The 72,089-nt window shown below is 40.0% G+C and overlaps 1 long non-coding RNA gene across 1 annotated transcript; it reads left to right on the plus strand.

The window, feature by feature from the left end:
* The first annotated feature begins 2,629 nt into the window (after positions 1-2,629).
* On the plus strand, positions 2,630-42,297 carry LOC113944720. Its single transcript, XR_003526764.1, has 3 exons — positions 2,630-2,728; positions 31,812-31,931; positions 42,205-42,297. It is a non-coding gene; the product is annotated as an uncharacterized LOC113944720 (long non-coding RNA).
* The last annotated feature ends 29,792 nt before the right edge of the window (positions 42,298-72,089 follow it).

Consider the following 72,089-nt stretch of genomic DNA (forward strand, 5'->3'; position numbering starts at 1 on the left):
GTGCGGAGCCAGCCCTCGGTGCGCACCTTCGGCCCCCGCGCAGCTCCACCGGGACCTGCGCGGCTTTTACATGGGCGATCGCGCCTGGCCGACTCGCATCGAGCGAGAGGCTTTCCGGGAACAGGCTACCAAGAGCAGAAGGAGGAGGGGGGGAGGGTCGGTATGAAATAAAAGGCTAAAGAAACAGTGAGATTTTGGGACGAGGACCAAATCCTAACGTGTTACATAAAAGCCACGGGCGGTTCTTATCAGCAAGCCCGGCCTGAAGAAGAACGATCCCCAGGAGCGGCTCCAAAACAACCCTGTTAAAGGAACAATTGTGAAATGCCAACTTCCCACCAGAGTATGAACAGCAGGAGCCGGGCATGTCCTGTCTATAACCGGGCTTCTGACAACCGACAGAGAGGGAGGGGACGGGGGGGGGGGGGGCCCCTCTTGACAAGATTTATCAAGAAAAATTTAACTGGGCTTTAATCATATTAGCAAGAGCCCAATTAGGGCTGAGAGCGAAGCGAGGCGGCCGGCGGGCTGGGGAGAGGAGGAGGAGCAAGCGATGGAGTCACTCGAGGATAAAGTCCTTTCATCAGGCTCCGCTCTCGGCAAGCAGAGGAGTGCGAATAATCATTGCCCTTCACTGGGGGGACGGGGGAGGGAGCGAGTGGGGAATGTGTGTAAAGGATCATTAAGGCCAGGCAGAAGGGGGTTTTTGTTGTTGTTGTTGTTGTTTTTAATTATTACGGCTATTAAGGTGGTATTTCTGGGCTCCCTCAGGCGCTGCTCCCAGGGACGGAGAAGGGAAGAAGCGAAGGGGTTCAGAGGCACCTGCTGCACCGCGAAGATCTGATCTGCGTGTGCGGATAGGGCTCTCCCTACCAGGACAAAGAGGGGCTCCGTTCCTTCCATCCTCTCCCCCCCCCTTACATCCCCGAGGGAGAATTTCCTTAAAAGCCTTTTCCCCAGGTCTCCTCTCCCTGAAGTCGAGCCCTTCTCAGGCTCATTCCGCCTCCCAGTGCGGCTCCTCGGGGTGAGAGCGGCGCCCTCTCCCCACCGCCCCCGCTCCACAGGGCGCGGAATGAGGGCGCAGCGCAGCCCCCGGCTGATGCCAGCCCGGTAGCTAGAGCTCGTCGAAAGCCCCGGGAGAAGTGCGGCACTGGGAACGCCCGGGTCAGGGGCAGAGGGCAGAAGATGTCCTCCCGGGGTTCAAACTTGCCGTACTTTCCCGTGGGCAACCTGCCCCGTCCTTAGGGACTCGCTTGCTCCAGCTATAGGGGATGGGAAGGGCGGACATCAAAGAAATAAAGAAAAAGTAAAAATGACAGGTGGAGCAAAGGAAGAGGCTATCTATGAGCCCATGAGCACCCCCCTTCCCGGGTTACGCCACCTCGGGGACACGGCGGTGGGAGCGCGGCAGAGGCCGAGACCCTGTCCACGGCTTTCGAGACATTGCCAGCAGCTGCCGGCAGCTGCCCCGATTTCCTGCCGCTCCCCGCGGCCAGGAACGGGGAGACAAGGCTCTTGGGCAGCGAGGCACCTTTCGCCCAAGAGGAGCCAGGTCTTTGCACCGCGGGGCAGAGGATGCTGTCGTTTTATTTTTTTAACAGGGCAGGGCCCGGGTGGGGTTTGCCATTCTCACCGACGAGCATCCCTGCGGTCGGGAACGATCTGCCCCCTGCCTGGCGCCCAGGGACTCTCGACCCCCACATCCCCCCTCCGCCTCCTCCCCGCGCCCCGGGCCGCCGCAACCCCATCCTCGGGAACGAGCGGCCCGTGGGGCAGCCTCGCCCCCACGCCGTGCCCTTTGAGTGACCGTGCCCCCGCCGCACCTTTGTTGTCCCACTCTTACCTTTCCGGCCCGGCCGCCGAGGGGCTGCCCCCCCCCGCTCCCGCCCCCCGCCCCGTCTCTGCCATCCCCGCCGCAGGGGTGTCGCACGCCGCCGCGCCGGCACAGCCTCGGCTCTCTCCTTGCGCGCACTCGGCTGGCGCTGGCAGCCCCGCCGGGTTCATCCGAGGACAGCAGAGGCTCCGCGCCGCGGCTCGTCTGGCTGCCAACGCCGCGGCGAGGCTGACGCTGCCGCGGCCGGGGGTGACTCACGGCGGCCCGCGGCAGCCGCCGGGTAGCGGATCCGCCAGTCGAGCGGGAACCGGGCACGTCGCGGCCGCCCCTCGCCCCCTTCCCCAGGCACCGCGGACCACCCCTCGCACACATGTCCCCCATCTCCCCTGGCCCCCCTCCGCTTCTGCCAAGTGGAATAAACGCCCCGGTTTTCCGGCAAATATTCACCCTTCAGGCACCGAGCGGGAGGCCGCCCCCCTCCCGGCCGGGCCGGCACCCCTGTCGGAGGCGGGCCGGGGTCCGTGCCCTCGGCCGGCAGCGCTCCCGGCGGCGCCAGCCCCCAACGTAAGTGACCGTCGGGCCCGGGAGGGGGTGGCCGCGCCTCGCGCCCCTGCCCCAGGGCTGCGCTCCGGGGCCGGGGCTGGTGCGGGCGGGCGGACCGGGCCGGGCTGACCCCCGGCCGTGGCCCCAAGCGCGGCCCCGGCGCTGTGCCCCGCGCTGCCCCCGGAGCTGTGCCCGGCCTGCGCCTGCGGGAAGAGCCGCCCGCCTGCACCCGGACAAAGGCAAACAACAACCCGGAGCCCGCTGAACGGCGGGGCGGGGAGGGGACGCGGGGCGCAGACGAGGACAGGGACCCGGAGTCCCATGTGCAGGGCAGCGTCGGTGTCATCACCGGTATGCTCTGCCCTGCTCGGGAAACAGGCTGCAGGGTTTTAGCTGCCTGCGGTTTCCATGGAGTTCTCCGGGCACGTCCGAGCCAGAACGTATGGCAGATGCCTTCACAGGCGAGCCTGCAACAGGTCTCCCGCTTCTGCTCGGAGCTCCCAGGTGGAGCCTTTTCAGGTCCATTACACTGCGTAGCTCAACACCAGCAGTGCTTTTGAGAACATGCTTAGTGCATGACATCCCTGTTCTGAAACAGAATTTTGATGTGAAGCTGTGGCAATACACATCTCCCAGTCCACATTGTTGGCTGGATGCACAGTTTTAAAAGCAGTGGCTCCCTAAAATGAAGATACTATTAAAAGCTCATTTATTAAGAAACTCAGGGCACGAAGATAATGATAATGAGTGCTACATTCTCTGCATACAGGCTCAAGTTTTGGATATAGGATGAAGGCTTGACTGGGCCTGTACTTAAAAGTACTCTAAATCTACTTGTCAAAAATGTGCTAGAATGATAAGCCATGGATTTAGGGAAATGGATTATGTTGTCAGTGCTTCAACCGTAAGTTCATTTTTAAGTCCAAATTTCAGTCCTTGAGAAACGAAAGGAGGAGGAGGAGGAGGAAGAGACTATTATAATTGAAATGCTGACATTGCTAACCGTGGCAGTGTGAATTCACTACTATAATAAGACCTCAGCTAGCAGCCTAATTCCAAAGAGATGATGTTATCTAGTAATAATGTAATCAGTTTGTTGGCTGTAACTGGTGATTGGTCTATTTTATTGCTATTTTTGGCCAAAATTTTTAAAAAAATAAAAATCCATAAAATGCCAGGATTGAGGCAGGAGAGCTACCTTTGCTATTTAAAATAACAAACCGAAGTTCTTAATGAACATTTTTCACTTCAGTGCAGTTTTACAAAAGCATACTTAAAAAGGGACAGCTAGTGAGAATGCAAGCTTTCAAGCTAGGGATTGAAGGACAGAAAGGCCCAAGGGTGTAACATTGTTAAAAGTTTTCAGAGAGGTCCCGAAAGCACAATGTTCATTTTATAAAATAGAAGTTTTCTCCTGGGTAATTGCTGAATGAGTTTGCATTGATTTGCAGCTGCAAATTTAAAGGAAAAAGAGGGAAAGAAAATAAATGAAAAAGACAAATGCCCTGTTAGTAATTTAAAACTATGCCACAACCATTAGGAAGATTGCATCAGATATAAGAAAAATTGGAAATGACTGCTTAAGCTTTTGAGTTTATATATTCAGGATTCTCGAGCCTACATATCTTTCTTTTGATAGTTATTTTTAAGGAGTAAACATTCTGATAATTGTCTTGGCAGCTGGTTCTCAAATTAGAAATAACAGCATAAGTGATCTAACTTGTAATGTGCATGTGCCAGTGAAACCTTACCTGTGAAATCTTCTACAGAAGGTTGGTCAGTGATAGTGAAGTCAGAATTTCAGCCACTATGAAGGAAGCCTTGTTGCAGAAAATTGCAAGGATAGAGTAATTCAGGTATATTCAGGTTTAGATTTTGCTGTTGCTCTTGATGGGGTTCTGCGTGTTTAACCTAAACCAAAATTCACTTTGGTCAGTGGGACTCTTTGGGTTGGGACCATGAATTCTTTGAAGGAGCAAGTCTTAGGTTTCTTCATGTTACTAGGAAACCCAGCAGTATCAAGACAAAGATATGGGAAAGTATGTGAAAACAATGAAAGCAAAGTAATGAGTATAGCCAAATCATAACTGCCCATTTTAACAGAGTGGCTTGTAAATAACAGAGCCTTACAAGAATACTTGGGTGTGTCTGAATCAACCCATTCTGAAAACCCTATGATATGCAGCTGCAGAAATGACACAAATTCTGGAAAAACTGCCAACAAAACCTGAGATAACCCTGATGGGTTTTTATTCAGATTTGTTGAAATTTCTTGAAAATTGTGTTTCCTAAGTATCATAAAAGCTCTGTTCTGCATATCAATATATCACATGTTGTCCAGTAACTCTTGAAAAGCAGACTGAAATTACTACAGTGATTATCTTGTTCATCTGATATTTTTAAGGTAACATTAACATTCTTTTAAGACTTGTAATTTAAAAAGCATTATCATAAGCATTACAACCATTTGTGAATGTGTGTAGTCTGGGCTGTGGAAAATCAGGGGCTGGCATTCCCCGTCAGGCTTACATCCAAAGACATATGAGTTAATTTGCACTACATGACCATCGACACTACAGAGTAATGAACTGGAAGAGGTATTCTGAGAAATGTGGATGATTCCAGAGATGCCCTTACACATTTGCTTGAAGCTAGAAAACAGATGTGATATAATGATAGTTGTTTTGGTTTTATTGTGGAAGAAAATACCAGCTTGTGACTGCTGATTGGATGTGAAACAAACTTTACGGCTGTATGGATCGGATGTGGCACATCAGCTGTCATACAGGGTGCTAGTGGAAGCATTGTGTATTAGTTCCGTAACAAGAGTCACTAATTATTGTTTCTCACAAATACAAAATGAGAGGGCAATGAAAAATTAATCAAGGAAATTTATGTATGGATATGCAGTATGGTAGTCTGGATGCCAGCAGCCACATGGGAAATCCCCAAACTACTAATTGAAGGAAATTTTAAGAACTTAACAGGTGAGTCGCCTATGTATTTTCACTTCTTTATTTTTTTCATAGTTATTCACTCTTGGCCACCACAGAGAGATTACATTAGCCCAGTGTAGACATTTTTGCTCTCTTGGTGCATTGTTCTTGAAGTCCAGTCTCCTTCTTTGTCATTACTCGCAGTTACTTAACTTTTTATTTTTTATGCAAAAGGTCACTTTTTTATTGAGAGATTGAGTATGATAGTGCAGAGGTAAGTCTTTGTGTATACAGGAGAAAAGAAGTGAGTGAAAGAGGAAAAGGGAAAGGAGAGGGTGCTTGGAGAGCACAGAAGGAAGATCGGAAATGTGGGGTTTGCAATGGAATGGCTGGTGATGGGATGGGACAGGAGGAGCCCGTGCAGACAGCATTCAGAGTTTGTCATTTGACCAGACTACCCCTTATTTACCATGCCCTGCATTTCTCAGTGGGGATGCAACTTGGAATCTATGTGCAACACTGAAAGATTGAGAAAGTAAGGAGAGAATGAAAAAGCAAGAGGCAATTTCTTAATTTGTTTCTTTTCCATTTCTAAAGCCTGCCTAGCCCACACATCGGGTAGGGTACACTTAAAATCCTGGACAAAACTAAGCTGGAACTAGAGAAAATTTGGAAAGAAATTCCAGTAATTTTAAAGATGATAAAAAATATCTGATACCTCTTGTTCCCCCCTAAAAAAAAAAATGAAGGTACTTAATGTCAATCAAAATCATCTGCCCCATGGTAAATGCCTGACAACAAGAAGACGTGTATCTACTCTGAAAGCAGAGTTCAGAGTATATATATGTAACTGCAACTCATATCTTGTCCTTCTGATAATATGTTGACCTAGAACTTTCACATTGTCATCTTTTTCTGCTTTCTTTTTCACTCAATTTTCTTCTTTGCTTTTGGGACAGAAAATCCCTCACGCAGTGTGGTCCAGGTTATACTGAACTGTGGATGTCTCATGCAGAGCAGTATCTTATTCTACTCATGACTTACTCATGTTGCAAAAGCAGGGTGAGTAATGGGTGCTGGAATTTAACTCCGTTCTGCATTTTGAATCTGAGGTTTCTGTAGTGGGTTCATGAAGTTCACAGACTACTGTTAGTAATTTTTCTTACTTTTCTACCTCCCACTTTTGCTTTTTTTTTTGTTTCTCCAGAGGTTTTCTGTGGTCCCGGAGGACTTTAAAACTTTGCAATATGACACAGAACTATATAAAAATACTCCAAGCATGGTATAAACATACAGAGTGCATTTGTACAGCAGAAAGACCAGGGTTTGACTGGGCATGATCCCATATAGGACTGTGAGTCATCATTGCACCTTTATCAGCAGCAAGGATTGCAGTGACTGCAGGTCTTAGGGATGTGGGCGTAGAGGAGAAGTGGTGCTGGACTATTCACATTGCAGGTGGGATGTTTTAAACAGCACCCTGCAACATCATCTTGAATCCACTGGGAGAAAAAGCGGTTTTGATATACCAGTGATGTTCTCAAGTACATGCCATAGGACTCCAAGTAGAGGGGCAAATTTGAATTTAATAAGAAGCTCTCTGATGCACTAAATTGCAGATGAAGGACTTGCAGTGAGAAATATCCTGGTCCAGATAGATCTTTTGGGAGTACCTGCAGGTCAGACAAAGAGGGTCTCAGAAGGAATGCAAACCAAACAAACAGAAGTGTTCAAAATCACAAACAAGTCATTATCTGATCTGGAAACAGAACTGAGGGGTTGCCTGTAGCTGCACTTTGTTCAAACTTCAGTTGGGCTTGTGATGTAACTCACCATCAGCACACACAGTTCATGTCAGACTCTGGACTGTGGGTTTTCCTACTGATGATTCTGCAGCCTCCCAGGGTTCCTGGGGCTAGTGTGCAAGGGTCTATTTGCTCAGAGATCTCTATTCAGTGCAAAGAGGCGGTGACAGAAGTTGCTGTTAATTGTTGCCGTATGGGTAAAGGTTGGGGGTTGCTATGCAAGCAAGTCTCCTCTGCTCTGTTCCAGTTCAAAGTTGAGCCATCTAGACGAAATTAGGGAGAAGTGTTAATACAGCTAGTGTTAGGTCTCAAAAGAATAGAGACAAGGAGGAAATAAATCATCCAAATGAGTACACAGCAGTGGTAAATCTCTTGGGTCAAGCCCCAAGTTCAGACCCAGAGGGTGCGTGCAGTATAGATGTTCTGAGTCCAGCCTTGTGTCTCACTAAGCAGATCAGTCATTTGTGAAAAAGCATCTGATGCTTTCCAGGATAAGCTGGCTGTTTAGTTTGTCTTTCTAACTAGTCAATAAAACTCAAACAGTGTTCTTCTAGAAATTATCTTTGTATTAAAATTGCCTTCTTCCTATATGTCTAAGCCTATATTTGGATGTGAATTGTAGGACCCAATGTCCTACAATATGTACAGCCCAGTTAAATTTTGACACAGGAGCAACTGCATTATTTTTCTATTCATTTTCCTAATCTGTAAACAAGCCTTTGTGCAAGACTATTGGCACTGAAAGTCTGTTTGAAATTGAGTTGTGGAAGTGCAAGAGTTCATAACCCTTCTGTTGCAGCAACCGTCAGTGCAATCTGAACACCGAGTGCCTGCAGTAGGAAGTGGTGAGATCTTAGCTACTCTGGCAGAGCCCTGGGAGAGTGCAGCAGTGTTGCCAGCTACATGTCAAAGGACAGAGATAGTGCATACAACATCCTTTTCTCACCTCTGCCAGGAAGAATTAACAAGACACTTTATTGTTCAAGCATTTCCTGAGGCTGAGCTTCAAACTCTTTAACCTAAGAATGGATTCAGCAGCATCTAGTGAGCTTTGCAGCTCACCAGGTTCCACTTTTGACAGCAATAGAAGAGTTGTCCATTGTAACCTTTACTTTCTTGTTCATTTAATATATACAAATCACTGCTGCTGGCTTAATATGTTAACAGTTATTGAAAGAATGATCTGGTAAATACTTCAGTTCATGTATGGATTATAAAATATATTTCAGTATATTGTCTGGTCACTAACTTTTTTGTTAAAATTTCATTAATATGCTTTTCTTAAATAACAAACAGATCTTGCAAAGCTGGTTAGCCATGTGAGGACCATGTGGTGTAAGCAGTTATAAATACACCAGTAAAAAACATTCCCGAGAATTATAAATCACTATAATGTTCAACTCCAGTGGGTTGATGAATAGTATCTTTATTAACTTATTAACCACTTATCAAAATGATTTGTCTTGTACTTAGACTTAGGTTTATGTATGGTGTAAATTTTATATAAAACCTGACTTTGTTTTCTTTTGCCAGACGTATTTATTTCTGAGTCAAAACTCAGACTCTTTTGCAAAAAGGAGGAAAATTGAAGAGGCATAATAATCAGCCTAAACTCATCCAAAGCACTTTAAAAATAGCCAGCCCACCTACTGCACTGGGAGATTTTATAGTGCAGTGTACAGAAGCACAGTGTGGAGTAGCTAAGGAACTGTGCAATATGTAAGCATTTCAAAATGTACTCAAGGCAGAGTCTCTCTAACCAGTACCAGATCTGCTCCTGCTAGGGCATCTACCTCTCAGACCCCCACTGCCTTTCAGATTGGTGCCCAGGCTGTTTAATTCTGCTTTCCATGAGAAATGTCCCTGCATGTATTTTTGTTTCCAAATCAGGGGCTTGTCGTGGAGAGATCTGTGGCAGGAGGTGGTTGAAAAGAGCGAGACGGCATTGCTGCTCAGTCACTGGCGCAGTGGGCGGCAGTGCATTGGCATTGTCACTTGGGCTGTTGCACAGATGGCCCGTGTAAACTTGAGTAAAATTCTAGCAGATAGGTCTGCAACTGCACGCAACTGCACTGTGTGGGCCTTGCTAGGCTCCATAAAACCATGCCCAGCTGTCATCTCATTTTCTGAGTGCCTTGGCTCTGCCAGGGAGCGTGTTACAAACTGCCTGCAGGTTCTGGTAGGGGTCTTGGGTAAGACCTTTCCTGGACAAGTCTTCCCAACAGAGTCCTGTACAAAACCGTTGGACTGTTTGGGTCTTTGCTCATACAGGGATATTGTTTCTTGATGGATCCTATTATTATCATGGTAACATGTAAATACATGCTGCATACAGACTCTAATTAAATTAAATTGTTCTAATTTTCAGAGACTATTTTTATCTTTTTTCCCGCTCTTCCCTCCATCAAACTTCCTCTCTCTTGTTACAAACCCCTGCTTCTCTGTTCGTCTAGCCAGCTTTTAACAGCATTTTACCTTTAATTGGTACACATAGTTGGCCAGTTTACCTGATTTCCCAATAAAGGGTCTAACGGTGAAAGGGTGTTTGGTGTGTGAACACCATATATTGCAAAAGATGCTGCAGGAGGAAGGGTAATATGTGTGTGTATTACCACACTATGGCTTAGGTCAGGTGGTCACATTGCTGTATCTGAGTGGAATATTGCACCAAAATAAACTTTGAAGTAGACTAAAAAAAAGGGGATTTTCCCATGATAGAACAAATAGAATGTACTATGCAGGGAAATGAGGTAATTCAGTCTCATGATTTTTAGCATCACTGATGCTTTGAAAAGAGAAGGCTCTGGGGACCCTATAGCACCCTTTCAGTACCTAAAGTGGCTACAAGAGAGCTGGAAAAGGACTTTTTACAAGGGCCTGTAGGGATAGGACAACGGGCAATGGCTTTAAACTGACAGAGGGCAGGTTTAAATTAGATATTAGGAAGAAATTCTTTGCTATGAGAGTAACGAGACACTGGAACAGGTTGCTCAAGGAAGTTGTAGATACTCCATCCCAGGAAGTGTTCAAGGCCAGGTTGGATGGGGCTCTGAGAAACCTGGTCTAGTGGAAGGTGTCCCTGTCCATAGCAGGGGCTGGAACGACATGTTCTTGAAGGTTCTTTCCAACTCAAACCATTCTTTGATTCTATAATTTTGTAAGGGTTAACTACCTGCCAGAAACTGCATCCTATTAATGTAAGGCATACTGGCATTTGCTTTGAGTATCTGTTACAGAATTTCATGAAACAGCTTTTGTTTGTTCACACTTTTCTGTCTTAAAATTTGTATATCATCAGTAAATGTTATTTTTTCTGCAACAGCTTGCACTTTCTTCTCTATGAAGACAGAAGTCAAGTCGTCCTATTGCTTTGGTTATCATTTTCAGCTTCATGAAAGATGTAAACGTGTAGACTTTTACTGCTCCTGACAACAAGGATTGTAACTAGTTTTCATGCTGAAATTCATTAATTTACTGTCTGTATAAGTCGATCACTATAGGAATGGAGTATGATATTAGACCCTTAATATACTTTGTGGCAGTAGGAAAAAGCAATTGATAGAGAGAGTCCAAGGTAACACACGCAGTAGCCTTCACTGTTTCCAAAGGGAAGGAAATTCTCTACTTCTTTACAATGTTTTGCAGACTTTTGGTGCCCTGTGGTAGCAAATATGTTCTCAGGATGAGGGTTGTCTAGACTGTGCACTCCAGATTATCGTAAGCATTTTATTCAGCTGAGAGCTGGAGTTCCATAACTGGTTGTTGGGATTTGAAAAGACCTCAATGTGCATGGGGAAAGAGGAACCTGCTGTAGATCTTCTGGGTCCTGAGCTGCCAAGCATATAAATATGGATAAGCATGTCCCACTGACTGCAGCAGAATTTCAAATTAAGCTCCTTCAGAAGTTCTTCCAGAGTTGGGATTTTAAGCAGTTTCTGTGTTAAGCTACAGTGTAGCAAAGAGTATGTGCTCATACAGTGAGCTTCCCTGAGCCAATGCAGAAAATCAGGGAGGTTATTTTGCAATTATTGCTGTATATCTTTCTGCTTTTAAGCCTAAATTCTCCTCTGATTTTTTTTTTGGTGTGTTTTTGTTTAAATCCTTGAAAAGATGTCATTCTCTCACTGAATGTGTTTTTCCTCCTAAACACAAGCTGTAAGTACATACACAGATAATATTATGTGATTTTTTGAGTCAGCTGTTTGCAGTTGTTATGTGTTTTATGCTAGGAAAATTTAGAAAATTATTATCAAACCTCATAAGCTCAGACATGGAAGCTCCTTGACTGGTCTTTACCATGGAAATTGCAAGTTTAGACATGTAAGTGTATATGTAAAAGAAAAACCCCAGAGGTAACAGACAAGTAGAATTTTGCAGGGTTGTTATAGACACAGTGACATCTGGTTTTTATTGCAGTTAATGATTCCTAATATTATGTGCCATTTTGTGTTATGTAACCGTTTATTATTAATCTACCTCTCCTCTTACAAATCAGTTTTCAATGTTTTTTTCCCCCCAATCATATATTGAGAGAGTATGTGGGTATACATTTAACTAAAATAAAACTAAAGGTGTTCTTCTATGTTAAGAATTTTTGAAGTACTTGGAGATGGATTCCGTGTTCTCCATGAAGTAACTGTTGTCCTAATCATTACCAGGAATTGAACCTGGAATTACCAGAGCTAGAGAATAGCTTGACAATTTAAGCTCAAAAAGGCTAAATCTTCTGGCTAACAGTTGTAGGAGAGTCATGTCTTTTGTGGCTCTGGCAGAAGTTACTAGCTGGAGAGGGAATTATGCTTGAGCAACTCAAAATTTTAGTGAAATCCAAGGGAATTTGGGGGTTTGCAGGGAATGCAAAATTGGGCTCTTCCAGGAGCTTCCCAGTAAGCATGAAAGAGGTTTTGTTTCTTTTTTTTTTTTTTTGTGTGTGTGTGTGTGTGATGGGTAGGGAGAAATCCTAGCGCCTGACAATGTTCTGGCTAAGTGTGCTCTTCAGTTTTCCATTAGTGGTGGCGTAGTCCGTCAGTGAATCCTTTCAGTAGTAATCATCTGGCATTTCCTAAACCCTTGTCTGTGTATCATGTAAAACTTAGTGTTACCACTCTAAAGAAAGACCTTGAAAAGTTAAATGCCATTGGAATTTAGTAATGTAGGCCACAGTGTAAACTGTGGTTAAGTTGAGCTGAGACCTTCTTTGGAGAAAGAACCTGTGATTGATTAAACCCTGCCTCTAGTTAGATAAAAATGAGTTCGAAGTAGATTAATATAAAAACAGTTAAAAGCTTCCTTTTTGTTTTCAGTTTTCAAAATTAAACTTGTCAAGAGTTTGGCAGAAAGAGCTCAAAGGCAAATCTGATCTAAACTGAGAAAAATAAAACCTAAGGAGCGCAGAGCCGTGTGGACCTTCTAATGTTTGGTTGATTTAAATGAATTTTCTCACTGAAGGCTGTGATCTTTAAGATCCTTCCAACTCAAATGATTCTATGACTTTATGGCCTTCATTTTGGCTTGCCAAGCCATTTTTCTCCAGACTACCACCCTACATGATTTGTGTGTCATAGCTTTGTTTAACACAGAAATTTCTTCTGAACTGCTTGGCCTATCTTCTCATGGCCTTCATGAATCTTCTCTGACATTTAATGGGTGTAATTATTATGAGAACATAAACCAAGGGCAAAACTCAAAAGATAGTCTTGGATTCAGTAAGAAACTGTCTGAGAGAGAATTGAAACGGAGACAGCATAACCTAACAGCTAGAATGATGTCAGACTTTTTGCTGGAATCTACTTCTATCTGTAACTTTGCATGGTATGTGGCCTCTGTGTCACACAGTTTGTTCTATTGCAGGTACAGCTGCAGTTTGGTGGCAAGGGGGTGCAAATTTCTGTAACTGATATGGACATAAATTCTGCAGCCCAATGATGAGTGAAAAGTGAGACTCACAGACCATCTCCAACAAATCCCACCAAAGTGTTTATCAAAAAACCATGTTGATTTTACTTAGTGTCACACTGGAAAGTAATTTTAGAACACGTTTGGGCTTTGACACCTTTTCTTAATATTTTTTCCCTCATATCCCTTTGTGTGTACAATTAGGTCATGTTAGTGACCACAGGTATGAGTCTCCATTCCATTGCATCAGTTTCATGCCAGAGTAACCCCACTGTTTTTCACAGTATAAAAGTTGGATGGAATGTGGTGAAAAATTGATCCCATACATATTCTAATCTCTGAGTGACTTAATATTTAGTGCTAAAACATTTTCAACCTTTAAAAACAACACTTCTATCAGTCATGTTACAGATTTAAAGTCTGCTGTCTCACGACTTGCCAGAACTGCAGCAAATGCTGGGAAGTGAGCATGTCCTTAATCACAGCAAATCATGGGATATTCGATGCTTACATTTGACAGTCCTGTTGGAGGGTTAGCTAGTGCTCTTGTATATTGACCTCAATGTTGAAATATGTACCTTTTCCCCCACCTCTATTTTAAGGTAAAATTACAGCGTAAATTCTATAGATGTAGGCTATTTGTTCGTTTTAAATGGTAGCAGTTTTAAATCTGTATCCGACTTGCAATCTTATGGATCAAGAAATAAGTTAATGGAGACCTTGAGAAAGTAAACAAGGCAGAAGTCAGATGCTGGATATTTTATGGGTCCAAAGGTTGTTCCATGACTACAGAAGTAAAACTTAAGTCTGTTCTTACAACAGCATACGTATTGTAAATATGCGTTTCTATTATTACATATATACATATATACATATTCCCTCTAATTACTAACTAATCTACTGCTCTATTTGCAATATGAGGGAAGCATTGTGGTATTTCTAAATTTCTGAAGTTAATGAGCCTGCCCCTGTTAAAATCAGTTGCAAAGCTCCTGTTTAGCAGGAGGAGCAATCTCATTACTTTTGATTATCATAAGCTAACACTCCTGATAACTAACTAGGGAAACAGAGACAGACTGTAGTCTCAAAGGAGAGATCGTTGAGAAGGTATCAGTGTGTAAAAGGGATGTAGGGATCTGTTGGATTTGAGACTTTGTTACATCACAGATTTCCTGTATGACTTTTAGGCTAGTTAATAGTGTTCCCCTTTGAATCTCTAAACCGGGCATAGCAGCACATCCTTGCATTAAAAGGAGTGATGTGCTCAGATGGGTAGCAGTACCAGATGTATCTGTGGCACATTTTATGACTGGGAGAGATTTCTCGTAAGACTCAGGCATAAGTTTGATCTTAAACAGTTGGGTAAATAGTACTAGTAGTTAATTAGTTATTAGTTAATTATGTTAGTTAATTAGTAGCTGGTAGAGTAACAGCTGTTGTTCCTGCTTTTTGTGTAAGGGAATCATAGAGTGATAGGATGGCTTGGGAAAGGACCTTAAATAAGGGATTTGTGAGCCTTGGTCTCATGTGGTGCTCCTAATGACACTGCAGCACCACAGCAAAGTCATGGTGCTGCAAGTCAGTTACTGCCTCTCTTCTTGTATATATTCAAATTGCTGCAGATTAATGAGGTGTCAGACCCCTTCAGCCTGAGATATTCTATGACTCTATAGGTGAAATGTGGTAAGTGTTTATACATTTGGGCTGTGGCATACTTAAGGCAATGAAACTTGGTTTAGCCTGTGACAAAAATGGTTATGTCAAACCACATTGTCTTGTGCTACTTTAGGGCTGAGGATGTACGAAACTGCTTGGCTCAGCTGACATGTGGCAACTTGTTAAGCCCTGGTAATTTGATCTGAGCTCATACAAAGGTTAAGAAATTGCTGTTGTTCCTTCTGGTATCAGCATCTTTGACTACAGGAAAACAAGTCTGGCAATATAAAGGTCTCAAGAAGATTTATACAGGTTAAAAGTACTCCTTCCTTATTTTCTCCTTTCCACTTTTTACTGATTTAAATTGGCCAAGGAACAGAAATTCTGGTTCATAGGAAATCTTCTTTTCTTTAATTTTTACTGATTTTTTCCTTTTTTTGGTGGGAGAGGTTTTGGTCCAAGCTGATCTGGGAAATAAAAAGAAATTTTTCTGCCAACCAGAAATTTTTTGATAATTTGCTTCTGGAAACATTTTACATGTTCAACAAACATTTTATTTCTGGAATTCATGTGCTCCCTGGTTCCTGTAGCTTCTCAGTTAAAATGGCATTTGACAGGTGACTTTGACTATCAGCTCTGTAGAGTAGTTGTGGAGCTATATGCTACCAGTGATGTTTTGGCAGCCCTGCTCTGTGGACTGACTGGAAGTCTGTTGCAGGACTTCCAGCTTTCAGTTGGCATTTACTGTTAGGCAAATAGAAACTTTGGAAAATACTGAGATTTCCACGTTTTCTCTACCCTTAATGGGCAGTTACTCCTTTTAAGGTCAGGGTTTTCAAGACTTCCAGCTTAGGTGGCTGAAATCATGGAAGCTTGGTGTTTTCCCTCTTTGGGACACTCCATCGAGCAGATCTGCCTCCTGATTCCTCACTAAACACCCTTATTTCAAGTGAGCCATTTCACACCTTGTTATCCAGCATCAGGGTCGTATTCTTTGTTGTAGGATGCCAAAAGAAGGGGCTCCTGTCTGAAAGTTTCATCCATCTCTTCTGGCTGGAGATGTATCTACCCTGCTTTCAACTAGCTTGCTGTAGTATGGGTAGTAATCCAGCTGTGGAAGCATGGAATTTAGCATGGGCTAATTCCTGCATGCAGTTTACCCAGCTTCTTTGGGTGTGTCCTGCATGGGCTGCTAGACCACAATGGAAACTACCCACGCAGCTTCAAACAGCTAATGAGGCGACCTCGCACCCACCACACCCAGCGACTGGAAGATTCTGGCCCATCTTGCAGAATAGCACTGTGCAGAGTTACAGCATCTGGCTTTGGCAAGTCTGCAGGCACAGACAGTCTTTGAAACAAAAACAAAACCATGCATCCTCACCACTGTTTATTCCCATATTTACATGACTAAATGCTGCAATGCACACATGTGGGCAAGAGCAGGAAGAATGCGCTCCACCAGTGATTGTGAAGGAACTGTAGCGGCTTAGCACCCTGCAAGATCTGCTGCTTGGGCTGATCCACAGCTTTTTCTAGCCACGTCAAGGGTTTCACACATCTCAAGCAGAGTTGGTGCTTGCAATGTGAAAACTACCTAAAAGGTGTCATATTTGGCCTTCAAAATTAAAGTTTCTCAGACATTCTAACAGATTGCAAGTGCACTTATCCTTAAACCCCAAATATCCATACATTTCACCAGAGATGCAACTCTTTTCTGAATCTCTTGCCTACAAGAGTGATACGGATCTTCTGCGACTGACATGCAGGTACAGAAAAAAATGGATTTCTTGTAGTCTTGCTTGTGTTGCTACAAATATACCTCTCATGCTGAAGAACTGAGCACCTTCAACCCTTCTATTTGCCTCAGTACTCTTGGTCTGTGGATAGCTAGATATGGCAGGAGATAGCAAATATTTTAGATGAAAGATGATAGAAGAAAGCAAGAATTGTCTTCAGTCTTAGTTGGCACACCATGCTGTTTCTGCATTTCAAACACTTTTGCAGAAAGGCTTTATTCTGGCAGTGTGAACACTGAATGTATCTGATCTTTCAAAATTTAAATGATTTCTACATGAATGCATTGTGTTCTCCTCGTGCGAGTACCTGTGTGGGTGAACAGATCTGAGCCCATAAAGTCTGTTATGGCTCTTCAGTTCATCTTTGAAGATGTCTGCCAACCTCAGATTTTTACAGCAGGAATCTTGCGTAAGACCACATGTGCAAGAAAATCATCCGTGCATCATTTAAAAACCATTGTTTCCTCCATTAGTTAAGAGGAAACACAGACTAATTTCTTACTGAATGTGTTTTTATGGCCTTCTCACAGCTTTGATTATCTCGTGGGAGCATGTAATCATAAATTATTAAAAGGAAATTTAAGCTGCTCAAAGCTAAACACATAAGTTGTCTTGTTAAGGAGGAAAATGTATGTGAATGGGTCAGTAGGGTTAAATCCCTGCAAGACATTATAACCTTCTGTTGTGATTGCATATAGGGAACCCGATAATCTTAGTTGTCTCTGTCATAAAGGAGCAGAAAGATATTTTTATGCATTCATTTTATTGCAAAATAAAACGCAGTGCTCTAGGCACAAAGTGAAAGGAGAGAGTGCGTGTAAACACATATGTACATACTTGCATATACACACATGCATTCTTTTGGTAAGCTTCCTTCCAGATGCAATTGGAGTCCTGGCTGCTGTGAGGGTTTGGCAGCTTTCTTGTGCAGTGTGGGTGTTTATCATTCTACTGTGATTGTTCATGTTGTGATGAGTTTCCTCTTGAGTGCATTTTTTCAGGCACATGTTCCTGTCATCCAGGGTCAATGCTGAGCCAGAGAAGCACTGCACAGGTGCAGTTAGCCTCTTTCTTTTGGCTGCAGATAGTGGCACTTCTCAATTTAACTTATGATTAAACCATTGCTCTGATACAAAATCAAATAGAATCTTTCTGCAGGGATTTCAGAAAAAAAGGTTCTTTATATAAACAAGGGAAAAAATGAGTGATTTCATAGACTCTCAAGACATGACCAAGAGCCTGTTAAAATTGATGGAAAGACTCTTTGGATTTTAGCAAGCTCTGCTTTAAACCCTTAATGCATGTTCTGGTGTGTATAATCCCTGGTGGGAGTAGCTCCTTGTTAGGCAGGAGATTCTTTTACTCTCACTTAGTGCTGGTATCAGCAGAGAAAGCTCAGGGTGATGGGAGAGTTCATGACAAAGAATGATTTTTTCTTCTTGGGCGGCAACCGGCTTCTAAACAAAAAAGCCCTAAGGGGAGAAATGCATAAGGGTCATTACAACTGTCATTTGGCACTTACTAACATGTATTCTTGAAAGAAACTGTTAACACAATTTTGCTACTTCTTGCCAAACAGCGAGGGCAAGCTGGCAATGTTTTGAAGCCAGAATTGGACTGCAGGCTTTAGAGCTCCTCTCTAGGATCAGCCAAGCAAGAAATACGGGAAACTGAACATGACTAACCCTTCTACCTGCAGAAATCCATGCTTGTCCACTCACAAACATGAACTGTGTTTCTGTCTGACTTCAGAGACGGTAGCAGAGGTTATGGAAAGTCCATTTGGAATCAAATCTGGCGAGGGATGCCAGGGACAACATGAAGGGCTTCTTCAAGTACATCAGTAGCAAAAGGAAGACTAGGGAAAATGCGGGCCTGCTGCTGAATGGGGTGGGTGCTGTGGTGACAAAGGATTCAGTCAAGGTGGAGTTACTGAACTCCTTCTTTGCTTCAGTCTTTACTGCTGAGGCCAGCCCTCAGGAATCCCAGACTCTGGAGGCAAGAGAGAAAGTCTGGAGAAAGGAAAACTTTCCCTTGGTTGAGTGGGATTGGATCAGAGATCATTTAGGCAAACTTGACATCCACAAATCCACGGACCCCGACGGGATGCACTCATGAGTGCTGAGGAAGGTGGCAGATGTTATTGCTAACTCCTTTCCACAGTCATGGAGAATAGGAGAGGTGCCTGAGATTGGGCCACTCTCCAAGGCCATGGAGAACAGGAGAGATGCTCAAGGACTGGAGGAAAGCCAATGTCACTCCACTCTTCAAAAACGGCAAGAAGGAGGACCCAGGTCAAGGGAGGTGATCCTGCCCTTCTACTCAGTTCCAGTGAGGCTGCATGTGGAGTTCTGTGTCCAACTGTGGGCTCCTCTGCTCAAGAAAGACAAGGAAATACTGGAGCAGGTCCAGTGGAGGGCTACAAAGATGCTCAGGAAACTGGAATGTCAATCTTAGGAGGGAAGACTGAGGGAGCCTTTTTAGCTTGGAGAAGAGATGAGGGGATCTTATCAACGTACACAAATATCATAAGGGCAGCTGTCAAGATGATGGGGCCAGATTTTCAGTGGTATCCAGTGACAGGACAAGGGGCAATGGGCTACAACTGAAACACAGGAAGTTCTATCTGAATATGAGGAAAACTTCTTTGCTGTGTGGGTGACAGAGCTCTGGAAAAGGCTACCCAGAGAGGTTGTGGAGTTTCCTTCTCTGCAGGTATTCAAAATTTGTCTGGACATGATCCTGTGCAACCTCCTGTAGGTGAACCTGCTCTAGCAGGAGAGTTGGACTAGATGATCTCCAGAGGTCCCTCCCAACACCAGCTGTTCTGTGATTCTGTGTTTTTTGCCTTTCTTTCACAGTAATAATAACCTGTGATGAGGTAATGCTTTAAGATCAAGGATGTTGGTATTAATTGACCTGGAAGGAATTTATTCAGCTATTTAGACTGTATAGTGGTTTTGATTTCACTTAGGAGCAGATAAAAGCCAGATTTTCACTAGGAGTGGATAAAAGCCAGATTTCAGCTTTGTTGGGTCAGATTTTTCCCGTTAGAGCAGCACATACTGTCCAGAGTAAAGGAGGAGTTGCTTATTCCTCCCAGGACCTTGTTGTTTCTCTTTGTCCTGTTTTGCCTGGAACAAATGGTAGAACTCTCCTCTCACTGTGTCTAAATTGACGAGATCCATGATGTGTGAGAAATTCAAGGCCTGAGAAGGGACACCAGTCCCAAGGGTGGGACAATTTGGGGTTCACTGGGAGTCCGGTACTGCTACTGTGTCATGGCTGCATCAGCCCTTCTACCAGGGCTGGTAGGTAAGCAATGGTAGACTGGAGTACAAAATCAGCAATAAAATATGAAAGAGGGACAAAACCTTTTTTTGTGGCGGTTGTGGTTTAATCCCAGCTGGCAACTAAGTATCATGGAGCTGCTTGGTAACTTCCCCCTCTCCCTGGCAAGATGGGGAAATTGGTAAAAGGTAAAACCTGTAGGTTTTGATAAGAACACTATAACAATTGAAAAAATAAGCAAAATATAATAATAGTAATGAAAAGAAGAGAGAGAGGAATAAAATGATCCTCATGGGCCCCTCCAACTCAGAATATTCTGTGATTCTGTAAAATCTGAGAGAAATAAGTGATGTACAGTACAGTTGCTCACCACCCACTGACCAACACCCAGCCCATCCTGCAGCAGTGATCGGCTTCTCCTGGCCAGCTCCCCCAGTTTGTATACTGGGCATAGTGTTCTATGGTATGGAATATCCCTTTGCCCAGTTTGCTTCATCTGTCCTGGCCATGCTCCCTCCCAGCTTCTTGTGCAGCTCCTCACTGGCAGAGCATGGGAAACTGAAAAGTCCTTGGCTTCTGGTAAGCACTGCTCAGAAGCAGCAAAAACATTTGTGTTATCAGCATTATTCTCATACTGAATCCAAAACACAGCTCTGTACCATCTAGCAGGAAGAAAATTAAATTCATGCCAGCTGAAACCAGGACAGTAGGGAGTAATTATAATGTTATACTGAAGCTGGACAGAGAAGGGTATAAAAAAGGTGGGCTGCAATCTAACTCACTGTGTTTTCCCATCTCTGCTGTCATTCATTTTTGCAGTTTAATTGTGATTCTGTATCACTGGGTTACATAAACCAAATATTGCTTAAATGCTTGACTTCAGCAAGTTCAATACAATCCATTCCATTCAATACAGTAAGAAACTTCCCTGCAAGCTTATAAAACAGTTTTCTTATTGATCTGAGGCACTTGTTTTGTTGATACTAAGTTGGTACTTTTTAATGTGCTTCTGAATTTATTTGGAGCATTTGACTCTGCCAAACTCTACAAAACTGGGGGAAATGTAATTCAGTAACTGTACAGTATAGAAATCCTTGTATGTGCTGTGAATGTTGGCACAGATGGATACTGGATTAGGTGAACACTGCTGATCTCAGGGTATTTGGGGTGTTTTTTCTTGCACACATGAAGAAAAATGTCATGAACTTCTTTGCTTGATATCATTCTGGAGTAAATCCATTTTAATAAATAATGTTAAAGTACTAAGGTGTGCTACTGATATGGCTGCATTTTATTACCTGCTTCATGTAAACCATGAATGGCAGAGAGAATCAGTTAAGTGTTTTTAGTTTCAGATGCAGGATGTGTGATGCAATCCACTATAGGGTTTATGCACTTATGCACAGAGCATATTTTTTAGCTACTGTACTTTGAAACCTGTGCCAGACATCTCTGCAGCCAGACAGTAAACAAAGGAAATGATACCTTAGGCCAGGAACCTTCAACAGCGCAGAGGGTTTTCCTCAGAGATTGTGAACGGGAAGCGTAGCATATGTAAAGTCACAAAGGTTAGTAGGCCAACCAAGAGCAGCACTGTGCCTGTGAGCTGCATGTATGGGATCTGAAGTCACTGGGAGTTTTGTAACTAATTTCAAAAGAGGTAGGACTGCCCCAAGTGTTTTGACAGCAGTTTCATTGCATTGATATCAACCAAATTACTACGGATTTGGTCAAGGATGTACAAGGTGAATTCCATCTGCTGTCGAACAAGCTTGTGAAATTTTATATGTATTGCTTAATTAAAAAAGTATTTTACTCTGACTGTCAAGACTTCATGAACATTTTACCTTAATCTATGTAAAAGTGCTTTCTAACTGAACCACTTTGAATGCAGATTCCACTTCAAGATAAAGGATTCTAATTGCAGTGAATATTAACTGCAGACACTTCCAGATCCCAAAATGGGATTTTGCAACTTAAAGTTTTGATATATGACTTACATGTTTCTGGAAATTCTGTAAAATTGAAAAGATTGAAGTGTTTGGTATTTTGATTTTTTTTTTTTTCCCCAAAGCCAAATGTAGGGTTAAAAGCTAAACTTGAAACAATTTGGTCTGGCTGCAAAATTCATTGTAGACTTTAAGGAGGATTGAAGAACTATTTCACATTCTTCAGTTACAAGAGAATATAACAATGAAGTAAAAATAATTCTGGAAATGGAAAATTAAGCATAAAGTGTATTCATTGAAAGCAAGGCTGCTGAAGTATGATAATACTACTGATGATTTAGGTTTGGTTTTTGAGGTGTGGAGATTTTTTATTTAGTTAGTTTTCAGGTGATTTATTTTTGATCTACTTGTAATAATGATTATTATGACACAAGTACAGTAATATAGTGGCTAGCTAATGGTAGTCTTCTGCACTATCGAAATCAATTTGTGATACCTCCTGAGAAATGTAGTTTCAGGTCTTTTCTCCCCATGATAATGAAAAGTTCTCATGGTGTCAAAAGTTACTTTTTTTGTGTGTCAGTACGATGGAGAAATTTGGAGAGTGTTTAGAGCTCTTGGCTTCTTTCTTTGGAATATTCGAACACTGGCTCTACCAAAGCAGGAAAACTAATGTTCTTTGAGTGATAGAATGGAGACTGAGTAGCAGAAGACACTGAATTGCAGAGCAGTCAGATGGGAGGAAAACTACAAGATGGGTTTTCTTCCTGTGGATATTTGTAGTCCAGAAGGTTCAATCTCTGAATCTCATCCAATATCTGAGGACACTGACAGGAAGTCTGATGAAGGGTTTGTACCAGTGATATGCTGTCTGGGAAAACAAATATTACCAAGAATTGGTCCTTGTATTTCAGTGGCGGTTATGCAGAAAGAATGCTCAGACCTGTAACTGACATATTTAAAGGTATTAATCATACTGATATTGCCCTGTCTTCTCTTTTCTCCCTGTGTAATATCATTGCCTGAAAAGTAAAGAAAATAATAATCATGGCTCTATCTTCCTGCTTCACTGGGTAGGAGTGTGCTATAGTCCAAAGACTGCTGCAGTGCTGTACAGAGTACAGAGAAACCAAGTTTACAATCTAATCTTGATCTGCTAGCTCTTTTCTAATATAGAAAAGGAAAAGAATTTTTGCTTTAGATTTATCCTCCGATATGAACTCTGAGCAGAGTTTTGTGTTTGAGTTTCTGCATTTTCTTCAGGTGTGTTCAAGGAGTCCACAACACGTCCACAACCTGCAGCAGTAAATAGCTGGTTGAGACCTGTTAAATCCAAGAACTGGGTTTTGTCAGAAATATAGAAGTTCATATTATGCTCAGGACCAGAGAGGTGGTTAACCTTCCCAAGATTTTGACAGCTACATGGGAGCAACTGACTCATTATATGAAGAAGAGATTTGCACTTCAAGGGCTGCATTTGCTCCCTCCACTGCAAGCTAATGGCCAAAATTATTTTGCCAAGTTGAGAGCAGAGTTAGTCCTGAATCTGCAGCTTCTCTGCACTTTATATACAATGGGTTATATGGTGGTCATATGTGTGGGTTGTAGAAGGATGATTAAGGTTCTTTAAACAGAATATAAATAACAGAAAATTAAGGGCCCATTGACTCTTTACAGGAGGCCTATTTAGCTAATATTAACAAAGTTTTTCCCATTTTAATTGCCATGCGTTCAAGTTTTTTTTAGCTACTTTTGTTGTAATTCACTCTGGCTTTCTCTCAGCCGTTGCTCTTTGCCTTTATGATCTGTTTTTCTTCCATCCAGAGTTTCCTTTTCTACACTTTTCTCGAGCAGATTCCTTCCATCCACTACAAGAATGGGTACTCAAATCAATTGTTGATTGAAATCCTGGTTCCCTGGGTGTTTCTCTCTACTACTTTTAGTAGTGTCAGGATTCAAGATACATTTGTTTTTCTTTCTTGCCATTACACAAATAGTACTCCCCAGTAGGACTTTGAAGTTCATATTGTATTCATTAATAAGATTTTAAATCTTTTCAAGACAGTCCCTCCTAGCCTTTCTCCACCAGCAGGACATGTAGCCCATTGCATATGAATTGGTTCCGGGAGTGGGGCCAGGGAGCAAGGGAATGGGGCTGGGCCAGGAAGCAGGAATAACTGCTTCCCTAAGTGTAGGAAAAGGGATGTCTGGGTCCTAGCTTGTGCGGGTTGAGGAGGTGAGGAGCACAGTCATCTGTGCTGAGCATGGGTACATCAGCTTCTTAAAGAGCTGGCAGCAGTAGCAGTGAGTGGGATCTGCTAAGACCCTCAGAAGCTCACAACTGGTGAACCAGCTGTGATTTCAGAGGTTGGTTTGACCAAACCGGGATGAACTGTTTCCAGTACAGTTTTGGCTACCCACAACCTCTGTTGGCTTAGTCCTGTATTTCTGATGCCAGTGCATTGCTTAATGATGTCAGCGGGTGTTTTTGGGTTTGCAAGGAATGCAGGAATGGGATCTCTGAAAAACAGAATCTGTATTAGAAATGTTCTAAACCAGAAAGATGTTTTGCAGAAACTTGCCTTAAGAATTTTAGCAAGAAAGTTGAGCTTCTTCAGGCTCTCTGCTATTGCTTTTATGAATTATCCTTGCAGGTAGCTCACATTCTTCCAGGCTGTCTTTAGATGCTTTTATGAAAGGCTTCTGAGGGCAAATAGTTCAGGAAAATATTTCTGACCAGTGTACACTAATTGCCTGGATACCACCGAAGTTTGCGAGACTTCAGAAGCTTAAGTACTTTCCTGAATTATACCTTGTCAGATCATCACAGATATTCCAGTGGATCTCTTGTGGAGATGATAACATCTCTCAAGTGTTGAAGATTTTAACTTTACTTGATTTTTGTCCTAGAATTGAACAGTGTGCTATTGTGCCTATGCAGGCCTTTACTGGGCTTGATGTTTTCATTCATTATTAAAGTGGAATGGAGTCACCACATTTGTTTTTTCCAAGGGTATTTCCTGCCAAAGTATGGATGTCTGTAACGTATTTGGGGATTCCTTATTAAGTGTCTGACATGCTTAATAAATTCACCATGTTAATCAGTTATAAGTATCCCCCGGTAATGTTAGGATGAAAGCTTCTGAAACATATCAGCTAGTTAGATGTTAGTTTTCATACTCAAGATGTACCGGACACCCAAGATTTCCTGCTGTACCAGTGTGTTGAATCAATTACTGTGTAGCCTTCAGCCACTGCTGTGTGTTGGTTTTTGTCAGCCTGTGACAACCCCAACTGTGTTGGGATTTTCTTACCTTCTGACAGAAATGTCATTGGCCTTTTCTGACCTTGCCTTGTGGTCACTCATGAGATTTTGAAAAGTCTTTTGGAATTAATTGGCTTCTCCCTTGGTACGATAATATTGCAGGGTACTACTTCCTGGATTTTCCTGCTAGAACATAACAGTTTTTACAGTGGTAAAGTTTTAAATAGAGTTTGAAATACTTGGCATCAGGACAGAGGTTTTTGCATGCAATATATTAGTCAGTGTGACTTACTAAACCCCTAAAAAGAGTGGCTTGTGCAAGAAACTACATATTCCCTAGTAAATCATAGAAGTGTAGGAATGGGAGGGAGCTCAGGCGACCAGTCCATCTCCTGTTTTGTGGCTGAGCCAAGGACTATTTTTGACAGTGATTTGTCTAACTTTTCCATAATGGACTCTTGTGATGAGGATTCCATGACAAGCCTCGGTGAGCAGTTCCAGTGTATGGCTGTTTTTGTTAGTTATTTTGTCCCAGTAGCTAACAAATCTTCTTTTACCACATGGTAAGCAGAACTATTCTTCTAACCTTGCTGAACCTGAAGAACAGTTGATCACTGTCATATTTTTAACAGCATCTTGCATATTTGAAGACTTATGTCTTTCCTCAGCCTCTTTTCTAGACTAAACAAACTCAAATCTTTCAGCTTTTCTTCCTAGATCGTATATTCCAACCCAGTATGTGTGGGTTTTTTTGGTTGCTCTTCTCTGGACTCTTCAGATTGTCTGCATAAATCTTTAAACATATAGTTCAAAACTGGACTGTATTTTTGATTTTAGGCATCATTAATGCCAAAAGGTGTGAACTAGTTACCTCTCATAAAACACCGTATTTGCAAGAGAATCATACTCCTAACTTAGTTTGCACCTAGTTTATCAAAGATTTTTCTACATTTCTGTAGCTAACTTGCTTTTCTCTACTTTGTAATTGTGCATTTGATTCTCCTGCAGAAGTGCAGAACTTGTCTTTTTATTTCATTCCACCAATTTCACAGCCAATGATTAATTGACAAACCTTTCGACCTGTCCTGTGGATGTTTTTCTATTCTTCACAGCCAGATGCCCTGCAAATCTAGTGTACCTTAGTATTCCAACATTCTGCTTCTAGCTGGGCTTCAGTCAATCCTTTCAAAACAAAGCAGCAATAATAGTATTCATCCAAGAATCATATAGTAATGTGTTCTGAAGAACTTTCTTCTACTGGTTTGCTAATGAAAGCACTGAGGGCATATTGTGCAGCTTGTGCCACAATCTTTCTATACTTAATATCCTATTTTCTGTTTCTCCCTTAAGCTGTGGACTATAAACATGGAACAAAATAGAAAGGTATGACATGATGTATTTTTCATCTCCATTAGGAAGGTTGGCCAGAATACTACCTGTGTTCCTGTTTCCCCAGCCCTTCCCTAGAGCCAATAGCCACTCTGGTTGGTCTGGTCTGAGTCACACCTGACAGTTTTATTAGTGCTCATGAACAGCATTGGGCAACGACTGGATCGCTAGCTGAAGCTTGGCACTATGTCTGCAATATCATGGATTTGGGCTTCTGGCAGGCAGGCAGCTGACACCCTAGGGCACTGGTTTGACAATGGATGCCTCTGTTCATCTCAGAAATAATTGTAACAGAAAAAAATAATCTTGCTGTGATAGTCATCAACAAAGCAGAAAAAAAAATAAAAAGAAAACATAACAATTTACCTAGTGTCTGGTGTATTTAATAACAGGTTTCCCAACATCGAAATGGTCACTCTTCGCTTCCCAAATTATTTAAGAGCAATAAACATACTCATCAGCTGACTTGTTCTCCAGCGGCTTTTAGAAAGTTTTTAAAGGGCTGCTTTATTCCCCCCCCCCTTTCATTCCTGGCAAATGCACAAATATCTAACTGAACTCACATTACTTAAATAGAAACTAGTAGAAGATATGGTTGTACAAGCAGTTCAGGACCTGATCACAAATATGCACTAAGCTGCTGGTTCTCCTGGGGTGAAATTCACCTTGAACAGAGGCAAGAATTGCACCTTCTTAGCTCAGAAAAGGTAACTATTCTTCTTGTATTTTAGTCAATCCAGCTGTAAAGTGGAAAGGCAGAAGAGGAATCTCAAGAGTGTTGGCCTGATAGCTAGAGAATTATTTATAGCCAAAGAGAATAATCATAAAATAAGATAAAAATATTTTGGTTTTATACTGTTATCCTAAAGTGAATCACAATCTCTGAACCAATAAATAATGGAGAGAAGTGTTTAAAAAGTAAAAAAATATTAATGAAAACATGATTTTATTTTTGTCTCTTCTGGAAGAGCACTGTGCCAGGTGCAGTAGTAAACATATCTCCTTTGAATCACTGGAAATGAAAAACGGGCATATATTTGAGCTTAGGTTGTTCATATGGGTTTATAACTGTTTTGGATCTTTTGAGCACTCAGGAAAATCCGGCCCACAGATTTTTAAACTATGATTCTGGCTACAGAGGCACTACACATTCTTTTTCTGTTTTTAATAAGTCTCTCTCTTTGTGCAACAAATCCTTCTGAAAAATTGTACCAGCAGTGGTAACCAATGAGTAGCAGCTAGAGACTGAGGGGAGAGGAATTGCTTTGGCTGGACAGAGACTAAGGGATCTGTAAACCCAAATTTCTATTGTTTTTAATAGGAATTTGGCTTCAAAAATCACAGCTCTCATATGTATTCAGTGTCTAAGAACTGGAGGTCTCTAACCATGCATTCCTATCTTACTGGATCCAATCCCCCACTTTCTGGTACACACACCAGGGGAGGTAGGTATGTCATTGCACACATCCTCTGCAAGACTCCTCACTTGTCAGGTGCACATTGCTGTTTTTCTGGTCGAGAGAACCTACCATCTGCTGGCTGGAGCTTACAGCTGAAGGAAGGAGGAACCCAAGCCTCACCAGGAGTGCAGAGGTTACTTAATAATCTTAAGAAGGTTTACTATGTTATAATGTGGATTAGTTTTTCCCGTTCTTTCAGTGGCTTTTCAGAAGATTAGGGGAGACTTTATGAAAATGCAGGACACTTGTGCACTCTACATGTATTCCATACACTCTGGCATACTGTCATTCTGATTCTCCCATGCAAACAACCAAAGGAAATGGAAAAATAATTTAAAAAAAGTCCTTTAATAACAACTGAAATTGAATGTCATTTCAGTTCAAATGGAAAACCTGAACCTGAAAGCTTAAGTATATGACAAGGGGATGTTTATTGATTTTCTGAAGACCTTTATGATTACTGGGAGCTCTGTGATTTAGGATTATTTACAAGAGGGCTAAATATTACTGTTACTTTTTTGTAGTCAGGTCATCAATAACTGATGAATAAGGCTTCTAAGTAAAGTAGGGTGGTTGCAAGTGAAGGGAACTTTTGCGATCGTGTTTCCATTTCCACTACCTTTTCAAGAGACTCTTTAATTTGTGCTGAAGAGAACTAGCTATACAGGGACAGCATTCATTACTATGTATGCTGATGAAAAAATTGCAAAGGAGTAGATTCCTGAGCAGAACTTCACTGACGGCGCAGTTAGATAAACACATGTTGACTGTAAGTTTGTTAATGTTGAGGATGTCAGAAAAATGAGAAACTCTGAAACCTTGATCAAGGCATCAAGACAATGGGACACATAATTTTGACACAGGAATTATTATGGATTGCATGGGGCTGGCTGTACTCCAGAATTAGCTCCAGACTGAATTATAATTCCGTTCTATATCTTCCTTAATATTAGAAACCTGAGTAGTGAGTGGTTATTACTCTGAACTGTATTACGTGCACTGTTTAAGCACGCTGAGTATGGTACATGATTGTGACTTTATTTTTAAGTACCCTTCTCTTTTATGTGTTTTTACTTAGAATGGCTCTGTAGGTTAATGTTGGACTCAACCCGTACACACAGTGCACGTGGTTCTAGAGGGAAGTTACATTATCTGCCAGGGCTGAGCATAAAGAAGAGGGGAAGTGCTCTCCAAACTATATGAAGAGAATGTATCATATATATCAATAAAATAATATTTTTACTTTCTTGTCTATTATGGCTGCTTCTTTTGTTCCAAGAAAATAAGTGATCAGTGCAGACAAGGTGATGGCTGAAATTCTCCATCTCTTCCCATACATAGACAGCTTTCTGGCAGAATAGCACAATTAGTTTTGCAGGCAACTAAACCCCCATAAATAATGGACTAGATTAATTTTATCTGAATTTTATTTGAATGCCTCTTTAACACTTAGGATGTCACTAGGTGTCACTGACATTCACTGCTTTCCCATCTACCTTCTCTCCCCCTATACCAATTCTTTCTGGGCTAGTTTCTGCTAGTGAAACATCTACAGAACTTATCAGTCTTGTTTCTGAGCCTGTGCCACCTGCCTGTGTTCTGACCACGTCAACCCCTGGCTCTGCAGCCCACAGCTTGAAACTGAGACAAATGTGTTCTCATCCCCTTTCTTTTCTGTCTCACTTGTGGTTACAGAAAAAAAATGTATAAAGAATATGTACAATTTCATCAGAAAAAGGTCTGTTTTGTGATGTTGAATCAAACATTCTTTAGAGTTCTTACCTTTCAATCAGGAGATGTTGAGATTTTTTCACCTGTTTTGGTGGACGAAAAGACCTTTTACCCAGGAGGATGCTGTAACACTATCCAGTGTTAGGGTTTTTGTACTTGGTGCCCTCCTACTGATATTCCTGCTGTATTTTCCCTATGCAGTATGCAGAAGGTAAAAAAAAGAATTATTTCTAGAAAATCTGTCTTAGGACACTTACTACAGAGGAAGGAGAGGTAGGCTTCTGTCCCTTGAGACTAATACACATCCAGAAAGTGGAAGGGTATTTTTTAAAAAGGAAGAAAATAAAAAGGTGTGTATGTATGGATGGTGGGCAGGACAGTGGGAACTTGCTGTGGCATCTCGGTGACTGACATTCTTCTGAAAGATGTAAGTTAAATGTCTGTCACCAGAGGAAGAACAGAAAACCAAGGCTGAGATTGATGAATGTCCTGGTGTTTGGGTTACAGAGTACAGTCTCCAAAATAGTTTGTAAGTGTGTATCTGTGTTTGTGTGTGTGCGTGCAATCTTACACTGCACTTGTCTTTGTGTTTCCTACTGGTTAGCTTAAGCAGCTTCCTGGTGTCTGTGTATCCCATTTCAGTGTGCCTAGAGGCCTCTGACTGATTTATGTGTTGCTGTGAGCTTGAGACAGCTAATGTGGTTATCACCTCTAGCTGTTTACCCCACCCTAAAGTGCTAAGTAAGTCCAGTGGTTCAGCAGCTGGTTTATGAACAGCTCAAATATCAGTGCAGGGGGAGGTGAGGGGGACACTTGGGCACAGTAACCTCATCAGCTGTCTGGGGCTGAGCCATTACTTCTTGTCCATTCGAGCTAGTGTCCCCTTGCATGGCACAGACCAGGTACAAAGTAGAGTTTCTGTGGCTCGGCCCCCCTTTGAATTTAGCTTAGATGCACAAGAAATGTATTTTATAGTGCTCAATGTAGCCTTTCTACTACAGTCTTCTCAACTAAATGCCTAAACTCTGTGCATAATGAGGAGCCTCATTTGACAGATGCTAAATTGGGAAGCACTTTGAAGGCTAGGGAAGCCCTTTCTGACTATACCTGTAAGTGGTAACCTCAGGAGTGTCACTTGTAAAGGAAGACATCAGTGACTGGGATTCAGTTAGGTAATTATGCCTCTGCTTCTGGACTAGTTTTTAGACTCTTATAACTCCAACTGGAGAAATGGACACTTTTAGAACAAGCAGAATCTCTTGAAAGTGACTCAAGCAGGCCAAGTGAAGTGTGTCTGGAAGAGACCCATTTGCCTGTTATGAGCCTCAGGTGCAGACCCCTAAAGTGAGATAAGATGGATCTCTGCTACAGGAACTGGAACTGAGCTGGGCAGAAGCTTATCTGGAGATTCAGTGGGTCAAAATGTCTGTTTTGATAGTCCTTTCTATCCAGGCACAGTTTCTTTGTCTATCCAGGGCTTCACAGCTTGCACCTTTGAGAAAGACATAATGTTTCTGAGTGCTGGGATTACTTGCAGCAGCATGGGTTTGCCTTTCTGAAGTGTATCAGGGGAGGTGGAGGAGGGCAGCTTCCCTGCTCTGTGGCAGGGGAGAGGTGTAGGGTCCGTCCTGAGCGTTTGCACCTGTTGAGCCTCTGCTGTCTCCCTTTGCTTTGACCCACACAATTAGGTATTAGGGGCATTAGGACATGACCACTGCACTCTGCTCCCTGGATTTCCTTTTCCCCTCCACATTTTAAGTACTGTTCAATATGAAGTGCACTCTGGTCTGACTGGGAATCCTAACCTGTTTGTTCATGGCCCATTTTTGCAGCTGCCTCCAGCTCAAACCGAAAAAGGCACAGTTCCTCTTAGACATCCAAATAAAAGTTAATTTCTCCAAAAGCTCACCTACTCCTCAGTGGTTTTTTTGTGGTGGGTACGTAGAGTCACTTGGCTTAGGGTTCTCAGCTCAGCATTATGATTTAGAGAGAGAAAAGAAACTTTTGGTAGAGATGTCAACAGTATCACTTGTTCTGGGTTTCTGGGAGATGTCTAGCTGATATAAACTGCGAAAAAAGATCTCTGTGAAAAGCTGTTTTAAATTAGAGAATTTACCCAGTTGAGGGAAAACTGAAGTTTCCATTTTCTGTCCAGGCTAGAATTACAAAGGTAGATGCATACAAATAATTTTTTTTCCTTGAATTTTTTTGTCTAGTTATTTTCCATTTGTTTCTCTTTTTTTTTGTTTTGTTTGCAGTCCCCATGCTTATATAACAGCACTCAAGAGGAAACTGCTAACAAGCCCATCTGATGGTTTGTGCCAGCTGTTTTAGTGGAGGCATGCTGGATGCAACTGAGCTCCACCTTCTTTGTCGAGGTATATTATACAAGTGACACCATAATATATGGTTCAGTCAGAATTATAGCTACTTAACCTCTTGGTACACTTTTCATTAATTTTTCCTTGGATCAGTTATTGTGTTTTGTCTGTCACAGAACTGGATTGAAAACTGCTCTGGGCATGGAATGTGTCATTCATTTAAACAACATCAAGGCACACTGTTCATGTTTAATTATTACTTTAATGCAAGTGCTAAACTGTTTTCAGTCACATCTAACAAACATGTTTTCTGGGACTGGTTGCTGGCTGACCTCAAGTAAGGCCATGTTAGGTTAAGCCTTGAAATGCTGCATCAAGCTGTCATCTCAAATAGAAGTCAGCTCATTCATCCTCCCGTGAACTATCATTTAGATGAACCAATGGAAGCAGGATATATTAACTGCCCACCAGAAAGGACACTGCAGTATGCTGATGAGAAAATTCTAGAGTAATACTATGGATGATGTTTAAAAACATCTGTTCGAAATGTCGCAGTAGCTAAGCTAGCAACACTGTGTGGTAGAAGAAAGCCACCTGTTGATGCAGTCTTTAAAAACAATATATAAATGTTTCTGTTGGTGCTGTTGCATCAGTTCTTTTTCAGGATATCTATTATGGCATGACACTTTTATTTGGAAATGGTCAGGATATTTAAAGGCCCAGTTCCAGCAGACTATGATCTTGCTTTCAGTTGCTCAAAAAACCAGTTTGATGCAACATTTAGAAGTGAATGTCATGCTAAGTTAATGACTGAGAGAAAAAAAATCTAAATAGACTTTTTTTCAGGATAAGGTGTTTGTAGAAAGCAAGGTCTAAGCTGTGTGTATTTGGGAGATCGCTGGAAAGGATTAAGGACAAAAAACACCACGATACCTAATGTCTTGTTAAGGGTAGGATTTGCTGGGTTTTGAAGTATTCCAAATAAATTACATTCTGAGCAATAAATTTTGAGACATCCACAATCACTTCATAGGGCTGATGCATTCCAATTTTAAAGTAAGTCAGAAGGTACATCCACTTTAATTGACCTTCCTTTCACCCTGGATCTCACCATTACTCTATATTAGCAGTTGACTAATATAATGACAGCACTTATATAAAGATGCACACCTACTTAAAACTTCCTACAGACACGATCCTAAGGCCTGAGAGTCTTGTTTAGTTCTAAGTAACATCTGTTGGGAAAATCCATTATATCTGCCAGTGGATTTGTTTTGACATCTGAGACCAAACTTTTCCAAGTTCTCCTTTTTCTTTTCTTCTTTCCTGCCAATCTTTCCTGTTTTTCCACTGAACTGATGCTCATCACTACCCTTTCTTCCTGCTGGTGGCAGTGGGAGCAGCCAGCAGGGCTTGGCTTGACAAGTACCAAATGAAGTTTATATGTGCCAGGAATGTGTACCCATGTTAGTGACAGCCACTAGCTTACCAGTTATTGTACAGGGATCTTTTGAAAAAGGACTTGCAAGTGGGAATGACTGTGAAATCAGTTGTCTTTTGCTGCCCTTAATGTAGAACCATTAAGAGTTTTAAAATTTCAGCTTAACTTTTGAGTTTGAAGAAAGCTTTCTTTGTAAATTTCCTGGCCCAGACTGCTCTTGCTTCATGCTCTTGCCACGGTACTCTGTTGGTTTGTCCTGGTTCGAAGGAATAAATCCTGTTTTAAATTTCCTTGCTTTCTTACAACAAAGGGCTCTGGAGGAAAGAAAATCTTTTAATCCTCCCAGCAATAACCTGACACGACCTTCTAAACACACTATTAACTAAAAAATATTAGCAATATTTTGTAGCTGTCTTAAGAAAAGCTTACAATAGAGATGGACAAAATACTTAGAAGAATAATTATACTTGGATGTGAAGAAATTAGTATCCACAACACAATTACACGTTTAAAAAGAGCTAAATGTTAAAAAATATTTAAAAAGCCATGCAGTGGGGTATTGTTCGGTAGCACTGACAGAATACAGCCAGTTTTCTGCATGGTCTTTCTAGGCTTCTGATTTCCTGACTGCCTTAGCACAAATTACTTGCCTTCTCTGTGTTCTTTAGTTACTCCAATCTGTTTTTCCTTTCCTTCATAACTGCTCCACTTTCAGGAAATGTTCAGAGCTTTTTTTTAATATAGCCAATATGGGATACTTTTGGAAGATCTGCAGGAGGAGGCAGTTTTCTGCAAATCTGGTCTCTGCTATGTCAGTAGGCTGCCAACAATTGAACACATCTTAAATGTCAAATAGGTGTTTTCTAAAAAAATTGTATAACATTGTTCTGGTATAAGTACATTAACCTAACTTGTTTGGAAAGAAACTTATGGCAATAAATCATCACAAAGGTAACAACTTAAAATTAGGTATCCAGCACTCTACTCTGACTGGGGTCAGAAAGAGATAACATAGCATCAGATGCATAGTAAAGAAATTCAGAGAAAAGTCAGTAGGAAAAACTAGAGAAAAGAAATTCAAGCTTGCTTTCTATCTCTTGGATTAAAATAACTAAATTCAGAGATAAAATAGAGATCTGGAGGTAGAAGTTTGTTTGCTACTTTATACACCTCATGTGGTCATTTTGGTATTCAGCAGGTAGCACTTGTACATTCCCTCATGAAAATACTTAAGTCCTGCTGCCTTTAATCCATCATTCTCCATTACGATTCTCCATCAAATATCTGATCTAAACCTAGTGAAGTCAGTGCGAGTCTTTCAATTGCATCAAGCACAAACTGCACAAAATAACGGCTAGACCAATGGAGAGACATGAGGGATATGATGCCCCAAAGTAGGATGTACACAGGTACCCTCTGCTGCTGTGCACCAGCTGGTTGCCTCAGAGCCAATAATAACTATGTTCACTCTCTGGAGAGAAGAGTACTCCAAGGGTGGAGTTCCCACTTCAGATTCAGATTTGAACCCTGATAAGCAGATCCAATTGAAGCATATGCTCGGTGTCAAGTTCTCCTTCTGCTGTGAGAACATTTTTGGGTCAAGAAGCATAACACAGAATAGGTAAGGTTGTAAAGGACCACTAGAGGTCTTCCTATCCAACCTTCTTGCTCAGGCAGGGTCCCCTGCATCCCATTACTCAGGATTGTGTCAAGACAGCTTTTGAATATCTCCAGAGAAGGAGACTCCACAACTTCTGCGGGCAACCTGCTCCAGTGCTCGGTCACCCTCACAGTAAAGAAGTTCTTCCTCATGTTGGGGGGAACTTGCTGTATGTCAGTTTCTGCCTGTTGCCTCTTGTCTTATTGATCAACACCACTGAGAAGAGCCTGGCTCCATTCTCTTATACAGTATGGAGAAGTGTAATGGCAGGAGAATTGTGGCAGGAATGGTCAGGTATGAATTACCTGTGTCTTTGGCGTCCCAGTTTTGCAGCCCAGTCCCTCTCTCATGGCAGAAAGAACCACCAGCACTGTGGAGGCTGGAGCAGCAGTTCCACTGACTATCCTGCTGGCTCTAACAGAGCACATCCCTGTTGTGGCAGGCAAGGTAGCTGTAGTGTCCCTGGTCACAACTGGGATCAGCACTATTCTGGTTGCCAGGGTGGCCCCTATTACCTCAGCCTTGCCATGGGCTTGTTCCCTTGCAGGCAAATCCTGAGTGCAGGCAGGATTAAGTCTCACATTTTTTTGATGGCTGAGGCCTTCTTCAGTGCCTAGCTGACCGTGAGTGTGCTTTCCCTTCTCCTGCACGGGTTTGAAATACCCTCTCCATTGAGTGTTCTCAGCCACAGCAGGTACAGTCATGTAGCTCTACTACTTGGAGAGTGCCTTACTGAACACGCTAAGAGGTCATTTAGAGGAAAGTGTGGCAGGGAAGCATCTCTGCCCCACTGACATTAACTTTGCAAAGACCTATGGGGTCTTACTCTCCCAATTATTCCCCCTTTGCCCTAGTAGACACCCTGTGCATGAGCCTCACAGGTTGCTACTGCAGGGAGGAGATTGTGATAACTGTCAGATATGTCCTTTACACATTCTTGTTTAATTAAAATAATATTCCATTAGTTTTAAGTTCTTTGAACACCCTTCTTCATTCAGTTCCAAGTCCTCCAGCAGCCACTACTTTGCCCAAAAAGCTTTCTGCTTTTCTTTGAGTGTCGAACTGCTGTCTTCACAAGCCTCTGTGGACCCATCTCTGGACTGTCTTCTTGTGTTACTGCATGATTTTTTTCTTCTGAAAGAAGTAGTTCTTACAACAAGCAAGTCCAATTCCTGCTTCTGCATTTGACTCTGGGGAAGATCCCTCAGGCTGCACCGCCCAGCTCCTCCTCCAACCTTGTCATGAGGATTCGTGCTTTAGCCTGTAGCTTCTATTGTATTTATTGCTAAACAAAAGGAGTGTTTTTTTTGCTCCCTCATTTAGGATGAGTAGAAGATAGTTATGTTCACCAGCTTCCCCAAGCTTTGTGGCTGCCCGCTGATAGATGGCTTGCTTGCTGAGCACTACCTCATCTCCAGGAAGGTAGTGTGCAAGGAGCCTAATGGCCTGACAAATACAGTCATTTTGCCCAAGTCCATATGGATCTTATGTTATTCATGGCTTCTGATGAACTGCATATTCCTCGCTGATTTAGTGGTTGGCTTGTGATGTTTTTCAATGAGTCAAATCTCTGTAATAGTGACCGTACATCCATGTATGTGGTAAATGTGAAAGAAAACAGATGTCTATAAAAGTCACTGAGTCTGATTTGGAATGATGAATAGTATTATGATTAATCATAGCTGTACAGCTAATGTGTAGTATTTTTACAGGATAGGGTGGAAATTGCTTGTTTCACACCTGTATGACTTCTATCTTAATATTTGAATTCAGCCAAATAAAGTTAAGTACAGGCTATTTATTTGAAGAGTAAAGGTATAATTACTACAGTGTTTTAAAAGTTCTAGTACAGTCTTGCAACCATAAATTCATTCCAACATTGTTTTTTTTTCCTGGCAATATCTACGCTGTGTTTATATGCAAAAAGAAACAAACAGTAGCCAATAACTGTCGTCTAGAAAAGTGGAGAGAGACTGTAGCAGTTGTTCCCCCATAGATTTCTTCCAATACAATGAAGATGTATTTAAAGTTGTTCTTATAAATTGTCTTAGACCAAAGCTGAAACATTTGTTGAACTCTAGATTAAGGACAGAGTCTTAATCCAGATTTAATCAGACACTCTGAAGCACAGAGTTTCAAAATTCCTGAGATCAGAAAGCAAAGAGTTTCGCAAAAATAAGTATCAGCCAAGTCCTATTCCTGTAAGACTGGAGGTTGAATAATGAAAGTGCAGTGGCAGAAAGTAATAGCTGAACACAGAAAAATGAAAGGTCTGACCCTGTGAACTAGCTTTAAGGTCATGAACGGGATCTTACAAAATCAACATAAATTCATTACTGGAAGAAGCTAGAATAAAGTCTTAAATAAAGAGCAAGTGTGATGAGTCAGATCTGGTCAAGTGGCGTATATATGCAAAATTCTGAATAAAAATAATCAAATTAACATGCAGTGAAGAGAGAATTTCCATAATGAAGCCTGTAATTTCCTGGAGAGACTTCTCTAGATTGCTAAGAATGGTTTGGACAAGTCATGAGACAAAAGAACTCCTTTTTTTTGGGAGATGGACAGACAGTTTGCAGTGCAGACATTATTTTGTTGGATTACCTACTTTGGTGTCATTACTGAAGAACTCTCATACTCTGTAGAACCCTCTTAAGACCTTGTCCTCTGGCTTAAATAAAGACTATAGAATGTTGTAAATGCAGTAATAAATATTGGTTTTCTTTTCAGAAGTAAATGGACACTGAGTGTAGGTGTTAGATATCTTCCATTTTTTGTACTACTTTTTGAAAGACGGTATTTCTCAGAATAATGTGAGAAGGCTTGGAACACTGATTTGTTCCTGTTGGAAGATCATTCTGCAAATGACTCCAAATTGCAGTAATTTAGAAATCTTGAGGTTCTGTCTATATTTGGATTTGTACATTCGGCAAGCTTTTAATACAAATATATGAATCTTTTAATTCATGAATAGAAATTTAATTGAACTAAATACATGAATGTACCTTACAGTGCTCAGGCTTTGTGAGACATTTCTGCTAAATCGGCTTATGAATTTCCTTTTGATGAGCTTAATTGTTGACAGATTTTTCAAAAGCCAACAACAGCTTGCTTTGCTAGCTAGTATTCACATGAACTGGATAGTCTTGTGAAGTCCCTTATGCAATTTGTATAATATTACTCTTCTACTGTAAGATGAAATGAAATCCTTTGTAGTGAACCTAACAATGTTAGACATTGTAAAGACATCTATCCAAATAAAATTTAAAAACCAGAAAAATCACCCTCCCAGCTTGTCCTTCAACATCTCAGAATACGCATAGCTAGAAAAAATAGACTTTTTTCTTCTCTTTTTTTTCCCCCAGAGGACTATTTAGAAAAAAGGTCCTAAATAATGAGATGTGATCTCTTAATGAGGGTATTATGAAGATATTTTGCTATTTTTTTCAGCAAAGCAGTAACTAGGTTTTTCATCCAAGATCCCTCAAGTCAGAATGCATTACATATGCAAATATATTCATTAAATAGGTTATATTCATTCATACTTGATTCATTAAATCAACAAAACAAATTAGCCATTTTCTCCATCCATGTGAAACATAAATTCTAGATCTTATCTACCCAGAAAGTTTTGTTGTTGGTGGTAATATTTTAGAATTTCTATCTTTGAATTCTATTGTCTGGAAGTAAGAGGAGAATGAAATGTAAGCTAAGCAGTAGGATCTGTAATCCATAATGATGACTGTAGATGTCTGAGTGAAGCGAAGCATATAGAAGCCTTGAAAACAACTGACTCTGTTTTCCTCCAAACATTTCTGAAGAATTTGGGTCTGTTAATAATGCCTTAAAAGTAATAAAGGCTGGGATCTGTGGATTCTAGCTAAATGAGGTCACATCCTACAGTCCTTGCTTTGTCTTACTGGAGTAAATTTCCCATTTACTCAGGATGAGATGGGGACTAAGCACTGCGTAAGGGTGGCAGGATGGGAAATGGTTTGTCACTTCTAAGACTGCGTTTGCAAACTGCTGGAACCACAAATGAGCTCAGTGTTTAGCAAGATGGTGGACGCCAGCATGAAGCTTGGAAGTGCCAATTTTAATTAAAAACTGCATCTTCAAATCAAGTTCCTAGTTAACAATGGGTGGGAAATTCTTCCCACCATGCAAGCTTTCTGAATGCTGTATTGACTAGCAAGATGGGTGCAGCTTCCCCTTCCACAAAAGTCCTCCTACCATCATCTTCCCCTTCACCTCCCCCTGCCAGAAGAAAAAGACTACATTGTTTGTGGAATGCCTCCTTGTTCATATCCTGCATCTAGGCCAGAATAGATAGATTTTATTTTGTCCTCCCCATCCCCCTTCCTTCACTGTTAACAATGGAGTGAACACATGAGATTAACATGGCTCTTGACATGGCTCAGTTGTTTGCCATTTGGAAAGTACTGATTCTTCGGTTGTATAATTGTTAAAATAAAAAAGTATAAAAAGACTCAGTCGTTTTCTGTTTATTCCAAAGACAGGGAGAACAGAATAGTAGGGGAGAGATGGGGGAAGCCAACAACAAAAAACAAATTAGTTTAAGAACCAGCATGTTCCCCTTACTTTAAGGAACACAGTAAACATTTCAAAAGTGCATGCCAGCTCATTATCTAACTCAAGTCTTCATTGACTTCATGAAAAACAGCAGCAGTTAAGCAATGTTTGCCAAAAGCAAATTTGGGTACATGCATTGCTAAAAAAATGTGACATCCGCTCTGTACAGGTTCCTTAATCTGCCACACAGGGGCAAATCAACATTTCATCGTTATCGTTTCTCTCTGTTGTTTAGTCCTTTCATGATTGCTCTTCTAGTCTGTTTTGATCATTGTTTATCCAAAACTGTGGTATGACGTATGATTTGAATTCTTAGCCAGAAATGAACCTCTGCAAGTGTTTAAAGATGTGGAGACAATTTCAGGAATATAATCTTGAATGTAATATCTGTTTGCAAGTATCTTTCTCACAAAGTTTATTGTTTAAAAAAGTCTTAAATGGATGTGGGATATTTATGAATTCCTTTTTTAAGATTTAAGACTTAGTTTGTCATTAATTTCACGTATTTTTTAAAATGAACTTTCTTTTTTGGTTCAGGAATAGTACAGGTATTTTTCTTTTTCAGTCAATTTGGTGTGGCACTTGCAGTTTGCAGTTACATTGCTGAAAATACTGTGACATAGCATTTGAATATACTCTATATTAAAATATTGCCATTTATTGTGGTAAGCAATGATACAGCAAATTTCATTAGTTGTCCCTTATGGATGTTGCCCATTCTTTAGTAAACTAATACCTCTGTCTGTCCAAATATATAAATTTAAAAATATTTTGAATGCTATTGAACTTGGTTTCCTTTGAGAGTAACTCTTACTCAAGAAAAAGGCAAGCATATCTTGTACAATTGTTTTACTAAATAACTTAAAGTTCTACTTGGAAACCATACAGGCTTCCCCCATAGCCCTCACACTGTCTAGCGTGCACCTTTGGGTCCTGTGGACATTGATTTCTCTCATCTTAAGTCTCTGCCTTTAAAATTATCTGGTCATTTTAATAAGTTTTATTTCTCCCTGGAACCCCCATACCCTTCTGCCATATGTTTAAAATTCAGAGTTGCTGTGCAGTACTGATCATTATTTATTCTATTCCACATATAGTACATCGTTGTCTTACCTTTTATGAGTGAAGGGTGTTGAAAAAATGCTTGTTTACTTGTTCCTTGAATATATAGTTTCTGATTTTTTAATTTTTATTTTTAAAACACAGAAACCCTTTGATTCAGAATTTCTTAATGAAATGAGGAATTCTGCAGAAAATAATGCCACTTTCTTATGTTTTTGAGACCTTTATCTCATTTTCCCTTGGGGAAAGAGAAAACAGCTGGTGAAATTAGGATTTCAAAATGGAAAAAAAATAAACACCCATTTGACATTTTATCAAAAGCTGGAAAATGCTAGTGAAGTTTATCTTCACTAATTTTCCCCTTCTTCAAAAATTTCTGTTGTTATTCTTGAATTTGTAAATCTTCATGAGAACCAGGTGACAGAATGCAGATCAGATAATTATTTTTTTTTCTGCGGGGGAGATGTGTTTATTTTTTTTTTTAGGTAGTTATGTCCAAACCAGAGCATATCAATATGTTCCAATATTTATTTCAGGCTTTTCTTTGTTGTTAAGCAAAGATTACTTCACTCCCATGGTGTGGTTACTTCAGTCAATGCAGTACAATCTGGAAAGGACACTGACATGGAAAATCAAAGTATCACACTTTGAAAGGAGTTTTTAAACAACATTAGGAAGGACATCAGCATTGTCAGTTGAAATAACTGAACCTTAGCTATTAGTGTTGATTAGGGAAATGCCAGAGGAAGACCATAAGGGGAGCAACATATGTGTGTACTAAACATCTCAGCAACTTTTTCTTGACAGCAGCCAGCAGAAGGTGCTCATGGAGAAGCGTAGGAAAAAGAGCAAGGACAGTGATTCTTCCAGCTTCTGACAGTCAGCAATTTTGAGACTCCCTGTGCTGAAGTTGCATCTTAAGCATTGTTTTTGTGAACCACTGAGTTCAGAAGCAACAATAGGAACAATGGATCACTGTTCAGCATCAGTGGCAACTGCACTTAGAAATAAGTAACATTGCCACTTCAAAATGCTTGACATAGACAACAGAGACAGAAGAGCCAGGAAATTATGGTGGTGCTAAAAGCCACACCCATGGCCAGGGGCAACATCTCACAGCTCCTCCAAGTTGTGAACTCATTGGGAGCTGAGAATGCCTACCATGCAGAGAGGTAGGAGCCAAGCTCACCATTATATAATGCAGCAACTTCTGCCCATGTGGCATCTTAATGGGACATGGTGTCTTATTTTTCAATGTAAGGGTTCCTGCCTGTGGGTTCCTGCTGAGATATTTGTTTGGTGAGAGTTGACTGACTTTGCCTCATACCAATACATGATGCCACCAGTCAGCTGATCTCTTGTGGTTGAGGCAGGCTTCCACATTCTCTCAGAGTTACTGTCTCTTTCTGTAGTTCCTACTTGGGCATCTGCCTCATGAAGGATGTAAGCAATCCCATATTGTTTCCTCTGGCAGCTCTCTTTGGCAGCAGGGCTCCCAAATAAGTAGCTCTGTGCAAGTCTTCCTGCACAATGCTTATCCTAATATGTGATCACCTGTGTGTTTCTTTCCACAGCAAAGCCTTTGGAAAATGTCACAGTCTGAAGAATATTGGGCATTCAAAATCTGGCTCCAAATTTCCTCATGAACCAATCTGCTGCTCTGCACCTGTAGACAGAAGGGGACAGGTGGGTTGCTACAAAGTATTCTGCAAACCCCTCCTCAGTGACCCCCACTGTTAGCCAGTCTCTTGACTCTGCATGAGGCAGCGACTCCTGCTGAGTTCCTATGAGTATTTTGCGTGCAGCACTTCTTGCAAAGTGGCAACATGCTGGGACACAAAATAGAAGGCCCTGTCCTGGTGTGAGCACTGCACAGAACGGGAGGGTACTTGTGATGGATAGGAACTGAGCTGTATTGGTGTTGCCGGTAGTTCCTGCTGGGTTTGGAGACAGCATGTGTGTGTTTGAAGTTTACTTGGGGATGAAGGGTAATATGCCAACACAGGCTTTTGAACAGTTCCTTGCTGCACAAATAGCCCCATTCATTGCAGCAGACGGCTCTGCATTTTCATCTCTTCCTTGTTTTACTTAATTTTGCTCCCACAAAAATGTTACTGAACTCTGTAGAAATTTTGCTTGGGTGAGGACTGTAGTAAATCATGAAAAAATGTCAGGAGCTGAGACCAGACAAGAATGACAATTGTAACAGTGTCCTCAACATTAACAATTGAAACCGGTTTTTCAATGTCACCTGTCTCCCTTTTCCTCACATTGGGTTGTTGTAAATGGCAGGCCTTGTTTCCTTTTGTAGTATGATTATTTTTACTGCATCCCTTATCTTTGCCTCTTGGAAAGAGCAAATAAAAACAAAGCTTCGCTTCACATTTTTGCTTGAAGATAATTTGGAACATTTTAACACAGTAACTTTAAATGACTGTTTACTTTTGCAGTGATCAGGGCCAGTACTCAGGGCCAGTACTCAGGACTACAGCTGCATGGGTAAACTCCCATGCTCCTTTATAACCATTTAGGGGTCAGTGTTTCTGAGAGTGTGAGAAGGATGGCATTGATGCAAATAAGTGGGTATGCTGTCCACTTTGCCTGTGAGAATTGCAAGACTGAAAATACGACTGATGTAGGTCAGTCCCACGGAAACAGCAGGGCACAATCTGTGAATTACACTGATGTACACAGTTATGTGAAGAGAGTTTTTTGTCCTTTTTTTTGTTTTCATGGATAAACTTTTACTACCTGCTAAATTTAGACTCTTAGACTCATTTCTGTGAAGCTGGAGCTGAACCACACCCTTCAAATGTGAAAAGCTGTTGCATTAAATCATTGTAATACTCGGAGGGCTCAGTCAAATGAGGACAAGATTGCAGGCAGGTGCAATTTCCTTTTAGAAATAGATAGACAGTGCTTCTGCATTCTGTAATGTGTTGGTTTTAGTCTCTACAAAATACAATTTGCATTCTGTTATAACTAGTAACAAATCACACATCTGGAACAAAGAGGAATGTAGCTGAGCAGTATATTACATTTATCTGCAATCTGTTTCAGATCTCCTGATTCCTTTCAATTTTAACTCTGCAACAAATGTACTCCCAGTCTTCATTTTTATCACTTGTTACAGTGTTTAGCAAAGGTCATTGTGACCCAGAGGAAGCTTAAGAGGAAAGTGTTATAGTGGATCTTGGAAATGGATTTTAACTCTCATGACAGTGGGCATGAAGCCAAGCCCGGCTCTCCTGCGTGTATTGAATTTGCACTCTTTATTTTTCCTTACGCCGGGCTGGATTCAATCTTGGAGCCACATCCATGGATGAGGCAGATATCTTCAATAATTAGTACATCTTTATTCTCTGATGGCTTTTTTCAAAAGAATACTTTAGATTGTTTACTTTTTCTGTGGTTGAATTGTTGAATTAATAACAAAAATGTAGCCACTGTTGAAAAGAACAGTCTTCCAGTGAATGTCTAAAAATATTTAATTCTGTGCCTAGTAACCACCATCTTGTCAAATCTGGTGACAAACTATTTTTAATGGGGCTTTACCTGCTCAGGTCACTAGATTCAACAGCATAATGTCCTTGTTTTTCTACTTTATGATTTCATCTGTTTAGATTTTGCTTGCTGTAAGGCTATCTGATTGGACTGGTGCAAAAGAAATTATTTTTCATGGTTCAGAAATGCCAAAGCTATCCTGATTTCCAAAATATTCAGATATAAATAATTGCTCATATTGTTAAAATTTATTAAAAATTATTTCACAGACATTTGTGCTATGCTTCGTACTATCTTTTGCAACCATAGAGAACTGACCCATAAGGTAGGCATGTATGTATCTAGCCAGATTTATAGCTACTGGTGCTTCCGAGTGCAAAATACTCAGAAGGTTCATTTCTAAGAAATTAGAGCTTTGGTGAATCACATAGTTTAGAAAAGGTTTTCCAAGTTTTTTTAAAGGGTAGTGTCCATGTCTTGCATGTTTTTTTCAAGTGCAGAGATTTTCCTGGCTCCATGAAGCATCGTGGTGCTGTGTTTATCAAGTTGTTTGTGCTTAGATTTTATTAATTTATGTATTACCATACTATGGCATTGATTATGATTTCTGTTTCCTCTGGGCAAGCAATGACCTTCAGTGCCTGAGAATTATGTGTTCCAAAACATGGCATACAATGAGTATATTGTGTCCAGTGAAAAATGTTCATATTTTTGAAATATAACCAATTTTCTGCCTTTTCTCCAACTGCAGTTAGAGCACTTTCTCTATTCTTCTACATTGTTCCTGTAGAGAAGGAATGTTTGGGAGCGGGATTGGCACTCAGATATACTTAATACATTCAGTTTTTTCTCTTGTGCCCATGTGGTGTAAATATTCAGCATTTCTATGTTCTTTTATATTTGCAAATATATATATGGGTTATTGATTTTTTCCATGAGTGCTATAAATAATACCTGAGGCTTTACATCAATGCAATCTCAAAAGACAAGATCTAAAAAGTCAAACCTGCAAGCTCAGATAAGCTTAGCTGATAATAAGACAGATTTATTGTGCTTTTTTTTTAATGAAGGTAGGAGTTACTATTGAAAATAAAAGTCCTTCAGTGACTGTGTAGCTCAAAGTACTTAATTTTGTTCTAAATGTAAATATTCTTGTTTTGCTTCTAAGTGCACTTACATCTTCCTGCATAGGAAATACACTTAGTGCTATTATTGATATTGTCTTGTAGTGCTATTTCAAACTGAAATTGTAGAATTCCAGGTCTTTGTGATGATGATAATCTTCCTACTCATGCACTTAGTTCTGATAATTATTGTCAATGGAATATCATTCAGTCAATGGAAGACCAAAATCCTTTTAAAAACACATTAATCACATTAAAATTTTTTACCAATGCTGTTCATAAAAGTTACAGGACATATGTATCAAATTACAGTATATCAGTAATATTTTTTTCAGTATGCTTCCATTTCCTACCTCCCTCCTACCATTTCGACTTGTATTGGGTAAAAAAACAACTGTTGCCTCCAATCAAAGTAAGAAAATGTAGTATTCATATTTTCAGTATGGCATGAGTAATGAACAGTACATTTCCTGTTGTTCTGTGATTAATTTGTGATAAAGTATATTACAGATGTAGCTCTAACATTGTCTCCAATTAAAGAAAAAAAACTCTATCAAACCCCTTATTTGCCAGAATCACACTGAGTAAAAGTTTAACTATTGTGTCAAGGCTATCTTCTCAACAACACAACAGGCAAACTGGAGTGAATTAGAGAACAAAGTACAAATGTGTTTGCAACCACCATTTCCATAAGATAATTCACATTTCACTATGTACTTATGGAATACCATTGTGACACTTGGTTGATGTATACTGCTGAGTAGATAAGTATGTTGTAGCACACTTCCCTCGTGGACTCATGGCCCCTTCCTCACGTTACCAAATCCATATCCAACTAATTTCTGCCTGTTTTAAGACTAATAATCCCTGTTTTCAAACACCGCATACAACTAAAAATGTTAGAATTCCACTTACCTGTGAGTGAACTGCCTACTGTGTTGGCATTTTGACCATGGTAGTCAAGCTGGCCATCTCACAGAAGCCACCTCTGTAAGTTGGCAAAGTTACTTTGTAGTGAAGAGACTTCAGAGACAAATCCAGACCCTGTTAAAGTCAATGATGGTTTTGCTGTTGACTCTGATGGATTCAGAATTTGTAAGAACTACTTCAGGATGTCCTAAGATCTGTTTTCTCAGAGCAGGATCTGCAAATGAGTCTCTTCTTCAGCAGCACTGTGGCCCTTTGGACTTTGGGATGAGGGAGTTCATAAGGGGCCTAGAGAAGCTCATTGAAAACTCTCTGGACCATAGAAACGGGCAGTTATTTCTGAAAATACAAATAAGAAGATGAATCATGTTATCTTGTGTATCTTATAATTTCTGATTAAGTATTTAAGAATTTATCCCTAAATATATCAATTCTTTTAACTAAGTGACATGTCGCCCCATTGGTTTAGAAGTAGTACAGTCACATTTTATTATCTTGCATGATTCTGTGGAACAAAACCCTTTAAAATCTTGTAGGATGATCTAAATACCACTTTTTTATTTGCTAGTATTATTTTAAATGCCAGAACAATCACAAAAGAATTTTAATCCTATTAAGGAAATATATTTTTAAAAAGATTAATACTTCTGCTTGTTAAAACAGTATTAAAACAAGGGAAATGTGTTTGTAGTTAACTCCCAGAGGACTTGGTGTCAGAAGAAATGTATTGTCCTTTTTAGGAAGGTGACCTCTACCAGATGTATGCTCAGAAATGGCAATTGCCATTCACGTAAATGACTAGCAGGTTTATCCTGCCTTTCTCTGGGGCCATCTTGAATTTTGGCAAAAGGCAAAGAGCAGGCCCATAAGAAAATAGTAGTTCTCATGGGAGCAGTAAAAATATGTTGGTATTGTTTAATTCTTTCATAACATGCTAAATTAATTTATTTGTTTTTTGAGTCTTTTAAAGTATAATGCCACCAGGGAATGTGTTTTTCATATACAAGTCTTAAAAATATATTAAAGTTTTAGGGACACCAGTCAATGAGTAAACACCATTGGTTATCCACATTGGGTGACTGGGAGAGAGAAGGTTTGATTTTTTGCTGCTTTACATATTGTATAGTAATTGGCACCAGTGCAAAGTGATCTTATCTGTACATATTGCAATCTTTTTGTGTAGAAGTAGACAACTGTAGAACATGCAGGATTGTGGAGTAGCAGATTCATGTTGTTCATAAATGCTTGCAAAGCACCCTGTCATAACGCTTATCATTTGGTAGATGCTTCTGACAACTTTTCATGTTTGGCTAGTAATGTATGGTTCAACTGTGTTTTTTTCCAAGCCTGTTGGGCTACACTCAGGACTAGGCCATTAATTTTGAAAGCTGAATGAAACTTTTTCAGATAACTCATTGGTTGGTTGGATTATCTTGGTTGGAGAACCTTATTATTTAAGTAAGTTGAAGGAAAACATATTCTCTGTTCAATATGCAGTGGGTACAAAAGAATACCTCAATTTTGCTTCCCATTGTTCCACTGATCACTCATAAGGCAATAGCTTCCAAATGCCAATACTGCAAATGAATCTAGTTTTACAGATGTTTGGAGAGATATCAACATGAGAACTGTGTATACTATAATTACTTCTCTTCTGTTTACATGGAACAATTTTTGATCTCTGAAGCTGTACTTGTTAAAGAGGAAAAAAACTCCCAGACTTCTCCCAGAGGATTCATCATCTTTGCCCATTACTGTAAGTATCTTCTGTCCTCTACCATTCAACCTGGCAGGTATTTTGAAGAACAGAAGCAGCCGAAAGCCTTTGGAGCTGTCCAGTTTTTCCAGATACTATCTGTGTGTCCGCTTATCATCTGTAAGATATTTCTATGACTCATCATACATATCTAGACATAGAGAAAGCCAGGGTATTTTATGAATACTGTGAAGATCAGTGTTAACCTATGGGTCAGAAACACTTCATTTATTTGGAAACATGTAAAGCTGTTGATGCTTGGACACAGATTGGCAGGTTTCCCTTAGAATTAACGGAGCACTACCAACATATGCCATGCTTCTCATTTGCAAAATCCCTCTTACTGAGTCCACTGACTTCTTTTTAGCAGACTTCATCTTTTTGATTTCGTTTTGGTATTGTCATGAAATAAATGTAGCAATGGTGAGAATCATAGAAATAGAAGTTATATACTTTACTATGAAGGCAAAAGAATCTATAAACTAACAGACCAAAATTATAAGGACCTATTTTTTATGCAGTGTTGATTTTAACTTCTGATTTTTTTTCCCCCAGACAATTAACACCCCCATTTTCCTCTACCAGAGCCAAAAATAAACATGTTAGCCTCCATCTAGCAATTTCTGAGTGATATTAGCCACCAGCACAAGTTCATCATGGCCAAAACTGAGCTTTTCCAATATCTTCCTACTAGATCACCTTCTTTCCTACTGTTCCTACTGTTGACCTGGAATGTCATATTCAACAGAAACTTTCTTCTAAGTCATAATTTTCAGACCATGATGCCTTTTTTATAGAATTATCTGTCATTCTCCTCTATCCACATTCATCTAAATCTCTCCTACCAAATGTGAACTACTTGACTTTTGTTTTGTGGCTTTTTGTATCTTCAGCCTCACCTTCAGATGTTATCTCCAAGCTGCCCTTATAGTTTGCTAATGATGCTTCATTTCTTGTTTTTGATATCAAGCAATTACCTTTTTACTTTCCTTTCTGCTACTCCTAATGTTTGGAAAGAATTTCCTGCAACTAACCACTAAACAAATGTGTAGTCTTACTCTTGACACTAAAACCTCTCTTTTTTTTGGTGTATGGGGGGATAGCTAAAAGAAACCTTTACAAAAACTAGGTCACTGGTGATTGATCCCTACAGGTGGGACTACCTGATGCTGTGTTGTTGCCTCCGGTATTTGTTTCTCACACTTTCTATGCCCGTAATGTAATTTCATTTTGATAAAATGTATATGTTACCAGCATGAAGGAATCTTTATCCCTAAATAGTGTCACTAGTCATGAAGCAAGGTTAGATAAGTCACAGCATGTTAGGTACTTTTAAAGTGCCAATCCTCACTGATTCTGAGCACGTATTCTGCAGAAGACATTAGCTCAGAGAAAAATTCAGTGAACATCTGCTGCCTTAGTTTCTGTTAGAGGGGCAATAGACAAGTATGTCACAGAACACTTGTATTATGTAGGCTATCTTCAGCGCTAAGGTTTTAGGTCATATATAAAAAGAAGTTTAAAAGGTCTATGGAAGCACACTAACAAAATCTCTGACAATAGAGTTGTGGGTTCTCTGAGACACAGTCATCTGAACATGTGGGATAGAACTGTAGTGGGATTACTCACAACTTCAGAAGGAGCTGTTGAAGAAATTCTGCAAAAAGATGTAGATAAATATTCAAAATATAAGAAAAATAGAGTGCAATTAGGATTAGACAATCCCTAGCATATGGGAGCACTAGTAATCAGCTGATGAACAACGTGTGCTCTAAAAAGAACAAAGCTAAATTCAGGATTAAGCTACGCTTCAGTGAACCAAGAAAAATGTCCCATTTTAAAGATATGACATAACAATTTCACTCCATATTTTGTCATTCCTTGCTGCAGAATCAAACTCTAGGTCTTTATAATAGGAATCTTAGCTGCAGATGAACTTTGTGTTTTTATAAATAATAGATGCTTTTATGCCCAGGTTAAGTGGTTTTTCAGTACCCAGACAAATGCTCACCTGGGCATAAAACCTCTGTATTGTTAAGAGCAAACTGACTCAGGAGCCTGAAATGCAAAGTCAGTTCCACAGGAAAAGTTGAGGAGAGATACTGAGAAGAGAAGCAATGGGCAAAAAAAAAGAAAACAGAAGCTAGAAAGGCTGATAAATTGAGAGGTTGGTTTTCTGAAGTGAGGGAGCAAAATAGGAACTTTAATACAGATGGCAAGATATTACAGAAGATGGGGATGAGTGATAATAGGAGGTAGAAACGGGAAGAGTATGGTTCTTATTTTTCTCTTCTAAAATATCTATTTGTAGCCTTTCAGTGCTATGATAATGAACTTTGGGTAAACTGCTGCAAGATAACCCCTTTAACTTGTAGTAAATCCTCCTTTTTAGAAGAAAATTCATAAGAATGTCACTGTTTCCATAAACAGTCATAAAGTTTGTAATCAAGTTCTCAAGCAGTAGCACACTTCAGACTATAACAGTATGTATACCTCTTCAGGAACATGAATCTTAAGTTCACTGTTGGTATTTTCCTGTGGTCTGGAAAAGCAACAGCTACAAGGAGAATTTATTTTTTCAAACTGTGGAACAAAGTGTATGATGTTGGAGAGGTAAACACATTGTTTATATTCAAGAAACTTTAAAAATGCTGCAAAATACAAAATAAAACCACCCTTTCCTTAGGACTTGTAGCGTCTTTGCGTCTCTTCTGTTTTATAATAGAATCATAAAATTGTTTAGGTTGGAAAAGGACTTTAAAATCATTAGGCCCAACCGTTAACCGAGCACTGCCAAGTTGGTTGTCCTTAAGTACCACATCTACATGTCTTTTAAATACTCCCAGGGATGATGACTCCACCACTTTCCCAAGCAGCCTGTGTCAGTGCTTGACAACCCTTTCTGTGAGGAAATTTTTTCTAATATTCTATCTAAACCTCCCCTGGTGCAACTTGAGGCCATTTCCTCTTGTCCTATCACTTGTTACCTTGTAGAAGAGACTGACCCCCACCTTACTTCAACCTCCTTTCAGGTAGTTGTAGAGAGTGATAAGGTCCCCCCGAGCTTCCTTTTTTCCAGGCTAAACACCTCCATCTCTGTCAGCCACTCCTCATAAGACTTGTGCTCCAAACTCCAGCTTTGTTGCCCTTCTCTGGAAATGCTCAGCACTTGAATGTCTTTATTGCAGTGAGGGGCCCAAAACTCAATACTCTGCTGTGGCCTCACCAGTGCACAGGGATGACCACTGCCCTGGTCCTGCTGGCCACACTACTCCTGATACAAGCCAGGATGTAATTGGCCTTCTTGGCCATCTGGGTATGCTACTGGCTCATGTTCAGCTACTGCCGACCAGCACCCCCAGGTCCTTTTCTGCTGAGCAGCCTTTCAACCACTCTGTCTCCAGTCTGTAGTGTTGCCTTGGGTTGTGACCCAAGTGCAGGACCCCTCATACAACTGGCCTTGGCCCATCTATCCAACCTGTCCAGATCCATCTGCAGAGCCTTCCTACTCTCCAGCAGATTGACACTCCTACCCAACTTGGTGTCATCTGCAGACTGAGGGTGCCCTCGATCTTGTTGTCTAGATCTTTGATAACGATATGAAACAGGACTGGCCCCAGCACTGATCCTTGAGGAACACCACTGTTGAACAACTGACAGCTGGATTTGACACCATTCACCACAAATCTTTAGGCTTAGCCATCCAATCAGTTTATTACCCAGTGAAGAATATGCCTATCCAAGCCCTGAGCAGCCAGTTTCTCCAGGACAATCTGTGGGAAACGGTGTCAAAGGCTTTATCAAAATCAGGGTAGATAACATCCACAGCCTTTCCCTCATCCACAAGTGGGTTACCTTGTCACAGAAGATCAGGTTAGTTGAGCTTGTCAGCTTAAGTTCTTTTAATTTAATGCTTCTTTTATTTATATTCACTCAGTTTTTATTAGAGCAATAAACTTTTCATGGGCTTAAGAAGAAAACAGGTCTTAAACCAACTAACTCATCTAGACTGCTCTTCTGAGATTCCCACCTTGACTTAGTTACAAAAAGCATGAGCAGTCCCCTAGAATCCAGAGGGAAACTAACAGCCATTCTGGTTATCAGTTTGTGATGTAGTGAACATCAGTTCAATTGGCCTGAATGTCTTGTGTGGTGGAAAGTGTTATAACTTAAACTGAAAATAGTAAAATATTTTGAAACCTCAAGAAATTTTAAAAGCCTTTATAAATGTTGTCAAAACTTAGTCACTAAAAACCAGCAACAGCTCAGTTTTTCCCTTGTGATATGTTGCTTGTGAGAACAGTGCAGACTGCATCATGCAAGTCTGAATCACAGGCAATCCACACAACATGATATGGAATTGCATTGTCTCTATACTTGCTTTTGGGAAGGATACATGTCTTGATGGTCCTCGGTCCAAAGATATTGCAGGCAATGAGTCCAAGCAGGTCTCATGATTGAAACAGGTGTATCTCAAAAACCTTGTTTTCTAAGTCAGTCTCCCCTCTTACTTGCTTTGGGTCCACTGAGATGATCAGGAAATAGAAGGGAGTAGTCCCTGTAACCTTAGGGATATTGACATGTAAGACTAGATTTTCTCATAGTATGCAAGAATGGCAGAGGGAAACATCTTGCTTTCATCTTCCTCTCCTTGCCAAAACCCACCACCAAAACCAAGAAATATCGTACACAGACCAGGGATAAAGTCACTGTTTACTTCAAGCTACTGTTAAGAAACTGTTATTTATTTAAAACTTCAAACAAGATTGCAAAATCATAAGCATAAAAATCAGCAAAGGATGTTCTCTTTCTCCCACCATAACATAAACCACAGCATGACAAATCAACAGGGGCCTGCAGCAATCAGAAAACCCCAAAATTTGCTCTTTCTTCACAGAGGTGTTTAAGAATAGAACTCATAAATATTAAAACTACCCAGGACAGTAGATGAATGAGTTCGCAGTGTCACTACCAGAACCTGGATTTCCCTTGACTACTCTCATAGTAAATCTTTTCAAGTTGGATGCAGAGAAGACTTGTGCATGCAAAAAATTCTTTGGTTTTATTTGGTGCCAGCCAATAGTGGGCAAAGTATTTCAAGTGGCTTCAGTGTGGCAGCCCACAGGTGCAGGAGTCCTCCTAAGAAGGCTGTTGTGTTTGTCTTGTCTACTCTTTGTGTTTCCATGGGATAGAGAGGGCTAAACACTTGAGATCTTGTCCCAGGCAAAACTGCACTGGAAATATGACTGCTCAATCCTTTGCTACTGGGCACAGAGTGCCCTGCCCAAAAGCTAAATTTGACTATTGGCTTTAGCTCCATACTGGGCATAGCCTCTGTAGCAGGCTAGAAAAGAAATTGGTGGTAGAGTTAAGGTCCTGCAGGACTTGAGTATCAAGTTGGGAAGAGAGGTGAAATCTCCTTCTCACTTCATCAGTCCTGCATTTAGACTTTGGTGATGAAGAAGGGAAAATGTAATTTGGTTTGAATAGGCAATTTCTCTTTATGCCCTTTGGCATTAGTTTCCCCTGTTTAGTGCGTGGGTATCATACATGACAATGGGAAAGAAAGAAATACTTTAGAAAAACAAACGACTCCTCCCTCTCAAAAAAAAAAAAAAAAAAAAAAAAGAAAGAAAAAACCCCCAACAACAAAACAACAAACCAAAACCCAAAAACACAAGAAAGAAAAAAAGGAAAATAAGAAACCATGGTTGTAAAACCACAAAAATTGGCAATGAGGCTCCAAGGCAAGTGTAAGCCTTGAAATTTCTTTTAGCTCTTAAAAAAAATAGTCCAAACCAAAAAAATCCCAAAGCACAACCACTCTCTTTCCATGGAATCCAGCTTAATGTGGGCAGCTCCCCCTGCCCTCCCCCTTTTTTAGGAAGATTTGAAAGTTTAAACTTTGGCCTAAGTCTTTTTCTATGCTTTATGTTCTATAAAGAATGTTGATTTTTTTTTCTGTTTGATTTTTACTTAGAAATTTTGAAATTGCCACGTCTGCTATGTTATGGTTTTCCTGGTGATTTCATGGATATCTCAGAGGATAGGTATTGATTTCTTTCTCAAAAGAACAGCAGGAGTGAAAATGCTGATTCTTTAACAAAGAAAATCTTAATCAAAACCTGTGTTAGTTGCAGAAAAATAAAAAGTAATTTAAAACAAAAGGAAGAATTAAAGACTTTAGAATAGTCTCACTTCACAGCTTCTTTTCCCTGGTTTTTTAGTTTTCACTCTCTTGACTTTTGTATTGTCATGTGGTCAATCATGAGAGTCATTGATAGCAAACTTTCTAATACAAAGGGAGAAAAGTAAAGGGAAAGAAAAACATACAGAGAGAAGCTGATCTTTGTGCTTCCAGCTCTGCATGTAACACACCTGGTGACTCTTTTGTGCTTCAGTTCCTTGTTATGTTTAGGTGAAGTATGGATGAGAACACTTACGCTATTTTTTGTCAAAGTGCACTGAGATACAAGGCGGTAAAATTCTTCACAAGTTATTCTTCCTATAGGTTGGAGAAATGGTATTTGATTCTGGTTTTGTGTGAGGGTGACACAACTTATTAGCCTTTGTTGGCACCTGAAGCACACATAGTAAACAAGTTATATTAATGGGGAAAAGCAAATCTGATGATTTTATATGATGTTTATTAGGTAACCTAATTTGACTGTGGTGATGCAAATAAAAAAAGTTTAGATTTCAGCATCTTGTCCCTTTGAGGCATCTTCTTTTCACAGGTTACCAAAGGGGTGGAAAATAAAATAAATTATATTTTTAGTGGCACCTTTGAGGAAGAGGACATAAAGATCAGTTTTGGCAATCTTGGCCAATAATCAGTTGTGGATGAGAGTGGGCATGGTAGGAGGGGTTATGCAGGGAAAAGTGCATTTTTGACTATTGATGATACTGCTTTTTCAGTGAGAGCTGATAAGAATCTTTAAATGTTGAATGGGGCAGCAGTCACCTTTGGAGGCCAAACAACAAAATGATCCCTCATAAATGCGGTGATTCAACTGTATGGATACTCTCTAATGACATGGATCTTTACTATAAGTGTCTCAAAGAGACTGATTTCAAACTAATTGCAGCATAACTACCATGTAACTAATGCCTCAGGAATCCCAAACTCTCTGTGTTAAGTCTGAAACCAAAAGGTAATTTTAAGCACTGCAGACATTAAGGTAACTGCTGCTATATGGTTTCATGATCCTTATTAAGGCTGAAAAAATTAAAATCCATTGTAATTTAAAATGTCAAAAGAGGTCTTGAACTCTTTCTTTCCCTCTGCCCCTATCTGAAACTGGAGAGTCCTACATTTCATGGGCATTGATTTATGAACATAGATGGATTAAACTGAATGGTGAAAAGACAGACATTTCCAGCTGAACCCTGTACTCTATTTTTCTCGTGGAAATTGCTGTCCAACTGGACATCAGAAATGGCTAAAGTGCATGGGTAGCTTCTGCTGAGGAGCCAAAGGTCATTGGCAAAGCAAGGGGTCAGAAATTTCCAGGTTGTAGATAACTACAGTTGTGGAGCTGCTTCATGGACAATTTGGTCATCTCTGCCACTATGGGCACTCATTGATTTAAAAACAAGATGAGTAGAAAGGAGCAGTAATAACACATCATTTCTACCATCCAGCTATGACTCACCATCATCCAGGGATCAACAGTCAACAGTCTGTCTTGTCTACATATTCTCCAGGAGCCTGAGTGTTGTCTTTTGTATACACACCTTAGTATGGACAAGGCAAAGCATCTCAATATCTAAATCACATATTGACCTGAAAGGGAACAGAGTGTTCCTATGACTATTTCTTTGCTACCAGTACAGAATATAAAAAAATAGATCAGTTCTGTATGTGTATGGGAATATAATATCTGGTAACTGTAAAAAGCAAATAAATGTGTTTTGGCTGGACTTACTGAGATGCTCTTTTGCATTCTAAGGTGAAGCACAGCAGTTCCATTAGTCCAAGTTAATACCTTTCTCCCCTTTCCCCATGTCTCTTTGCATGCTTAACAATGAAATTTTGGCATGTTTGAGATGAATAAGATTGGGGTTTTTTGACCACTTCTTTGAGATAGGGAAGAATGTTTTATAATTTCGAGAGAGAAAAGCAAACCTGTTGAAGCAATATATTTTGAAATAAATTAGTTGGAATTTGAGTAATGTGGGAAGATATGTAAGAAAAAGTTTAAATTAAAGAGGTAGATGATACATCAGTGTGGGAAAGGGCAAAGATGGCAGGTTTGTGAATTTTGGGATAGGTTTAATCTGTGAGGGATATTTACATGCTGAGATATTCAATCATTTAAAAAAAAAAAAGAAAAGAGTGGCAGCTGCTGACTTATTTCTAAAGCTCACCTCAAGGGGCTTAATCCAGCCTGCTGGATGAGATACTTGAGCAGGATGAGTGAGAATGCTTCAGTCCCCTTTAACTAATGGGGTGAAATCCTACATCTTCCACTGACTGAGTTATACCTAGCCTCTAGGCTGTCAATTAGTCTTGGTTTGTGTGGCAGAGCATTCATCATCTTACTCCATGAAGTTTTGGCACTGGGTAGGCAGTAGCCAACTATTCACTTTGTCATGCTTCACTGTTCACTAGAGCATGTGAGTGAAGAAGAAGTGCTCAGATTACACAGAGACGTGTTTCTTTGTCCTGCTTGCAGGACATATTGTGTATTTTGTGTGAAATTACTGCTTGATAAAGTAAAGAAAAGTCCTGGTAAAGGAACAAAAGGGATGCCTCTTTACTTACAAGTAAACTTACTGATCTTGCTGTGCTTCAGTTTTTGGTGTCTGTTTTGAGCCCAGAGCTTCTTGGCCGTGCCTGAGGGATTGAGCATACGTGTGAGTAGGAAGCTTTCTTTGGAGATGTGACTTTGAGCTCCCTTGAGCTAAGGGAAGAAATGAGATCCTTTACTGCCTGGGCAATTACTGGATGATTATACGAAGACAGGAATTGATCTGCTTTCCCAACCTGTTTTTAATAGAAAAGCATGAATCATGTGGGGTTTTTTGTTGTTGTTTGGTTGGTTTTTTGTTTTGTTTTGTTTTGTTTTGGTTTGGTTTGGTTTTGTGTTTTGTTTTGTTTTTTTACAGAGATAGATATCTAATATGAGTAGAGGCTTCTGGGCTCCAGATACTCCGTAAGTAAAACTGCTGTCCTGAATGATCAGGATTTAAGGCATAGCCACCTTCTAGGCCACTTCTAGGTGATTAGCTCCTGAATATGTTGCCGTCAGGTGTTGCGTGGTGTTGGCAGCTTTGGATTAAATTCTGAGGCATGAACTTATTTTGTGAATTGACAGAGACTCCATTTCCTTTTTGAAATTTTCTGTAGGATCTGAGGTAGTGAAAGATATGTGTTATACTGCCTAGCACTGAGATGGCTCAATCACTTACTGGATCTTGCCCAATTTAGGTAGAATGTAAATTAACATACCTTACTTTTGAAAGATGGTTGATAATTTTTATGCATATTTTAAAAAAGAAAAAAGGTCTTAGTAGTCAATATGGTAGCAAGAGGCTCATTCTGTATAAGATTCCTGAAGGATTAACCTTCAGAATAAGCAAGAGAACCCCATTAAACTGTCGAAATGGACATATCATGAAATATCACCCTGCAAAAATATAAAAGCAAAAAACTCAAAGGAGAATCAACAAAGTGCAATGGTTATTGGCATTATTCCTGGGATTTTTATCATTTAGATTTAAAGATTCTTATCAGCTCTCACTGAAAAAGCAGTATCATCAATAGTCAAAAATGCACTTTTCCCTGCATAACCCCTCCTACCATGCCCACTCTCATCCACAACTGATTATTGGCCAATATGGGATTTTTTTTTTCTTGCCTTCCTCATAAAAACAATTATGAAAGAAGGACAAGTAACTTATCAGGTTCACTGGTATGGTCTGGGAAATCTTTATGGTGAGCGTTTGAGCCTCAAGAGCATGCAAATGAATCCTCTTCATGTACATGTACATGCTGTATGAATTGCTATCTTGAGATCTGTTTTCTCTTGTTTTGCACCTCAGATTTCCCTTCCTACCACTAGAATAAGCAGGTAAATATCAGAATGTTAGCAATTCTTGTACCAGTGTAAATGACTTCACAGAAAGAACTGGATAATTTTGCAGTTGTGATAATCCTAGTGGAAGTAATTATCTCCAGTTTAAACACTATAAATCACAGTTTAAAGAAATGCATGTTAAAGTAGACTTTTCTATTTAGTGGCAAGTCTGCTTTCTCTCAGGATTCAGTGCCTGAATGGTAGGTTTTCCTGCTGACTTTTCTTCATTGGTCATGTATTACTTCTTCCCAGCTTGCCTCCTGCTGAAATAATTGTGGTGCTAATAACAATGTGTGGGGGAATGACCAGATGTACTAGTTTTTTTAGACAATTATACCAGTTTTTCCAATTTTCCAGACATTTTTTCATTTCTTTATTAACTCACCGGTGCCAGGAATTAGATTTTTCCAGTACATAAATCCTAATTAGCAAGCCAGAGAATTGAGTGCACCATTTTACTCCCTATGTGTCATTTCCCCTCTGTTCTTGGTTAATTGACATTTTCAAAAACCAGCTCTTGTTTTACCCTTGTTTTTAAGGGTAAAAAAAGAAATACGGGAGTATTTTGGGACAGAAATGAAAATCTGGTAAAGGGACAAAAAATTAAAAGAAGGTGTAGTTGGGATCAGTGCCATCTGCTAGTTTCTGGGATTGCAGGCATGGAGGCCTGGAGAGTGGCTAAGCCGCTCGAGACTCAGCTGCATTTTCCTGTTACCAGTTGTGACTGAACCCCGTCCTGCCACGCTCATGTTCCTTTCTGCTTGCCATGGGTATGGAGTGAGTTTATTAAATCATGCTGGCCCTGAGGAACATCTACAAATTGATTCTGTAGAGCAAAGGCAGTGTTTGGTGCACTGCTGATGTGAGTTGCTCTTACAGGCTTTCCTCGCAGCCTTCGTTTCTTCTTTTCGAGGACCAGAAATAGAAGGGAGGAGGAGGAGGAGACAGAGGCTTGTCAGCAGTGAGGGTATCCTCAGATTTTGAATCTAAGGACTCTTTCAAACTTAGTATGTGCTTAGCAATGCCCTGAGTCTGTGGGAGGGGTTGGTGGAGGGTTGTTAGGGCAGGAGAAGTGGTTGTGAGTCCCAGGGAGAATGAAGCGCTCTGTCGCATCTGAGAGATGTGAGTGAGCAGGTTAACTGTGTCAAGAGAAGGGAATTGTACAAAAAGGGGCTTTTCTGGATAGATAGGATTATAGGGAACTGAAGAGGTTTGTGAGGTTCTGAGATTCTCCTGGGTGACAGAAGGAAGGTATTCCATTTATGAGTGAGATAAAAAAAAAATTGTGTGTTCCTGTTGGCATTGATATGTTGTGGCTTGAGGCTAAAAAAGATTCACCAAAAGATGAGACGACAAAGTGGAGGTTCTTGCCACCTTGTACTGGGCAGTTTGAGTCCTGGGAGGGAAAAAAGGAGACTGTGAGTAGAAGGTGGTGCCCTTTTTAGCTTCTACTAGGGTGCTATATAGGACAGAGGTTCTCTGTAAGGGAAGCAAGCCTTATAAATGCAATTCCACAACTTAGATATCAGCTGGTAAGAAGGGAAATAAATAGCAAGGCTTTTTGTCAGCTAGGAAGGTAACTCAGTTCAGATCTTACCCCATCTTCATAAAGGCCTTTCCAAAACTTGAATCTTTTGAGGTTCAGAGAAGGATGATTAATTCCTTTTTTTTTTCTTTTTTTTTTTTGTGCTAATGCATTAATTGGTTCCAGGCAGACAGGGAACAGCAGAGCCAAGATATTGCAAGGAAGGCTGCAGTCCAGGTAATTCAAGGGCTGTCAGGAGGATGAGAAGCACCAGAGGTCATGACAAAACCTGGAGTCTTTCATTTTCCAAAATGTTTTGTAGGTCCAGGAGGTCTGAACAATGTCATGTTTTTGGGTGCTCAAATAGAAAGAAAGAAAGAAAAAGAAAAAAAGAGTACTTTGGAGTTATTCCAGCACTGCTGTGCTGCCTTTAAAGGGATCCTCAGGAATTTGTTTCCTGACCCTGGAGACCATATTTCTGTCTCCTGAGATCATCCTCCCAGATGGGCAAGATCAGTCCTTGGCACTGCCTACTAGCATTCCTTGTCCTGAGATGCAAGTGTTACCTTTACTTATGAGTGCTGGTGTTCTTGGCTTCATGCATGTGGGTGGCTCTTCACTAGCCAAAACTTGAACCCGTTATTTATTTACTACCCACTTAGGTTGTTGCTGTTTGAAAACATGTCATTGCAGAATTCATGCCTAACAGGTGCTCTCTCGTTTTTAGCTGTCTGACTTGCTGTGTCCTCCCAGTATGAACACTGGGAGAAAAACAGCATAACAACAGTCTTTGAGGGGTTATATCGCCAAATCCTGCCCTGCCAGTCAGCAACAGCACAGTATCACCAAACCACAAGAGGTTTTATATGAGGCTTTTATTTAAAGGAAATAAAAAACCATGCTGGTTTTAGTCATATTAATTTCTCCCTTTTATTAGCTTTTAGGGAATGAGCAGCAGCTCCATGAGTTGTGTTTGTAACAAATACAGGTTATGAAATAAATGTATTTCATTATTCGCTCATTGTGCAATGAAAGGCTCTCTGAATCTGCCTCCTAAATGGTTTAACTCAACATTAGAAATGATGCTGCCAAATACCGACTGATTCAATAGACGATGAGTTTCAAATTCCTCTTTTACATGGGGAATGTGATATAGAACAATGACCTCAATTTTCAGCTGTGTCCTCAGATTCACCTCTTTTTTGACTGTCTCTTTTTCTTTTTCAGTATCTTATCGTAGTTTTTCAAGTCTTGAGGGTCTTGTGAGGGCACTATTATTTAATAATTAGATGCTATAGCTCTGATGGGTGTTCTGGTGACATCTTTTGCAACTAACAAGTATTTAATAGAATGTAATTAGAAGCTCTGATCCTTAGACCTTGACCTGTCTAGACCTTGTATACAACTAAGTGACTAGACAGCCCTTAACACTCATTAGGAGTTATCTGCACCCCACTTTACAAAGCTATGTGAGGAAACTGTTTAGATTTAGCCTCAAGCCACCTGCTTTGTAATCTGTTGCTGTGCACTCAGTTGATCCCTCTGTCCTTACAGTAACTGGAAAACTACCAAAGATTTCATTTTAAAGAAAATATTCTGATTCGGGAAGCATAGGATGGAAATCTGGTTGCTGTATTTGACAGCATGAGCTCTTCAGAAAGCCTGTGAATAGGAAAGATTATTTCAATGCTATGGAGAAACTGGTCACATTTTAAAATGCAAGAAAAACATCTAAAGATAGTTAGAGAAGTCAGCTAAAATGTGTTTTGATAGAGTATAGTCATCTGGGATATATTTAATAGTGCTCTTTTTACAGGTAATATAGTTGTCTTGTTCTTATTTCTGAAAGCCCCTTAGATCTTTAAAGTAAATTAACACTTTTTACTACTGGTTTAAAAAAATTTAAAGAAATATGCATTTCTGAAGAATAGTCTATTGGGCATGCCACTAAGAAACACAGGGAGCAGGTTTCTTTCTTCTTCTCCATTAATTTTTGAATGTATATGTGCCCATATTGTCAAATATTCTTAAATATCTTTTACCTATTCCATATACGTATTCCCTCTCTTTCTTACTTTGTCTCACTTTAGTTTCATTTTAAGTTAAGTTCATTTTAAGTTGTTGTCTTAGTTTTTACTCAGACTTTGGAATCCATTACCATTCCACATGTCTAGGGGTTTATTAAAGATAAATGCAATAAAGTACGTAACAATGGAAAGGAAAAATTAAATTCTTAGGATTTCTTTGATAAATTTTCAGTGGCTTAGGAAAAGGATCCAAATACATTCTTAATATATTTGATCTTGATCCTTTCTGGAAACTATTATATGTAACCAAATGCATCCATATATAGAAGACAGATTTTATTTTAAAAAGTGTCCAAATGATCTTGTTAATGCTGATACAACATTTCAATTATTTGTCTTTTGAAAATGGTTCTGTTTTGCGATGTTAGTTGCCAATAGAGGAAATGAAGTGTTGATGTAGTAAGGAATAATTTACTATGTCTAGAGAGTTCTAAAGCAAAACATCTGGATCAATTTTGTTTACAAAGTTCCTGTAGATAAAAGCACTATCTCTCCTAAGGATCAGTTTGTGCCCTTTCTGAATAATCGTTTAAAAAAAAAAAAAAGGAAAATTTGCTATCACCATACACATAACAGTCTTGGGAATTTGTTTATTAGGGAATCCAAAGAAAGTTTGAAATCATAGGAGGGTAGGAGGTCAGCTACTTGCTGAAAATGTGGTGTGGTTTTATGGTCTGAATTTAGCATGGCCTTCCCTGTTTCTCTACTTCCCTAACACCCTTCATCTTAAAAAGTAATACATTTTTGAAGCTACAAGTAAGCAGAGCATGTTAGAGGTATGCCAAAGCAGAATGTGGAATGGAGACAAAACCTTTGGTTTCATATGGACATGAACATCCTATAATAATTGAAGCTTTTTGAAGGTGCATCTCTTGGGGCTATTTAAATCAGAGGGAGATAACCCCTAACTTAGAGAAAGACATATATAGTTCAACATACAAGGTTAAACTTGTACTTGAAACATTCTTCAGCATTCTCCAGCAAAAGAGTAAAACAATAACTTTTTTGTATTCAAGTGTCTCAACCTGGAAGTGCATAGAATGCCCTTTGTTGATATTGCCTCTAATCTTGAAAGGTATTTTGGGTTCCTCCTTTAACAAAGGTAGCCACAGCAATTAGTATCATCAAAGTGAAGTTTGCAATGATTTTATCAATAGGTAAATTACAATGGTAATTTTATTTAAAATGCTGATAGTCTCCTGATGGGACTATAGGTGTTCTGAGGGGGTCTTTGAAAGTCTTTTATTATATTTAATACAAGCAGCATTGTAGCTATGTTAGCCATTAGTTCTGGCTATATTGCTGGAGGTCTGTACCTGAATACTGTATGTTTTCAAGAGTTGCTTCATGCACTTCACCCATTTTTTTTTTTTTTTTGGTTAATTTTTTTCCCAGATGTTTTCTCAGATAAACATTGAATGGATATTTTACCCTACAGAACACTTCTTACAGATCTTGCATGTTACCTTAATTTTTTTTTCTCTTCCAAGTTTACCTCTTATATATATCTTTTTAGTTAAAATACTGATGCAAGATACTAACATTGAAACTTAATTTTGTGGTTAAGATCTGACATACTCAGCTACCTCTGTTGTTTTCTTGGAAAGACAGAAACATAGGCTATATTGTCTATATAGCCATCCTTTTTCAGCTCCAAGGGGCATATCTCTCATAGTAGTACATGTTTTCTGCTGTTGATAGAAGTGAAATCTCCATCCCTCTCGTGGGACAGTATCCTTGGAGCGTCAAGGGAGTTAAACAACCATGTAGAAGAAGAATTGCCCTGGGACAGAACATGGGCCTCATTCCATCCTAAGTTTGGTCATGAATCTGAAGGTTGTGGTTCAGACAAACTTTGGAGCCGTATAAATTCAATTGCAACTCAGCATCAGCATCCACAAAGCCCAACTGAGAGTCCCGTTGTTGTTGACAGTATACTGAGCTCATAAAAACAAATAGGATCATTATATAAATCAAAAGAAGATGAAAGTAGAACCCACATCTTTCAGCTTGAATACTAAAAGTCTGCCAGGAGGATTAAAAGATACTTCCTGTAAGGGTGATGAGTTGAAAACCTTTAGAGTTTTTTATTTTACATAGTAAAGAGAAGGGGAGAATGGCCTGACTAAACCCTATGGGTATGGATTCTTTCTCATTCCAACATGCAAGTTTATTTAAAATTAACAAGCTGTCCTCACTATTTTCAGTTCATTTTATGACACCAGCCCTGTGAAATGATACTGGTTATCTCCACCTTAGGGTTCTGGAAGGAAGTAAGAGAGTATTTGTCTTTCCCAAGAAAACACAGCAAAGTTGTTATACTTGCCTGGATTAGATGTCCTGCTGTTTCTAGATCATGCAGTATTTATTTAATCCTGTGTTCTCTTGTAGAAGGAGTGTGTTTTCATGCAGATGCTGAGTAATCTCCCAATAGTGTGGAGGACATTGCAAAGAATTTTGTGCAGTTTCTTGGGGTGGACAAGCAAGCTGTGTGCATAATAACTAGTTAATTATGTGTGTTTATATATTTGTTGATAGTAGTTAAGCAATAGATTCCATGACCTGCAGCAGTAGGATCTCAGAAGTCACTACATGTATATTTTATTATAAAGTGGTTTAAGCACTTGAACTAGTATTTTAAGTTTACTTTGCAGATGTGCTTTCTTTCATAATTCATTTAAAACCAGAAAAACAATTTAATTCTTTCTTTGTTGTTTAGTGAAATAATCTCATAGTTTTCTGGTAATTGCTGGGGAAATTAATGGGGTTTTTGGAAAAGGTTCTATGATATGTAAGAATTTAGAGTGAGATCCAAAAAAGCACTTAGATGCCTAAAGTAAAACTTAGGCAGAATCTAGATACCCAAATCCAAGGGAGTGATTCAAATGCTCTGTGCAGAGACCAAGAGACTCTGGACTGCTGAGGTTTCTTATGCTGCTGAGAACCCAACATTCTACTAATGCATGTGCTCGACAGTGTTGTCCCTGTGGAGCTGAACACTGAGCTACCTTCTCCTTTTCTAAGTTAATGTATTCGCAAGCCAATTGTCCTGCTACCTACACTTACCTTTTTGGAATTTAAATCTAGTTGCTACACATCAACTTGTAACCTATGTACTAGTAGTAGGGAATTCATAAAAACATCTCAATTTTCATTCAAAATGGAGTCCTCTCATTTGTTGCTATAACATAATAGGTTTTCCAGCTTGATTTATTACTGATTAGAGATACGTGTTGTATCTTTGTACCAATAACAAACACATTGTCTATCTATATCAGAGTTGATTAATTTAACCAATTAAAAGCAGTTGTAAGAGATATTTTAGCATGCTGTCTGTCTCTGAATTGGTCTTGATCCTGTTGATTATATTCATGTGTTTTTATTGGAAGTGGTTACATTACTTTTTATTAATGCTAACTTAACAAAAATATCAAACTGGAACTTGCCTGTCTCGATGAAAGATCCCACCAGATTTGCTGCTTTTGGTATTGGCAAAAACCTTACAAACCCATTACCTCTTACCTCCATTTCCATCTTCTGTTATTCTGATTTAACTTCCAAGTTTCTGCAAAGAGGCCTCTTCTTTTTATGGCTTCTTTCTGGTGTAGATATGAGATGATTGAAGATAAATATAGTTTTGGTGAAATATTTTGCTTCACCAGGTGGATGAAGCAACAAATTTATTCCCTGATCAAGGCTAGGGGATCTCCTATTAATACACTTACATTAAGGGTTATATTTACCTTGGGGTGTTCAACAGATTAAAAAAAAAGGAAAAGAATCCCCTCTCTTTGGCCATATCTTCTGATCTTTTGAAAAGAACTAAAATGATCCTTGACTCTTCCAATCCATTCTTGGAGGGTAATGGTATGAACCAATTGCTGTGTCCACATCATTGAATATGTAGTGTTCCCAGCTCCTGCCCTTTAAAAAAAGGGTTTAAATGCAATCTGTACTGCTCAGCATGCATAATTTTGCAGGGATGGATCAAGCAGTTCTGTAGTATAAGACGTCTTTTTAGCACAAATTGGGAGATGCAGATTGCCATCAGGCTTTAACTGATTTTTAAAATCAGAGCTTTACTAATGTATCTCATGTGATGAAGTGCCTGCTGAGTCTGCTCTGCAGTATTGTGGGCAGCATCAGCCTAATGTATTTTCACTGTTGGGAAAACTGGTATTTTATAGAAACTGAATACATTTTCAGATGTTTAGGAGGGAAGCTGGCAAAAGTATGTCTGGGAAATAAATTCTTCATAAAAATATCTACTCCTGTGCCTGCCTTTCTCTCATAGACAGTAGACAGGAAGGTGGAGAGATACTACAAAGCTTAAAAGGTAACACCATGGGGTTTCAAGCCTACATATGTATTTTTCTGTATGTTGGAAATAATTGTTAGCAAGCATTATTATGCAATTCATGAGTTTACTGAGGTTTCAGTCAGTACAAATCCAAACCCAAGGCAGTCAGGGTAGAGGCAGGATAATACTGAGATAGCACTGGTAAAACTAAGATTTAATGAGTAGTACTAGGAAGGTAAAAACAGTGCTTGTATTTAGTAAAATAATAGGAAATTTTTTTCAACATATCCTGAAGATATAATGGAACCTTTCTTCAGCTTATTAGAAAAATGTAATACCATGAGGCAGGTTGCTGCTCCTCCTAGTATACAGTGCTCACCAGGCACAGAGACCTAAAAGTAACCATGTCCTTACCTTCTGAAATTCAGCAAAGGCAAATGCAGGGTCCTGTACCTGGAAAGGAACAACAGGCTGGGGACTGATCTGCTGGTAGACAACAAGCTCTCCATGAGCCAGCAGTGTGCCACGGTGGCCAAGAGTGGCAATGGAATCCTGGAATACATTAGGAAGAGCATTGCCAGCAGGTCGAGGGAAGTGATCCTGCCCCTCTAGTCATTCCTGATGAGGCTGTGTCCAGTACTGTGGATACAGCCACAGTGTGGAGTACTGTGTCCAGTTCTGGGCTCCACAGTACAAGAGAGGCATGGAGCTCCTGGAGCAGGTCCAATGGAGAGATACTAAATTGGTCAAGGGTCTGGAGAATCTTGCTTATGAAGAAAGGCTGAGAGAGCTGGACCTGTTCAGCCTTGAGAAGAGGCAACTGATAGGGGAGCTTAATATGTAAAAATAGCTAAAGAGGGGGTGTCAAAGAGAGTTGCAGCCAGGCTCTACTCGGTAGCGCTGAGCAATAGGACAAGAGGCAGTGGGCAGAAAGTGGTGCACAGGAAGTTGCACCTGAACAGGAGGAACAACTTCTTTATTGTGTGGGTGACCAGGCACTTTAACAGATTGACCGGAGAGGGTGTGGAGTCTCCCTCACTGGAGATGTTCAAGAACCATCCGGATACAATCCTGTACTGTGTGTTCTAGGGTGACCTTGCTTGAGCAGGGAGGTTGGCCTAGATGACCCATTGTGGTCCCTTCCAACCTGACCCATTCTGTGATTTTACGTCAGCAAACAGCACAAACTTAATTCACTGCAAGTTCTAGCGGAGTCCACTGCAGCCCGGCCACATACTTGATAATCAGATCGGCTATGACAATTGTCTTTAACCATGAAGAAACAAGAAGAGCTGCTGTATGGCACAGAAATGTATTGTGGCTGGTCCACCTCGTGCACAGATAACATACACAGTCCACAGAGGACAAGAATTTGGTACTGCTACACCTGAATGCAGTTACAGCTTTATTTCAATTTGCAGAGGCTTGTGCTTTTTTAATGAGATTTAAGTTTTGTCTTTGAAATCTAAATGCTGTTAGGTTAAATTTTATCTGTCTACCTGGGGGCTAAAATGCCTTGGAAAGACTCCACTTATGCGTAGATTTTTATCCCTGTAATAGTTTCCACAAAATTCCATGTCTTATGGAACATTTATGTTCACATTTTTACTGTCCCTGACACAGAACTACATATTTTTGTTTATTGTAGATAGATGTATAGTAAAAAAATCCAAATTAATCTATTAGTTTGGTAGTAGCGAAAATGTAATACAAAAAATTGGTTATGTCATTTTCCCTTAGCAGATGAGCTATTTTCTTGTGCTGTAAAGTGTATGGTTTGGAGCATACCTGAACAAGTTGGAAAATCCTACAAGATTTCTGAGTGGAAATGGGCATAATATTAATTGAAAACTGATCAACTTAAAATTATTTTTTGAGACCCCTAAGATGAACAAGTGGTAGGACTTGAGGACTTATAAGGCAGCTGACAGGAATCAAACCTGCCTGATTTTACTTGTTCTGTGTACATTTAACTGACTATCAGGTGTTGCTTTCAGTACATGACATAATACAAGTGATTTATTGCCTTCTCTGAACAGCTTTATATGCTGTATTTTTCTCACCCAAATGTCTGAAGACCAGATTAAATCAGTTTCTTCCAGAGAGACCAAGACTTTTCAGGGTTTTTACTGCTTGCACTGATTTATGGCATGGGCCAAAGTCCATTTGCTGGACAGGAGCAATCCCTGCTCAGTATGTTAGGAATTGAACAATTTGTCTCACTGATGTTTTGACTACATCTCATTCACATGTGAGAGAGTGATTAATTCTTTTACTTGAGTGTCTTCTAGGAATAGTATTAACACATGTGCATGTGAACTTTAAAGACAACACTATTTGGCAAAAACCTTAGTGTGACCTTCTGCACAGGGTAACTAAACTCCATCACAGTTTTGATTCTTCACTAGTAGATTTGGGGAGCAGAGTCCAGTGGAGCTGAGCAACTGATGTATGTGGCAGCCCAGTCAGGCGTAGAAGAGAACTTGAATGTACAGACTGAAAGCATTTGAACAAGCAATCCCAGGGATTCTACCATAGGAAATTACTCCAGAGTGGCTCCTCCTGATAGATTGCCTTGAATAATTTTCTGCACAAGTTCTTCTGCAAAAAGGCTATGCAAAAAAAATGATACCAGAAGTTGCTATCTCATCAGGGGTTAATCAGGAAGTTTTACATTTAAATTCATATTCCACTATAATGCAAATTAGCTTATCTGTGTAGGTGACTCTGCATATCTTTCAAACCCTTGAATTTCCTTTTCTAGTTTATCTTCCCTTAAAAAAAAGAAAGACACTAGTAAACATGGTTATTCCCTCCCCCCATCCAAGGCAATTTGAAATAGTCACTAGAGAGGGCAATTTCTGTTTTTAATAGAGATTACATGGTACCCAAGGTTTTGATTAGTTTACACTGATGGTTAAATTAACTGGCACTGGAAGTCAGTGGCAGTATTGCATTGAACTATTACTAGATCATTTACAGTCAGGGAGCAACCATATAGCATTTACGTGCTGATACTGGTCCTGCATGGACATGGAAATTGGTCTGACACATGTGAACTATGTTAGTTGTGGAAATTCTCCAGTGAAGCCAATTGCCACACTCTCCAAATGCCACAGGCAAACCTGCTTTAATCCTATAATCCCATTCCATAATAGAGACTTCCATGTAGTTTGGAGCAGAAAACCAGAATGTATCTTGCTCAGTTAAAATATTTAGCTTGGTCTTCATTTGGTGGCTGCACTGCATTCCAGCTACAGGAGAAAGGAACTTGAAGATGGTTTACTTGAGCCAAATTTTAAAGTGTTTAATTGGCAAAATATTCAGAGAGCAATATAATTCAATATCTTCTCTCTTTGCCAGTGAATTTGAAGTGCAGTGATAGGCAGACCTCTTCCTTTGTCATTTTAACCCGGGGAATATAACAAAGCTCTTACTGTGTAGCTGTATTTTCAGAAATTCCCTTCCCAGAATCTCCAAAACGTGTACTTTTTATAATATATTTATAATATATTTTTAATTCTATGAGAATTAGAAGAGACATCCTCTGCGTGCAAGGGAATATTTAAGATTGACACTGATTTTGTTTTGGAACACTACTGGCAGTCTCTGGATTTCAAGGAAACACTTGAGGACAGCAGCACATACTCATAGATTTCTCCCACCTGCACTCCCACTCCTTGACAAATACCTAAATCTGTCATACTCAGTGTGTTTTACTCCTCATCTGTAAATGCTTTTAGGCAGCAAAACATGGATGGCCTTTATCAAACTGTGAAGATTGGAGATGAGATAATGGGTTCATTTAATGTTCCTTTAAAAAATTTAGAGAAAAGAAAAAATTATTAAACCATCTGCATTAATCACTGTTGACAATTCAGGAAAGAACTGGTACTAACAGAGCCTAAAACTTTTAATAAAAATTCTTTATTTACAAAAATAAGCAGAGGAAACACTGCAATGATGCTTCTTTCAAACCACTGTTTTGAGAATACAGTTCCTGTGAATTTCTATGAATTGAAAACCTGGTTTACAGTTATTTGGGCATGTTTAAAACCACACTGTCCCTCCTTTGTTCTATTTTCTTGTGATAGCCTAAGCATCAAGGTGACTTTATATTGAATTCGTGGTTTTATTGATATAAAATTAATATTCTTTTATATTACTTTATCATGTTCCTTACCCTAGGATCTCAAAGAATTTTACATACCATATTGTATTTATAGCAAGTGGTTTGCTTCCTACTGACAAATATCCACTTCTGAGGCAAACACAGCAATATATGGCAATGACTTTAGAGGATCTGTTCTGAGGCCCAAGAAAAATTTCTTTTGGTAGGAAGGGCAGAATTTCTTATGCAACTGAATTTGAGCATGAACTTGAGGATACAGGAGAGGAAGGTGTCTCATATCCAGCCTCTTTCTCTTACATGCAATGTAGAATCTTATCTATAATATGATATTTGATATGTAGATCAAGTTAGCTATATTGAGTATTTGATGCAGAAGTTGGAAAGTGTCAGGTGCTGTCTTTTGCCTTTTTAAGAACTAAAACTTGAACTCTTCCTTTAATTTGGTTAAAGTTGTGGGCACAGTGTAGAACAGTGTTAAACATTGTAGTTCAGCCAGTTTCTGCTAATCAGCAGGACCATGGGAATAGCACATACACACTATCTTGATTGCTGATTAAAATGTTTTGGATAAAATCACCTATGTCAGGACATGTATTCCAGTACTGAATGAGCTACTGGGTGTGTACAGCACATCAAAGTGATAAGGAGAAAGCCTTCTCTATGATTCAGGTAGCATCATGTCAACACAATGCTGCATTGGATTCACTAGTCCTCCTGAAAGATCTGGATGTTAAATCAATCGTATAATGAGCGGAGATGCAGTGTGATCAGATTTACAGAAAGCTCAAGTTCCTTTGAGTGATTGGGAGGGATGCTCTGCACTGGAATAGCCTTGATGTTGTAAAACAGAGAGCTGCAAGGCCTTAGATTCTGTGAATGGGAGGGCTGAAAATTCCCAGGAAGCAATTTGTTTGTGTTCAGAAAGCGTACACACGCTAAGCGTAGTTTCTGGTTCAATTTGTATTGATTATGTAACAACAGGTTGTACCATCTGTTTGGCAGTGGTGTACCAGGCTGCTGGCTTCTATCATATTTCTCTTGCTAAACTTACCCTTGGGTTTCAGTTTGGATTTGACATAATGAGTGTTTCAAGAGAAAATGAGCGCTGATCTTCTCCTGGTCTTGCTTATATTTTCCTTAAGTGTCTTCCTTCTATGTGATGGGTGGACAACAGCATTTTTAACAGATGTTTTTCACAGGCTATTGCATAATTATTTTTCAAGTGGCTTCTAAAAGCAGATGTTTCCATGTCTTTGATCTTTCCCCTCCTGACACTTTAACACAAACAGCAGATTCCGCTGCTGCTGTCCTTTAGGTCTATTGGAAAAAAATACCATAGCAGTGATGTTGGGGTTTTTTCAGCCTATTTGGCAATAATAAGTATGTACAGGCACAATTCTCCTTCCTTTCTCCCTTGTCACTAACATTGCTTACAGATATTATCTCAGGCTTTCTCTTTTAGAAATGCTGCCTTTCTCCATGACCTTTGTCCACAGTTTCATATTTGATCTTTGCTTTCTTCTAAAAATTTGTTTCAAGTAGGATCCTGAACAAGCAACTGTGAATCTTTCACTTTCTGAAACTTTGATGTATAATTTTCCACCTCATGCTGAGGTAGATCACAACTGTCACTGTGGCATCTCCATCACTGTGAACACCTTTTGCTATGATTTTTGATTTTTTCTTGAGTCAAATAACATATTATTTTCATCTCTCATGAATAGACATTCAACAACTGGACTTTTCCATTGTTTACAGAAATAATCCTGCTTTCTTGTAAACCATTTTGTAAGAGGACTTCCTAATTTGACTATCTGTTCCTCAAAGACCAAGGGAATGCAACTAAGAAGGAAATAAAGTGCAGGCCCCGACAAGTTTCATCCAGCCATATTTTATCATTACCAAAGAAGAACTCTAGGTGTTAGTCTAAAATTATGATAAATGCTTGAATCAAGAAAACAAGAGCTTGCTAGTAAATCTACTCTGTGTCTTAATTTAAACCATATAGATTTTACCTCCATC

The sequence above is a fragment of the Corapipo altera genome, unplaced genomic scaffold, assembly GCF_003945725.1.
Source record: "Corapipo altera isolate COAL_440 unplaced genomic scaffold, ASM394572v1 23, whole genome shotgun sequence".
NCBI classification, from domain to species: domain Eukaryota; kingdom Metazoa; phylum Chordata; class Aves; order Passeriformes; family Pipridae; genus Corapipo; species Corapipo altera.